The 65524-nt window shown below is 40.4% G+C and overlaps 1 protein-coding gene across 2 annotated transcripts; it reads left to right on the top strand.

Annotated features, from left to right (window-relative positions):
* Positions 1–5212: 5212 nt before the first annotated feature.
* Positions 5213–56067, top strand: SCIN (scinderin). 2 transcript variants are annotated; one of them, XM_056338158.1, is made up of 16 exons: positions 5213–5327; positions 10084–10238; positions 11672–11833; positions 24302–24451; positions 39933–40025; positions 42489–42621; positions 44311–44399; positions 44597–44812; positions 46004–46125; positions 46307–46397; positions 48844–49014; positions 49510–49687; positions 50166–50287; positions 51996–52073; positions 53380–53440; positions 54392–56067. In XM_056338158.1, the coding sequence occupies exons 2-16, from the start codon at positions 10137–10139 to the stop codon at positions 54523–54525; spliced, it is 1902 nt and encodes a 633-aa protein (XP_056194133.1). In that variant the 5' UTR covers positions 5213–5327; positions 10084–10136; the 3' UTR covers positions 54526–56067. The 2 variants fall into 2 exon arrangements, with proteins under 2 accessions (XP_056194133.1, XP_056194131.1); XM_056338156.1 differs by lacking the exon at positions 5213–5327 and adding an exon at positions 5555–5775.
* Positions 56068–65524: the final 9457 nt, after the last annotated feature.

Below are 65524 nucleotides of genomic sequence, written 5' to 3'. Positions count from 1 at the left end.
TTCCGTTTTTCTATTTCCAACCGAGACACACTGATTCATTGAAAACTTGAACTCTTTGCAAAGAGCTGGAGATTTTCCCCCTCAGACTTGAGACCACTATATCTAAATATAAGGAAGCAAACTTAAGGATCAGTAGGATGATTTTAGTGAAATTCACTGAGCCATGTATCTATAGAGAACAGCATGATTTATTTCTATAGTAGACCAAATAAGCAGGAAACATGGACAAGCTGATAAATCACTGATGTGAATAATGACAGTATTATTCTGTCTAGGTAGCCAAGGTGGGTAAAATGATGAGTCTGAGAATGTTTTTCTGAATCTTGTCTATTCCCATGACCATGCAATGAAATGCCATGTCATATAAACGTAAAGGAGACCATCTGTCTCTTGGAAGATAGGGCATTGCTGAAGGAGTGGTTCAGTTCCCTCTCTGTGACTCATTGAAGTACATGATCCATAGACCACAATACACTGTGGCTTCGGGTGAACATATAATCAGGTTTTCTTGATCAAACTTTCATAGTGCTCATTGAATGCTTCAGGGGAAGAACATAAGAAAAATGCAGGGAGCTATAACATACTTAATAATTAACACTTCAATTCTCACTAGCCCAGTGACAAAATGTTTTCCTAGATTCTTTGAAGCCAAAATTCAGATTGCTTCCTCTGCATGCCCTACTTAGGCAACACCATTGCTCAAGAATGAATTTGGAGAGTCAGAGTTTCTCAGCTGCAGGGCATGTGGTGTCTTTACTGCACAGCTGAGAGTGGTGGGTGCCACTGAAGAATCCCTCATTGCCTGTGCAGGGAACACAGACATTGCCATATTGAGTGAGAGAGTGCTCATGCAAGCAGAGCAGGGCGTAGGTAGGAGCCAGCTGTGGCGTATGAAGGCACGGACTCTGGTTGTGGTGCAACCAGAGACACTTTATTGTGCAGAGAAAGTCATATTTATATCTCTGAGCCCGGATACAAATTCCAGCTGCATGGACCACCAGGCTCAGGGCAGAAACCATTCATGCAGTTACATAGCTATGTATCATTACAAGCGTGCAAACACCTTTTGGCTAGATAACCATGTTTTTCTTTCTTTCTTTCCTTCATAATACCCAGTTGTTCTCTTATCTCCTGTCAGATCAGACATTCTCCATCCTCCTCTCATACATCTCTTTTCAGACATTCTCTGTCCTCCTCTCATACATCTCTCTTATCTCCCATCAATAATCATCAGACATTCTCCATCCTCCTCTCCCACACCAGCCAGTTGACAAGTGGAGCCGATAGTGTAGCACCTATGCCTTAGATACGTGCCTCAAAGCTACTCTATTTGCTCTGGACTTCGAGGATTAAAGCCAGCCTCCTCTCTTGAAGATAAAGGAGGACTTACTACTTTCATGTCAGGGGACTGGCTGAGATTCTGCATACCTCTCATTGGTAGCCTCGTGACTCAAAGGTTGCCAGTAAGGAGGAAAGCTAGGTTTCAGTATTTCTTCAGTGTGTTCTAGCTTTGCTAAAGCCTCTCCTGTTGAAGCTGGGCTACCAAGCAGAATGGCTTGAGGGATGATGAAAGAATGGAGAGCATCAGAAAGTGCTAACATAATTCTATAGCCTTGTTTTGATAACTTAGCATTTAAAGCTGTATGGTCTAATTCTCCTTCTACTCATACAGTGTCAGTGAGTTATTTTTTTAGAACTATATTGAAAACAAGAATTTAGCTTAGACCTGTGAACTGATTTACTGTATTTGGGGTAAATCTGAAATAATCATTGATTCCTAATTCAGCGACAGAACAAATGGAAGAGTGGCTGACTTCTGCAACTGTTTGGACAAGAGTGTGCTTTTGTCACACATACTCTGCAGAAAACTTTGTAGTGTGAAACTGGAGGAAAAAATATACATCTCTAATCCCACTGTTGAGGTAGGGTCATAGAGTTCAGGAGGGCATTTGGCATATGTGGTAAAGAAGAAATAAGCTCTGCAGAAGGAAACACTTGTGACATTTGAAAATATTCCCTCCTCATGTTCCCTTTTTTCTCCTATTTTTTAGGTTTCTCCTATTGTTAATTCCTGGAAGTGTATTTCAATGTTGGCCATTGTCCTTGTAGAAGGACTTAAACCTTAGACTTAAACAATCCATACTGAAAGTTACTCCTGCTGGGAAAGATGCTGGGGCTCAGCTTCCAGAAACCCTTTTGGGTTCCTTGGAACATGGAAACACTCCCTTGTTTTGTTGCAATCCTTATCCCTCCCTGGGACAAAAATCAGAACTCAGTACATTGCATTCTGTTTTTCATATGTCTATATACACCCACACTCTGCATATACACAGTATATGACAACAATACTTTAAGAGAAGACGACCCCTCAATCAATGTAACAAAAGACTTTGGAAGTAAACTAGCAAAATTAAATGGCGGTTTTTCATAAGTCAGAAAATTCTCTGAGTCATGCCAAAGCTTTAAATTCAATACATTTGAATCTCTGCTGGCTTAAGGACTAGATGAAGAGCAGAAACACCTTCTGACACTCCTGTGTGACCTATCAGGACTTGGGGAAAAAAAGTGTCCGTTTCAAGATGGCCATACCTCAAACAGTGCAGTCAAGCAAGTAGAAATCTACATCTTTACCCTGTGACTGTGTTCCTGGTCTGCAACAGCAGCTGATTGCTATATTCAGCTGCCCCCCTGAGGAAAGGGTGTGAGGCAAAATTATTTCCCTTTGTTAATCCAAAGTTAAACAGCACTAGACTTCTGCCATCCTTTCGAGAAAGCTGTAGTTTATCAGCAAAATATAATCTTTAGGAAATGAGAACAGAATTCTTTAAAATGTTAAGGTAGTCTGAAATTCCACTACACTGCAATTTCTAATGAGTGTAGTAATTACAATTTGACCGAGGACTTCTGAGTCACAAAACCAATTTTGTTTTGTAGTTCTCTCCAACTACTACATCAAACAACATGCAAAACCACATAAAAAGCAATTTTAAATATTCTTTCTGAATGTACAGATCCCAGGATATTTCTCACTTTTTTCTCCAAAATTTCACTTTTGAATAACTGCATATTAGAAAGCTTTTGATTATTAAAAATGTTATGAAACGTGTAATGTTAACATTGCCAGTCCTTAGTTTTGCTACCAAAAAATAGATGGAAATGGATCAAGACAAAAGACAGTACAACTTTCACAAGGAGTGTGATAGCAAAAGCAAGATTTGCAGACGAAAAATAATGTTGAAGAGTACAAACAAATATCCTGGCACTTACGATCCAAACTCCAACCCATGGTTTTTGTGCTGGCAGACAGTAAGTGATTACACAGTACCTAATCCTAGTAAAACAAACTTGGGCATGAGAAACCCCTGCCGTCAGTACTAACATCCTTTGTGTCTAAGTAGTGCCTCAGACTCCGAGACAAAACAATCAAGCTGTACTTGGGTCTTTAACCTTTGTCACTTGGTGTGTGATACTGGGCACGGTCAATGCTGAATAAATTACATTACTGTGCATCTCATGACAGCAAGGGGGATTAAAGCTGAGAGTAGTATTTTGTCTGTTGATTGAAAATAGAAAACTAGAATAAGGAGACATAAATTTGACCAACTGGCCTGTGCAATCTGTGCGCAAAAACTATCTTAGCTTGGCAAGACAGGCAGAACAGGTAGGAGGCATGAGACTGCATAACACCAGGCTGCTTTGAGCTCATGTATGGGCAAAACAGTGCAATTCCAGAGTGAGTGCAACTTGCCAGCTTCAGAAGAAACAGTAAATCCATACAATTATGAAGTATGTGGTAAGTTCTACCCTCACTGACTAAAGCTAACTAATGCACAAGACTGCAAAAAGGCATGCAATGAGAAAAAGAGAAACTACTTTGTGTATTTAAGTAAGTAAAAGTGAAAAGAAGAACTTGAATAGATGGGAGGGTAAATCTGGGAAACCACTTATAAATATTTCAAAACATCTGATACCATATTGAAACTGGAACTGCTGGAATTTTTTGGCTGCTCCTCCTGAAGTTGTTTTTTTTTTTTTCTCACATGGTGAACAGTCTGGAGAAAGATATTTAATTTGGCAGGTATAGTGCTTTATCAAGCAGGCTCAGCATCACCAGGTCCTCAACCCTGGCAGAATGGGGATAAAATGTTTGGCTGTTAACTGGTGAAGGTGAGCTGTAACATGTTCAGCTGGATCTTGGACAAAGCAGAGCACCTGTGGGTTCCTTTTTTACACTGTGGGGATAGAGCTTAGGGTGCCTGTATGTCTCTGTCTGGCAAGCTGATGAGAGGATGCTCACCGAAATGGGAGATTAGAGTAGGTGCACATTGTATAATGGCATCTTTTCCCTCAGTAGATAAAAAATACACCAGACGGTATAAAAAGAAGGCAGGGAAGATAGTTAAATAGATTTCTTAGATGTTGTGCGCTTTTTTTTAACTTTTTGCCACAGAAGATGCTCTCCAGCTGCTTTGTTGCACTGAGCAGTCCTTCCCTCTCTTATTGGAGTAGCCCTGATCTGCCCATGGGTGGATAACTACACTCTTCTTGCATGACCTTGACAAAAGAACCCAGTGAGGAAATCATCAACTTCAAAAGTCATCCAGGTGGGTAAGATGAACCTAAACCAAACCCTCTCTGAAACGTACCTTTTGATATACTAGCAGCTTGAGCTCTATCTACCTGTACCCTATGCAGATTAATCTACCTGCTATCAGTATCAGATGAAAACAGTGATTTGCTATAATTTTCATGTTGTAACGACCTGCCAGGATGATGCACCATTTATAAAGAGGACAGACAAGTAGAAAGTGCTAGAAGGTGGCTTTAAAACTTTTGGGTTGTTGTTGAGTGGTGCTGAAAAAACACTAGCACAACGCTTTCCATTTTCTGGGAAAGGGAAATTTATATAAAATCTGGGCTTCATCTGGAATCTTCAAAAGGATACAAGATTTTTTGCCCTATAAGGTTCCTGTCAATACTTGAAATTATTGGATGGAGAATGAGAGCTGTGCTCTGCCATTCGAATCTGGGGTAAAAAAAAAAAAAAAAAAAAAAAAAAAAAAGCCCAGCAGCAAGTGCAAGCTATAGAAACTCTTTGTATTCTGATATGGGCAGCTTACAAAACCGAGGCAGATGTGGTAATCTATATAAGCAAGCGGCGCGGCACAGCACCGTAACACCCACGGGCACTGCATTAAGCCAGTTCTGCTTTGCTTTCCTGACTTTTTCTTTTTTTCTCCTCATTTTAGAATAGAGAAAAATTATCCATTTGCAGCAAGGGAGGCTGTAACACCTCCTCAAAGGCTTTGGCGCGCAGAAAGAAAAGGGTGAGTTTTGCAAGCGTCTTAAAACTAATAAAGAAACAAAACCTCAGCCAACCTGCCCCGGGGCCACCGGCGGAGCCGGGGAGGGATGCGCACCCCGCAGCCCTGCGGGGACCGGCCGCCCCCTCCCCGGCTCCCCCCGTAGCGCCGCCGGGCGGGGCCGGTCCCGCTCCGCCCGGGGGCCGGGCCCGGCGCTATAAAGGCGGTGCGGGGGAGCCAGATGCGCGGTTTCTGCGCTCCCTGCTGCGCGCTATGGCTCCCGACCGCCCCCCGCCGGCCTTCGCCGAGGCCGGGCAGCAGAGCGGGCTGCAGGTGTGGCGCGTCGAGCGGCTGGAGCTGGTGCTGGTGCCCCCCAGCCTCCACGGCGACTTCTACGTGGGGGACGCCTACCTGGTGCTGCACACCGTCCGCCGCGGCGCCGCCGCCGCCTACCGCCTCCACTACTGGCTCGGTAGGCAGCGGGGCGGCGGGCAGCGCAGCTGCTAACAGCTGGGGGTCTGGCGCCTTCGCTGGGCTCCAGGGGGGCGGGAGCGGCCCATCTCAGAAGGGCTGCGGGTGGGAAGCTTCCGAGTTGAGGCACTTAATGCAGAAAGGAGGCTACAGCCTCTATCACCGCTTCTGGTGCTGCCGTGCTCGGGGGCTCCAGGGATGGGAAAGGGGGACGTGTCAGAAAGTGAACGTACACTCGCTTTGTGATGCTAGTTTGGAAAAGTGCTGAGGGGTTAAAGTCAGGTCTGGGCTGCATCCAGCTGAGATTCGTAGGTGAAATCCTGCTGTCGTTCGGGTGAAGAGTTTACTTGCCTTTTTTTCCAACAGGATCAAAATTTCATCTCGTCCATCTCCCTGTGGCACTGTTGCACTGCTTTGCTTCCCGATGTTGTCTTTGTCACCTAGAGTAACTTTGCTTTCTGATTATACGGTATTGGAGGCAAAGACACCAGGTTTTCTGTAAAACTTCTCTTTAATAGTAGTTTGATAGCCTAATAAAGCCCCTCCTGAAGCAACTGGAATTGGGCTGATGGCTTTTGCCTTCAGCCTTGACCTGCGTGGTGTTTACAGCAAAATAAGTCTGACATAAGGATTGTTTTAGGTGACTTCTTCATCTTGTAAAGGTCTGTTAAGACTTACCTATCTGATCACCAAGTCACCCAGCCACTACAGTTGCTGTGTAGTTGCCTGAAATCTATTACTTTTTTCTTCTTTCACAATCAAGTTTGTTTGTAGGCAATAATCTCGGTGAATCACATAAAGACAGGTTAGTGTATATTAATGTTAATGTGTTTGAGTTGCTGTGGTTCTCATTGTGCTTTTGAATGCATTGAAAAAGAATAGCAGATAAAGCTAGGATTATTTCTGCATAAATGTTTGAAGCTTGTTTAGTTTTGTATGTGTTGTGAGTTATCCAGCTGGCATGTGGGACAGTGTCTGTCTGACAAGAGCATAATCATAGATGGCAGTATAAATTAATTTCTGGCAGAAGTTCTTATGTCAGCAGTACTGCTAGTTAGTAGCAGGGTTTGGCTGTTTAGACCTTTGTTAATGAAGTTAGAACTAATTATGTAGTAGTAAGGTATACTAGACACTTCCCAGGGAAAGGTGCAAGGACCCATCACAACTGGAAGTGAAGTCAAAATAGTGGCTGACATTTACACTGATTAAAACCTCGTTGCTGTTGGCTGAAGAGCTGTAGTTGTACATGCTGATGCACATCTTGTGCCAATGTGATATTCGGGTATTGAAAATAGCTTCAGGTAAACTGGGCACACATTGTTCTTGTGCAGCTGGCAGGTTGGCGGCAGGGTGGCTAACTACTGGGAAATCCCTTTCTGCTTGCAAGAGACTCTAGTAGTGGGATGGAGATACTCAAAAACTGCAGCAAGCTTCATAGCAAGAAGAGATCAGAACTTCACACAAAGTGTACGGGGAAGTACAGTCACACTTAAGGCAAAGAGTTTGAATCATTTTGGCATTTTTGTTAAACTGATTCTCACAGCTGTCACTTACACCAAACTTTTCCCTCATGTGTTAAGTCTATATAAGCTGTGGGCCAGGGTTATATATATATATATATATATATATATGTGTGTATATATATATATATAAAACCTCAGCAGGGTCTTTCTGAAGACGTCCTATAAGCCATCTTTCAACAGCTACAGCAGTCATTCGCAGTCAGACTTTGGGATGTGAAGAACTCTCGTGAAATAGGTGGAAACCCTGCAGACTTTGGGCTTAGATACTTACAAGGGCCTTGTCACTTGGTGACACAGTCCTACTCCTGCCTGTCAGCTATGTGGCAGGTGTTACTGTGTGGGCCTCATGGTGGCTTTGGGTCTGAATGAATTCTGACCTCACCAAAAAAAGACCCCAAATCCAGAATAAAAGCAGAGCATTTAATTTTCCTTTTATATAGTGGCAAGCTTCCTCCTCATACCTTGCTTGGCTGTACCCAAGGGGTTAGAAGGAGGTTTAGATGATGAGAGAATGGTGTGTGACCTTGATGTCCTGACAGGCTTGTGCTGTGACTGGCATCCTAGGGTTAAAGTGACCAAACAGTTCTATCAGCCTGAAGCTTCCTACCAAATATCTCACATATGGTGAAGGCTGCCCAGGTCAGGTAATTTCTGAACAACCTAACTCAGGTGTTGCAATGATGTCAGCCATGGCCAAGCAATCAATGTGGATCTGTGTTGTGGCAGCTGTATCCATTTTTAACTTTACCCAGAGATCCTGGCATGGTTGCCTGCACTGGCACTTGAGGGATGTATTGAGAGCTGAACTACTAATCCTAAGGGAGCTGTTTTGTCTTGAAGCTATCACTAGTAGAAACAGCATGTACTAAGCCGGTATGAGGCTACTTGTGGGAGTAAGAATAGCTGTTACCCACTTAGTACCTTTACTAAAATCATGCGTGGTGTTTTTAACTATTTTTTAACCCTTGTCCGAGAAATTAAGTGATAAGACCTGTCCATGAGAACCAGGATCTGCGGCTTTTTTATAGCTGTTTGTGCCTCAGACTATAAAGTAAGTCTGGCTTTCATGAAAGCTTGAATAAGCTACACTTGGACTGATACTAATTTTTTTAAAACAGGATTTCACTGGGTATTTTACTGCATAGCAGCTGTGAGACTGCACCTGGTAGTGGTTCCTATCTCTAATACTGCTCCAGAACCACTTAACCCTGTTGCGTAATTGCAAGCAATGAATCTGAAGGATATAGTCCTTATAGATTTGAATAACCCTATTTAAAAAAAAAATCGACCCCCAAAACTTTACCACCAACATTAAGGTGGTACTCTGGTCTAAGAAAGCATATTGCCACCTAGCAAGATCTTCTGTCACTGAGTGATGGGGATTTTTTTCCAGAGGTTCTTGTGTTATGTCCTGCTTTTGCAATTTTTTTAAAACTTTTTTGGCCAGGCTTCATGCTTTTCCCTTCCCTATGCTTCCATTATTCTTGGTTTTCTTCCCTACTTTATCCTTGCTGCTTTCTGGAGGCTTCCATTGCACCTATGTCCCTACAAAAGCTGTGGTAGTGGCAGTGCTCCTGGGAGATGAACAGTTGGTGGGCAGTGAGGAGTTGTTGTCTGGCGTTTGCACTGCTGGGTCATGAACAGGGCACTCACTCTCCTCAGCAGAGGAGCTAGGTCAGTGATGCCTTTCAGCATCCCTCTCCCCCCTCTCCTGTGCTATATTTTTTCTTAGTATCCTACTGGCAGGCTTCCTGTGACAACAATGACTCAGTATACCATGAGACAACACCAGCACCTCACTACACACTTCCCTTTCTTCCACACCCTGTGAGAGGTGTCTATGTCCAGACTGCCTCAGGCTCTGTGCTATTTTTCCACTCGGTCACCTAGAAGCAAGGAAGTGGTTAATGTGAGTGAGAAGCGGCTCTTGAGAACTGTTGCTTGTATACCAGCTTCTTCCGATTATTTAGAAAGAAAAATAAAAACAAAATGGAAAACCTTGCTTTTCCTTACTCTTCAAAAGTTTGAGAAGCCCATTTTTGAGACTCGATCCTACTTGTATTCTTGAAACAATCAAAACCGCTGAAAATGTTCATCAAGAATGTATGGGCCCATGTTAAAAGTTTTGTTTTAACATACAGTCTGTGTTGCAGCAGGCCATCAACACACTAGGTAAGGAGGCTGTTTTGCCACAGCCTGGGGAAGAAGCTAATCTCTGAAAGGTACAAAGCAAAGAGTGACCTCATGAAGAAAATATCTGAGCCCCAAAGCTGCTTTTCTTTCTCCCAGCTGTACCAGGCAATCTAACAAAAAATACCTAAGCAGAATACCTTGCTTGCGTTACAGTGTCTAGAGGTCTGCTTTTGAATTATTTTGACTCAGTGGCTTGGTGAGTTGTTCTTAGCATAAATAACGGTTTACCATCTAATTGGTCCTTTGACATGACCTTCCTTTGTCTTTGCACTTCAATGCAAAGTCTAAAAATCATGTCTCTAGACACTTGCTGTATTAAACTAAATTAAAATATTCTCTTCTTAAAGCAGGCTGAGAGAAGACAAACTTTGCTATTTTTCACTTTTTTTTTTTTCTCTTATGAATGCAGCTCTACAAAATGTTGAGAAATGGGTCTGGATGGTCATGCTCTTGGTGGCAAACAAGGTTATGATGTAGTGCTTTGTTGCAACGCACACCTGCTGAAGGCATGGCCTTATTGTCACAGGAACAATTTATCCAACAGAATTTGAAGTTCTATTAGTGCTTTATAGACATATTTCATCTTATTTCAGGGAAGGAATGTACCCAGGATGAGAGCACAGCTGCAGCTATCTTTACTGTTCAAATGGATGACTATTTAGGAGGAAAGCCGGTGCAAAGTAGAGAAATTCAAGGACATGAGTCTACTGAGTTTGTGGGCTACTTCAAAGGAGGAATTAAATACAAGGTAAAAAGCCAGCTTTCAATATGTATTCTAAAAATATATGTAACACTGTCCCCAAGTAAAAGCAAGTATTTTGCTTTGTAAAAGGAAAGTTTAAGAATTGTTTCTTAATACTTAGTGTTTTAGATCTGAACTACCCATCTTAAACTATAGGAATCCCAGTACTTGTACAGAAAACAGCAGCTTGTTTACTAGGGCCTCTTCTGATACCTGAAAACCTTTCCCAATGATTTTTTTTTTCCCCAAAATCAAACTATCCTGACACTTCATACTTGCATGTCTAAGGGAGCTCACAGTAAGGACTCTCTGGGAGGTAGTAAATCTCACAGAAAGTCTTCCTGTCTTGTAGGCTGAATGATTTTGTTCAAATGCAGAAACTGATGTGCTAAAGTGGTTTTAAAAAATGAACACATTGGAAAAGACTAAAACATCACTGTAGTCTAAAAATGATGCTTTTGCAGTCCTACTGCAGGTGTTTTTTTTCTTTCAGGTAGTTAAAAAAATCACCCTAATACTTTTCATGAAAATTATAGATTTTAAAAAGCTGTAGTGTCAGCTTCCTTGTTGTGTGACTTCCAGAAGATGAATCTTTGGAAGGAAATTTTTTGTGGCATCTGTGAGTGTTTTTTTAAGAATGAAGCAATGTGTCTCCTGAGAATCTTGCCATAGTAGGAGCTCTGGGAGCAATCGCTCAGTCAGCGTTTTTTCCCATTATGTAGGTTTGTAGCATTTTTTTTGTCATTTCAAGAGTCTGTTTCTATTCTAATCCAAGGTCTGGGTCTCTGGAGTAGTGGCGAATACTGCCTCAGAGGCAGTCAAGTGAGTTTAAAGGGAAAATTTATGCTTAAACTTACACTTTATAACTTGTAAATCAACAGTTTGGTCTTCCCCTGTTTAGTACTGTTTGCTACAGTGCCTCCTAAGCTGTAAACATGCCTTTCAAAAAATGACAGAGCTGCTGTGGAATTACCCCTCCCTCTGCATGTGACCAGGCACCAGAACCACGCAGACATCTGTGATTTAAGGAAGTTGGGAAAGCTTATGCAGGAGCTGCATATTCCTCTGCTTGTCCTCAGTCCTTATTTGACAACCACTGGCTTTTGTCCTAACAGTGTGGTTCAGTATTTCCTCATCCTCAGGATGATGCTGGAGAGGGCTGTAAATCCTGTGCTTTCCCTTTCCCCGTTCATCTGAAAACCCTTTGAAGCAGGGTGATGTCCACTCCCTCAGACAAAGGTTCGTACCAGAATTCAGCAGCAGCAGTGTTTCCCATGTCTTTCTGGTCTGTGGTCAGCACTGTTAAACTGCGTATCATTTTGGCTCACCTCTCACTGCATAAACTCTTTTGCCCTGCTAGCTCCTCATCTGTAGCAAAAAGGTAAGTTTGCAGATACCAAGCTGAAATAAAGCTTGCTGCTTTGTTTTGTTTTATTCAGGCAGGTGGTGTTGCCTCTGGATTTAATCATGTTGTAACTAACGATTTGAGTGCACGGAGGCTTCTGCATATCAAAGGCCGGAGAGTTGTAAGAGCTACAGAAGTTCCCCTGGCTTGGACCAGCTTCAACAAAGGAGATTGTTTCATTATTGACCTCGGAACTGTAAGTTTCACACAAAAGTAGGAGATGCAGCTTCCCTAAGGTCTGAATTATCCTCTAAAATGCACAACTGATTCTGTCACTCACACAAACTGACAGAAAGAATCTGCTTTAGAAAATCAGTTTGTGTCACAGCACTTTGAAGGTTCAAAATGTCCCTAAGTGTTTTCTGAAATATGCACAGATTATCCTTCAGTAAACAGTTTTCTTTACCACTAGAATGCAGTGGGGTTTTTTTACTACTGATGTCTGAACCTTAAGCTGTTCACAGTAAGTCCTGTCTGACTTTGGCAGTATGTACCAGCTGAATGAGATTAATGCTAGGGTTCAGAGCAGGAGATTTGACCTTTATCTTAAGAGCATTTCTTTGTATTCATACAATTTTGATTGTGATGATTCACCTTAAATAGCTGCAAAAGCAGTTGTCATAATAAACTTGTCATATAATGTGTTAAAAAACTTCTTGAATATTTCAAGAGATCTCTTGAGAAGCAATCCCATGTGTCAAGGCTTTCTGCTGAAAGCAAGTAGAGACAGTACAGAAGCATACAGACAGATAACAGAAGATAATTTTGCCTGCTTCAGGTGGCTTAAAAGTATAATGCTATGCGCTCAAGAGTTCATGCTAAGACATTTTGATACTAGAAGTAGCAGCTGGCAGCTGGCATGTAGTCCACACTAGTTAGATGCTAGTTATCAATTTGCAATTATTCCTGTGACTGATACGCTGACACATATAAAACGAAGAGCATATGAAAGAAAATAGTTTATCTGCAAGGCAGCATCTGCAGCTGGTATTATCTGTAGTGTTTCACAAGAAAGTGGTCAGCTACTTCAGCACGAGAAGAGTTCCCTGACCTGCTGAAGAAGGAGCTCTTCTGAACTCATGTTATACATCTGGCTTTTTCCTCTGAAAAGCATCCTGTCTGACAATTGAGGATATTGGTGTCAAGTAGCTATATGGATTGTGTCTAATTTTTTTTTATTATTATGCATAGCAGCCTTCAGATGGAATACCAACCAGTGTTTTCTTAACATTATCCTGTTCCTTGTATGGCAGCGTGGTCTAACAGTCTGAAACAGTCAAGTGATCAGTATCCAAGTTATCTCAGTGTCACTTTGCACAGAAGACTCAGATCGCCTATTCCCTTTCAGAGTTAACCCATGAGAAATGGGAAAGTTGGAATTAAATATCAATCAAAAATGCTGCTTTTGCAGTCAGGCTGTCACAGGGCTTGAGTTTTCTGGAGTTAACATCACATAGACACCTTGTAGGACTGGGTGTAGTCCATAAATTCCACTTGTCCTGACCCTTACTGTGCTACACTTATCAGTTCACCTAAAGTAATTACTCTGGTCACACTGCAGACATGGCAATGACACTGGTAACACCACCACTATATATCCATAGTGCATATTATGTGTGTAGCTTGGGAATGCTTCATTTTGATGAGATTTGTTGAGAGAAGAGCACTGTCACTGAGCAATTTAAATGTAATATGGCTTTAGAGTCTTGGTTTCTAATACTGAACATACATTGAGTTTGGTTTTTTTTTAGTATAACATCACCGTGGTTTCTGATTCCCTGTTTGACAAGACAGAGGTCAAGCAGCAATACAGCCATGTGCCTTTGTAGTAGGAAGTTTGTAGGAAAAAAGATTAGGTGGGAACAGTATCTAGATCTCTTTTTAACTATGCTGTGGGAAATGTCAGTCAAATCACATGACTAACAACAATTCTTGTTCTTGCTGTGTCAGTTGTATGAGAGGCATGGGTGTTCTTGGGTGTATTAACAAGTTAAGGAAAATAGTGTTGCAGCATCCAGACATTCAAAGTAATTGTATCGTAAGTTTTTATATATAAACCAGAGCTTCCTTGTGGGAGATGTGTGACGTACAAACCTTCATCTTGAAGTAAGTCCAGTGGAGTACCTATAGGGAAATAGGTGGGGCAGAAAATACACTGTCACAGTGGAAATCTTGAGCAAGTTTTAGGAGAACTGTATTTCAAGCTGAAATAACTGTATTTCAGGTTGAAGTTTTCTGTGACGAGAGGCCCATTGTGAATGGGTGAGTCTTTACAGGAGCTCTTAATTGAATTTTAGAGTCCTCTAAAAAAAAAAAAAGGATTTTAGCTCAAGTAGATTCCTTTACTTAGTAATTGAAATTAAAAGAATCTTAAATAGTGCAACTCTTGAGTCTTGGGGTTTATTACAGGGCAGTGCTGAATCATTGCCTGAGAATAATGAGCAGTAATTGCATAAAATGAGTTTATGGTCAGTGCTTTTAATAACAAATTATTGTAGCATGTCAAATAAGATCAATTTCCAAGACTTACTTTCCCCAGTCTTTCAGCTAACCAGAAGGATGGTCTCCATGGCACTGCAAAACTGCTTGTGCAGTCCATTTCCTTTTACATTTTATCAAGCCACTTATATAATGAAAAATAACTTCAGTTTTCCCATTGAGCTCAATTAGTGCAGTGTTTTTAAACCTGTGGTTTGAACAGATAAGGGAAAATTAAGAAAGATAATAATGACCAGGAATAAAATAATTATTGGTTGTTAAGGTTTCCCTCCTGGTGATAATTTCTGAAGTAAAAAGCAAGTCTGCATTTCCAGTTAGGCTCACACATTTACAGTTCAGGTTCTGATGGTTACCTTGTACCTTGATATGTTACTAAACCACACTCACAGCCCTTCCAATATCCTGCCCAGGTCTTATCTTGCCTCCTTTGAACTCTGTAGGGTAGAACAGGAAAAAGCTGCAGAAAGCAGAGGAAACACTTATTTTTGATATAAAGGGAGTCATTAGCTGTGGGTAATGTGTAAAGACCTTTTACTCAGTCTTCTGTAAGATGTGAGTGCTGTGACCACCAGGCTGATGTTCCACTGCAGTGAGTGATCCTGTAGGGTGCCTGGCATGCCAGACCCTGAACTATGATTACTGTGTCTTTTTCCTACAAGGGATTTCCTTGACACCTCCTTGATGAACCTTAGAATCTCCCTGTAAGGGAGCCTTTGTGACAGGGCAGGCAAGTACAAGGCAGTTGCTGTGAAGGTATTGTACCGGCCTGTAGTGAAGCATACCTTACCTTGTCAGATGCTGCTTAGCATGTCCTGTCCTGGCACAGCTGTGCTTAAGTCCTCCCAGAAGCTGTTGTCTTCTGCCATACTTCTCATCCCATCCTTTTAGCTATGCTGAGCTGTTCCTGGTGTCACACCTGAGGGGCACCAGGATGAACTTGATGGTTCTTGGTGGCTGTAAACTGCCTGGCCTTGCTCTGTGCTGTCCCCTTCACCTCCAGATGCAGCTCTTCCTGCATCACCCCATCCTCCAGCCACCTCCCCTTAGCCATGTCCCTCTTTCTTCCTCCGTCACAAAGACAAATGCTCAAAACAGCAAGGAGCATGAGAGGGCATGGAAAATGACTGTGGAAGGGAAGGAAAAAGATTAATCATTGTGCCATTCAGTGAATAAACCCACTGTTTCCTAGGCTATTTTAGTATTATCCGGATGTATATGTTAATACAGCTTATATATGCATATTACTGATAAGATGTGCCAAATAATCTCTTGTCAATTTTCTTAGTGATTTGTTTAGAGTGGGAAGGAAATTTGTCACTATTGTGAAGTTCACTGCACATACATTAGTGCATAGTGGTGATGTACAAGATGTGAATGTTGAGACATGTTGATAATTTGGGTAGTTATCAAAAGATGGAGCAGGAGTAATGGGAGTAGCAGTACAATAAAATAACATGAAGTGACCTGATTTTACTGAAAGCTTCTTAACCCCTTTGGGAAGCTTGGTTGTATGAAGGCTGTCTGAAGTTGTATCCTGAGTGACCAGCAAAAAATTCTTTGTGCATTTGTTCAGATAGAGCTTTCTAAAATGTAAGACTTGATTGTCTCAGGCTGATTGCCCTCCTGATGGGAGGCAGCAGCAGTTCTATGAGCCAAGTGACTGCAGAGAGCAGGGAGAGGGTTGCATATCACTCAGCCTCTGGGAAGAAATACAGAGACAGTTGTGAGCAGGGAGAGGGCTGCATATCACTCGGCCTCCTGAAAGAAATAAGGAGACAGTTGTTAAAATAAGGGGGCAGGGGAGGGGACGGACACGGACAAGTGTGATAAGATCCAAGAAGTTCTGAGCTTGGGCCTGACTGAGGCTGGAAAGCTGTGTCAGTACAATCAAAGTTCTGCTAACGAAAGGTTACTCTTCTTCCCAAAGGAAGAATGCAGATGGTGAAGGGATAACTGTATTGCAAGTTAAATGAAGGCTAAAAGTAAACTGCACTGTTGTCCATTCTTCCCATTCCTATAGTGGTGTTTAGAAACTGATTTATAAACAGCCAAGAGGTTGCTGGTTTGAAATTTAAGAGCCTATGGTGTGCTTAAAAACTTGTGCTCTCCAGCAATCAATGTATTTACTTCTCAAGAGCTCCATGAATCACAAGTAAAAATTATGATGTTAGAACTTGAAAGTATGAGACTGAAAAAAGCTGTTGTGATCATGTATCTGTCAGTATGCTCCTGCTTGAACTCTTGACATAATAGGTATGTCAAAAGGAAAAAGATTTCTGTCTTGCACAAAGACAGTAGAAAAAATACATTAAGCAAATGGCTGGATTTTTTGACAGCTACTTTTCAGGAAAAAGTTAACTTGCTACAGATTATATTTACAAAAAGAAAATTAACTTCTGCTTTTTAACAGTAAAAGATTTAGAGGACAGATACTTGCTTTATGATTATGACTATGGGGTATGATTCAGCATCACATTGCAACCATAAGCACAGTTGTAGATTTACTTGCTTCTGTAATCTCCCTTCCTTCTTGCCTGCACTAGCTCTTCTAGGTGGCTTTGCTTCTCTTCCTTTAGAGAAACCAGATCACAATCAGCATATTGTTTTAATAAAGTCACTCTTCGGGTATAAGCAGGACTGGAAGAGTAGATTCTTGTATGTTGGAGTTTATCACTGTTAGTTTCTCTTTCTAGTTGCTTTCCCTGGCACTAACAACTGTGACCAGTCATGTTGTTTTCCCATGTTTTTCATTCACCTGTTTCTCCTACAACTAACCTCTTCCCCAGTTTTCCCCAGCTGAGAGCTAACTGTGCTTGTGTTATAGCAGGGAGCTGCCAAACAAGTAGCAGAGCTTGAACTAAACTGCTCTCGTTCTTTATTAACTTTATGGACTCAACAACTTACACTGTGCATAATAAATCCACATTTATCTTCATAAGCAAGCATCTCATTTTTCTGTGAATCTGTGAACCAGTTATTTTTACAGCTCCAGCAGTGTAACCTCTAGCAGCCTGGATTTTGTTAAAGTCATCAGATGGAGAAAAATAAATTTTAAGTCTTTTTCCCACTCCCCTTCTGTTAGTATTCAAGTTACGTCGTTTTCTGTCATACTTATAGACTGGAAGGCTTCCCCTCACCCCCACTTCTAAGCAGAAAAATGGTTGAAACAGACACTATCATTAAAGCTTCAGGGGGACAGGACATTTGTGCACAAAGATTTGGTTAGGGTGGTTTTCTTCCAGATGCTGTAGGAAATGCGTATGTCTTGCTGCTTGAGCTGCTGTTATTTGGAATGAGTATCCTGCTGGTACTCACTCGCCCTTCAATGCACTGTGGTATAGCAACAGCAAAACAGGTGTGAGAAGAAAAATTATTGTAGTAAATGTATGGCTGTTATACCTCCAACTTATTTTTATTCTCACAATTTATTCCAGTTGAATCAAATGGAAGACTCCAAGACTGGTTAAAAGACACTATTGTAATTGTATCAGTGCCAGGCTCATGGTGGCCTCAGCAGCATTCTGGCTGAATGAATTCAGAATATGTTTTGAACTATCAAAACTCTGTAACTTTCAATGGTTCACTGTATTACAGTTTCAGCAAATGTAAAAGTCAGATTTGATGAATACGTGAGATTATTTTATTTTTCCCCCACCTGTATCAAGAACTCAACAGTCAAGATGGGAGGGGAAAAAAACATTGACTAATTTAAGGAGAAAAATGTCTCCAGAAGCCTGTTCAATCCAAACATTCTTCTTAATATATATGTCACTTCCTTAAAAAAAAAAAAAAATAATTACAAATTATGTACTGACATTCAGTCACAAAAGTGACTGTATCCTAGTCACTTTTATTCAGTTTTACTGTTCATTTATTTTCCCTACCATCTGGAGTTTTTCTTGATTTAGCACACCTTTTTTTTTTTTTTTTAACTTAAAAAAAATCTCCACACTCTTGCTTTAGGGATGTCCCTTTTATTTCCAAAACTTTCTGTTTGAAGTGCAAACACCAAGGTAGTGTGCATTTGTTTTACAAACACCTTTACTGAGAACTGAAAGTATTGGAAGCACTTCTGTTGTTTGCAGTTCATATAAATACTTTTTTCCAAGTCTATTTGTACTGGCGTTTTCCCTTTAAACCTTAACTTTAAGCGACTAGACTTCAACAAAGAACATTTTCAGCTAAACTGAACTCTTGCCTTATAAGAACCAATGTTTATTAATGACCATGAAGAGAATGAATGGGGTCTCAGCTGAGTGCATGTCAATTAATTGATGGTACCATAAGATATGTATAAAAGCTTTGCCACTATTTGTGCATGTTCACTCTGCCTCTGGTTTTGCTAGGTGGTTTTCTGCTTCCCTCAAGAAGTGGTATCTTGGGTTTACTGACTTGCGAGCACTGGGAGCACAGGCTGCTTTGGGCACTCCTGCATCACAGCTCCTCTCCTCCTGAGCTGCCTTTCTTTACAGGCCGCATAAGCCTTTCTTCTACCTACCTACTACGAAACCACTACAGTGGCTTTCTGTGATGTGGTTATTTGCCCAGGTTTTTATGTCCTTCTGTCTAAAACAGAAGCAGCTAAGCCTAAGAGGAATGAAGGCAGCAATAGCTTTACAAACCTTTTCTTGTTTTTAGCCCTTTCGTATGAGTTGTGGGGGTAAAGAGAACGCATTATGGTGTTTCATATGAGTGAGCAGATTTAGCTGAAGGCCTTTCCCCACCTCCCCCCTGCCCCCTTGTGCTAAGCCCCTCTGCGTCATAGCTGTGCTTCTGTACCTAATGTTGTGGTTTAGAGGAACAAAAGACATACATTATAAGTCAGTGTAAGTTATGTAACATTGATGTGACAGGATTTGCACTATAGATTTAGCTGACTCTCAGCTAAGAGTAGTTGTGTTTTTTCAGTTGAGGTGCAATTACATTCTGGGAGCATGTTCAGGTGTAGATGCAGGCAAAGGTGGACAGGTTTAGGGTGCATCGGTGCCTGCCAGCAAAGAATGGAGGCACATCAGCTTGTGATACTTGGCTTAAAGTTTTTCCTTAATGAAAACCTAAACTTTTATTTCAAGATTAGTGAGGCTTAATCTCTTAAGCATTTCACTGTAATTTTCTACCAAAATTGAAGTTTTGCAACAAGTATGCTTCAAATTAGAGTTTTGAAACTTATTTAATTTGTTTAGCTTTTTAATATTTCTTCGTGTAATTGCTGATTTGCATTCCATTACAGTATGGGCTTGGAAATTACTAGCTATTTCAACAACGATGTTTAAAACCCTTGTATGTTCAGGACATGTTTTTAACTAGAACAGAACTATGAGTTCTTAGGATTTAAGCTTCTTGGCTTTTGCTTTCATTGTTCTGGGTAAGATTCACAGAAATGACACCAGGATGCAGAGTGTTTTCATTTGCCTCCAGACTGAGCAGGCTGCCAGTTTAATACAGAGGTGACTGTGTTAGAAGGGAAAATATGTGTCATTTCTGAAATAAGCGAGTTTTTTTGTTTTTCCTTCCCTTGCTCTGCATGCCATTTGGGGCTAGGGCAGGAGGTGTACTTTCACAATTCTCCATACATGGAAAAGTGCCAAGGTACTCTTAGTTACATGAGCCATGCATAATCATCCTGCAGTGCACTTCTATACAAAAGCTAAATGTTGGGTCATTTTTAATGTGCTATAGAAATCTCATGTGACTTGCCCAAACTCACTCTGCAGGCCAGAAGCTATCAGGAATAAAAGCAGTGAATCCTGCTACTCTATAACTAGAAGACCAAACTGTGTCCCTAAAACATGCAGATGAGGAGGGACCTTGCTATGACCACAGTGTGCAGGGCACAGACATGGTTTGCCTCCCTGACCTCCCTCAGGAGCTCTAGGGTGGTCATTGTGATTATTCAAAATAACATTTTCTCTCTCAGCTGCTGATTGTCCTGCTGTGACCTGACAAGTATATTAGCAACCATTAATTATCAGGCAGCAGAATAGCCGTCTTCCATAGCATTTCTCAAACTCTGTTAAAGAGACTTTTTTTTTTTAAGAAAAATGCTGCTAGTACAAACTTCTGAAAATAAACTGGGCTTGGCACAGGAATTACTGATGAATGAAGTTCCTGGTGGTTTTTTTTTGAGGGGAGTGAACACTTGAAGTCTTATTTTCATTTTAATGGAAACATTTTTTGTCAGCCCACCAATTTAAAATAAGGTTAGCAAAACAAGCCTAAAAATAGCGAAGCTGTAGTACAGCTAAGAAATTGTGAAAGCACTGAGTGAGCTAAAGCTAAATATCATCTTACAGCCCTAGCTGAGCACTATACATGTATATATATCTAAAAATAAATGCATGAATAATAAAATACAAGCGGAAAGCTCAGTGGTCTATTGGACATGGTTAGATAACTAACTGACTATTTCAGGTAAATCTGGACTAAATATTGGACTTGTCAAGAAGTGGCTTTAACTGTTAACAGTGTCTCTTTCTGGCTTTAAGTTGTTAAAAATCCAGTCTGCCTAGAGATTGAAATGGGTAAGTTATATCATGAAGACAAACTTGGAAATACCCAGCTGAACTTCTACCATGAGGCCTCAAAATTAGATACATTTAAAAAGATGATTGTACTTTGGAAGAGAAAATTAACTAAATCTACGCTGCTGAAAGCTTGTAGCACAGAATACTTATGATACTTCTTTGGTGCTCGTGGTAAATACAGTAAAATATTATATACTTTGGGACACTTTCATGACTTGCGGCTGCTCACTTCCTTCTATTAGATTATACAGTATGTGAAGTTTAGCTTTCAGTTTTACTAAAGAATACTAGTGCTGAAAAGGAGCAGAGTCTTGTTTCTCTAGTTTTAAAAGATTTTTATATATATATATTTTTAAATAACCAGGGAATATGTAGGTTATAGGAATGGTATGGCTTATCCATGTGAACTCTAGGTCAGGGATTTTTTCAGACTGCTTGTTGGTTCGAGTTTTTTTTATGTAGCAGGAGAAAACTTTACCACACAAGTATTCTCATGGTTGCAACTAATAAAATTTTGTGTTTAGTTTAGGACAAAAGTATTTAGGCCACATTATTTGTGGGAATGTTTCTGTAGCTTAGGAATATGGACACCATAAGGAAAATAATGAAATCTGCAAATCAAAATCTGAAATCCATTATTGTAGACTTTTTAAAGGTCTTTCTCCTTCCTTGGGCAGATTTGAAGCCTAGAGCCAGTGGACTGTAGTAGCGCTCAGTTTAGTCACTTCTTGACTGACAACAAACTGGGAGAATACACTTTGAGTGTAGGGTAGCTAGGGTGCACTGTGCAGTGGGACCTTCAGGAGATGCTAAGGAAAGAAATGTGAGTTGTTGTCTGAGAAGTAAAGGTCTTTGTAATCTGCAGTGACAATTTAAGCCTCACAATTTTCCTTTGTGGTTAGTACAGTAAATAGTATTCATTTTGTAGATGGGAGTACTTGTTTGAGGTTGCATGACTGGTTACCAAAAGACCAAGAGGAGGCTGACATGTACAACTGAAACTGAACTTTTGACCTTTCTGAACTAGTGATCTCCGTGAATGGTACCATACACACGGAGATAAGGCAATAGCTGCCTATCTTTGGTTAATTTTCTATATGCTTTCTTCCTTATTGCTTCTGCAGACTGTGGGAAGTAAAGAATTCCTATTTACTGCGGCTACATCTCTAGTGACTCCTGCTTTATTACATAATTTCAAATAAGCTCAATTAGCGGGAGGTAGGCCAAGGTGGGAATGAGTAAGTTTGCTAAAATTGTCAGAAGCTAAATGACTCTGTGTTTTGGGAAGTCTCTCAAAACTTGGGAAAAGATGGCTAAGGCAGTGCATGGCTATAATAACTATATTAAAAAATCTGCTCACATTGAAGCTTTTGACTTTCTACACACTCAAGACAGTCATTCATTAATCTTCAGAAAATTCTGTTTCCCTGAGTGTGCACAGATACTTTCTTTTCCAGTGGAAATGCCAAAAGGCAGATTTAGAGATAAGGTTCAGACCTGAACCCAAGTATGTCCCAAGCTTTTGAATACTTACTAAGCTGACAGTATTTAATCCAGAACTTGGAAACAGATTTTTTTTTTCCTTGTTTTAAGCCTACAGTGAAATTGGTAAAGTCAACTTGAACAGCTCACAGCTTTCATTGCATAACATCTGCAAGCTGAAAGGGATCCAGTTCTGGGAATCAGTGTAATGTTGACGTAAGCTTAAAACTTTGCCTTTGAGGGATGCTTCTGAAGGGAAGGGAATTTGGCTGTGAGATCACTGAGTTTGGGGGGCAGGTTTTGTGTCCAAGCTGGTAAAATGTAAATGTTAGAAGTTACTAGCCCTGTTTGGCATGCAGATGGCATCATTAGCTGTCTTCTAAAAGTTTGCATCTGCTGGTACTGAGAAGCTGTACTTCAGTTCTCACTTGTCTCATGCCACCATTTCAAGTAATATTAAATAAGGACAGTAGTCAGCAGAAATAGCTTAAAAAGCTTTTTTTGCATGAAGCAGGTTTTCATCTGAAACTTGCTTTATGTAGTTGTAAATAAATTGTAAAACCAAGACCCCAGTAATTTACTGGGGACTCTAAATCCTTGTTATTTGCATTGTAGATGAACACAAACCACTTCAACCTTATAATGTTGAAGATGACTGTGTACCTTTATTGTTGTATTGTTTGGGCTATTTGATAGAATCATGTGAAGAAGAATCAAATTACTTTATTCTAGAAGAAGGAAGGGGGGGGGGGGGGAGGGGGAGGAGCAACCAGTCAAAGCTGACTAATTTCCTTTGACTAGCTCCTTCCAGCTCGGCCTGTAGTGGCTCTGCAGCTTATGGCTCTGAAATGCTTTGCATGCAGGATGAATAATGGGACTTGCAAAAACTGGAGGTCCTTGGTCTGTGGTGTGACTGGATTAGGTGACCTGTCTTAGGCTCGTCCTGGTGGTGCTCCTTCCTGAGAGGTGCCTTGGGAACGTGCTCCATTCTGATTGAATTCTGCTTTCTGCATCATGTGCTGGGCATACCCATTCATTGCCTGTTCATCCAGATGAAAGGAAGGCCTTGAAGGCCCATGTAAGATGATACCTGGGACTGGGCTTCTTCCACCAGAGGACTGGGCTACTGCCACCAGAGTGCTCACTCATCAACCTGAAGAAGAGCCACTGCTGCAGTGTCCTTGGTTGCCACCTTTACAAGCAGCTACTATGATGGGATTGGATTGCCCCTGTGGCAGCAGTTCATTCCTAGCTCCTGCATTTTCTGAATTAAGGCATTTTTTTACATTGTCGTCAATGTTGTCAAAATTACTCTTCTCATTATTTTAGTCAGTTTCTGAGGCAGGAAGGGGGGCAAGGTATATATCCTGTCTTCTGCTGGGGAGAAACTTGGTGGTTTAACTGACCAGAAAAACTGCATATTCCTGATCTGTAAATCTATAGAAGTAATTTATAAAGATATTTGTGGTAACTACAGTTGAAAAGGCTTGCATTAATCTAGGGTTAATAAAATTTTATGAGCATTAGAGCAGCTGTACACTGAGGAAAAATCTTCTAGTGAGGAAGACTTCTTATTGAAAACACCCATGTCATCTGTTTGCACTTGAGCTGGTTTTGTGGTTTGTTGCAGCAGAGCAAATATCATTATACAGCAAAAAGTCACCAACGTAGAAACTGGATTAGAAGATCTAACTTTACCTTTGAGTAGCAGATACAGTCAGAGTATTCCCTGAGATTTTGAAATTACTTTGTTTCTTGCCACAGATGAGAACCAGCACTGCTGAAGTAGCATAGAAGAGGAACTGACAGATATAAAATAAAAACAATTTGCAGTACCAGATTTAGAAGTTTCAGGTTCTTTAGGTAGCTGAAGATGTATCTGTATTTGTGATAAAACTCAGTCAAACCAGATCTCTGACTATTCTGAGGTTGAACAATCTCTTAATATGTGAATGATAAATTATATTATATAAATATCTTGCATATTACAAATATTTAGGTGACTTAGCAGATCTTTTCTGGAAAATATTTCTGAACGGTGTAGCTTCACTGATGTTCTGGTTGTTTAGAGCCAGTAAAATAATTAAGAAAACATTAATTTCATAATTTTATTCAGTGTTGACTTTTATTGCTAATGTGTATGCTTTTAATTATTTTAGGAAATCTATCAGTGGTGTGGCTCATCATGCAATAAATATGAGCGGCTGAAGGCTACTCAGGTTGCCATTGGCATTCGGGACAATGAACGAAATGGAAGGTCTAAATTAATTACCGTGGAAGAAGGGAGTGAACCAAACCAGCTCATAAAGGTATTGTAATATGCATACAGTTACTGACATAGCTGTGAATAAAATGCACTTACGCCTCAAGAACTAAATAGGATTGGGTTCAAACTTTGTTCTTCAAGGACTCCAGGAACTCATATTTAGGTTATGATAGGCTAGTTTATACTTCTTTTCCTTCCTTATCCAAGCAGTGTTAAGTTTATTGGGAAGTAAAGTCAATCAGTCATCTGAGAATACTTTTTTTAAGAACTTTTTGAATTAGCTGTTGGATGACTGAATTAACAGAAGAGCTCATACCTGAACCACACTATCTGGTCCTCTGTTTGAGGAAAGAGCAGCATCAAGATGGGACAGCACCGAACAAGAAATCCATAGAATTACTATGTATGGGATGTACCAAATGTAGCATTGTGTGTGGAGATGTATGGGGCCAAGCACACTGCTTTGCATCACCACTTCTACTACAAATTCCTGTGCACCTAGCCTCTAGTAACCCTAGTGAGCCCCTTCCTCATATGTTTAGAAAGTTTAACTGTTTATTCAAAAATTCAGATTTCAAAACTGAGTTGATCAAATTAAGAGTGCAAAAATAAATTTTCCAATTAATGGGGTTTTCAGATCTTGAAAAAAAAACCCATTGAGCACTGAGTTCTTGGAGGCCACATACTAATAAAAGCATTGTCATTCGGTGTTTGCATGCTAAATTAAGCTTTTCCGGTCATTCTCTAAAAAGAAGAAAGAAGGAAGCAGGATAATAAAGCAGTGCTTCAATAAAACTGAAAATTACAATCAGAATATTAACTTGTACTTCAGATTAACTTCAGGAAGTAGTGCTAATGCTGAATGCAGGTATGCCACCATTTTTGATGGTGCTTACATTCAGTTTTGTCACGTGGAGTAAAACTATTTATTGACCAAGTAGCAAAACATACCAGGTGCTGAGCCACCAGCCCTTGGCCATGCTAGCTGTGGTGATGCCTTTAGATGGCCTGTCCATCTGTTTGTAAGGACTTTTTGCCTGTGGGTATGAGTACCGATGCAGCTGTGCTCAGAAGCTGGGGAAGTGACACCCAGTGCACTGGAGAATTTTGAAGAAAGAAAAAAACCAATCCTTCATCTGGCTTTTTACTTCCCTGTACAGACTTCTCACACCAGCTCTGACATGGTACCTATTTTATACCTGTAACTTTTATGAAAAGAGCACAGGTTAACAACTAGAACCCAGCCTCCTGCTGCTTATTTGAATCACAGTATTGGGTTGCAGCCTGCAGTGGGCCATTGCTGGGTGGCACTGTGGGAACCTGCTGGCACAGTCCCCTGGAAGCAGCCTCCTGCTGCCAAGCCCATCGTGGGGTTACTGCTTGAGGCTCTGCATGGCGTTTCTGTTAAGCTCGTGTGGGAGTTGGGAGCATTGATCAGAACAGCTGCACTTTGCACCTCTTACTCAACGAAGGCACAGATGCAGATGCAAGGTCGGACTTCTGTGCTGCTGCAGCAAGGATGTGGGCCTGCTGCAGGGATGGTCATCAGAAGGCCAGCTGCCTCCTCCCCCTGACAGGCTACGAGCAGCAGGGATATGCTGGCCTCGCCCCTATATCTGTTTGCCAGACTTTGTTCAGCTGCGTGCAACTTGTTTTGTAGCAATCTTGGCACATGATTAAGAGCAGGAAAAATGCCAAGGTTGTGTTTTGATCCTGTGGTGCTTTGTTATTGTATCAGGGAATAAATCTTTTCTTCACTTGCTCAGTAGTGTATGAAGAAGTTTCTGCTTTTCCTGTTAATTGTGAATATATAGAGGGAAGAAAAATGGGTAGTTCAATGCAAGTAGGTTCATGGCTTCCATTGCTGTCACTGTAGTAAGTCTGATTCAAGTGAGTTTGTCGACAGCCAGGGCTTACCTTCTAGCCTGCATTATGCTAGGTAGCCTTGCTTTGGGAAGTGCTGCTCACATAACAGGGTCTGCAGCACAGCTGGGGCTGTCCCAGTCCAAGCTCTGAAATGTGCTGCTATTAAGCCAGGAGGGTAGTTAACCTCACAAACATATAAAACTTATTAATCCCTATCTCTGCACAAATTATGTTTAGTTTCTGGTGCTCTTCATTTTGCTTTCTCCTTGCTCCTACAAAATTGTCTCTAACTTGCTGTGGCACTTGCCTGAGATGACTGCCCTGAAACTAGTATTTTGCTTGCTTCTTCCCTCTGCATCAGGAAGGATGGATTTTTGCCACCTCCAGCTTGCTTAGAAAAATGTTGACTTATTTTCTAAGCAAAAGAATTATGTACTTTAAATATTCATTTTGTCATCCAGAATGCCACTGAAATCAGAATGAGATTTCCTAAAAATTATCTCCTCTGATAAATGTCAGGAATGATTCCTCCTCCTTTCAGCTGGAAATCTTCCATTTCAGTGGCTACACATGCTCATGCAGTGCTGCTAGAACAGCATTCACTGGGCAGGGGCTGACACCCACTGCGAGTACCAACATAAAGAGCCTGTAGTGATCTTATCCCTACTCCTTAAGCATAGAGTCATGTCTCCCAGCCAGTAAAGCAAGGCTGCTGTGCCTATGGCCCCACCACGGAGGCAAGCCACAGGCTGATTCAACAAACCCTGGCAGACTTGTGTCCTGCTGTGGGATTAGCAGAGGCAGCAGTGGCTGTGCTGTGCTGGTGTTTCCTGGCCAGCCCACTTTCCCAGTGGGAGCTGGGGAGCTGCAGGTGAGGTGAACTGGTCTGAGAAGGGCAGCTGCCGTCTCCCAACTACCATTTTTATCAAGAACTGGGAACAGGCTGGCACTGCTTGAACAATTAGCCCATGGGAGACAGCTGTCTGGTGCATACTGTAGGGCTGGATGAACTGCTGTAGCAGGCCAGCAAGACACAGCTTGCCCACTGTGGGAAAGAGGATGAGCTAGAAGCTGGGTACGTTAGTAGTTTTGTCAGCAGCAAGCCCTTTTTTCATCTGCTGTAGTGACTAGGGACCACTTGGGAACAGTGACTGTCCTGTGCTCACACAGCATGTCTGGAAAGCTCAGACCTGCAGTAGGCACATGGGTCATCTCTTACACTGTAGGAATCACTACAACTCTTTGACTGTGAAGATGAGACAGAAGCTTTCTGTGCAAGTGCATCACAAGTATTTATCTACTTGGTTTCACCTCCATGTTCACGCTGAGGTGAGGTGTGGACTGGCAGGTTTAAACAAGCAGTACTGTATAGGGTTGCTGCCTTGGAAATTAAAAAAATAAACCAACCACCTTGGACAGATTGCTGCTCAGTAACTGTGACGGGTCTCCACAGTCACAGCTGCCCGTAGTAAAATTCACCAGATGCCAACTCTGCTCTGATTTTCACATGTAAACAGCTGAATAGAGTTACTCATTCTGCTGCACCTTAGGCCTGAATGTTCAAATTGTGTTACAGGAAATTTTTCACCTGCATGGGGCCAATCCAAAAATAGATCTTAGCAATGCTTGAGTTAGTTTGGTTGCTCTAGAGTGACCACATTAGGGTTAAAGCTAGCTACACTCTTTTTTTTTCTTTTTTTTTTTTTTCTCTTCTCCTTTAACCAAAAGGAAAGTTAAACATATGGTTTTAAAGCTAACCTAGGACCAAAATCCTCTAGGATCAGTTGCTAACCCTGTTGGAAACCCCCTTGGGCCCGCTGCACCAACACAGATGCGTGTCCTGACTGCTTGCAGTAGTAAGCAGAGATCTCACAGCACCGCATTTGGGTACCCAAGAGATGACTGAGATCACCAGGGTCTGAGAGAGCAGCCATAGTTATGAGGTAGCGATGCTCAGGATAGACAGTTTTCTAACTGTAGTTGGAATCTATACTCTGATTCCTGAAGACTGGACAAAACTGGGAAAGCTAAATTTTAAAACTAGTTTTTGATGATTTCATTATTTAGCATTATGGAAATGGTGGGTGAGATGAGTAAATGAAATACCCTGTTTCCTTTCTCCAGTGAAATTAATGTCCACTGTTTGGCAGTGACTGTGTAAGCTGTGCTTGATTTCGGAGTAATGGCAAATTGGAGAAACAAATTGGAAATATCTGTAATTGCAACGTTTTCTAGTTGGACAGCAAGGTGAAGCTGCTTGCAGTATTGCAGAGAACACAGAAATTCAGTTCTGAGTCACCCGAGGGAAAGATGCAAAGCACCCAATCCTCAACGCATAGCGCACAGACACCTTCAACTGGGATCACACCTCTAGAGATGAAGTAGGAGAGGAGGAGAAAGTCTTAAATGTATTTGTATAATTTGAAATATTGAACACCCAAACAGATTTTTAGATTGACTGTACTGTTATGACAACATAGACTCATCTCCTTGTGATATGTTTTAAGTGTCTCACGCAGCAGTAAGGGTTTGTCTGCAGGCCAATTAAAAAGTAGGATAGACTGAGTTTTAACTAAACAAAGTATCAAGCCTGGATCTGTCCTTTCTACTTAATTATGAGTGTTTAGCTAACACTTCTCAGGAATTGTGTTTTCTCTGCAGTCAAAACAGTATGATTCTTTGAACTGTTGTATTGTTCCCCTACAAATTATTCCCTTAAAACAGCAGTTCTTGGTAACATGTGGTTGCTACAGTTTTGACTGCTGAGGTCTAAAACCACAGGAAAATGAAGGTCATATTAGTATGCATCTTTGAAATTGCTCTTCTGCGTTTAAATAAAAAATGCCACATCTTCTGTTTACTGAACATTTGGAGTTGTCGTGTGCCTGGTTTTGTTAGGGTTCTAGTGGCCTTACAATAGATGAGTACAAACTCACTTCTAAAATACTTGTGTAAATATTCAACTAGTTTGAATATTGAGCAACAGAGGGAACCTCTTCCTCCTCTCTGATAATGCAGCCTTTCTCCTCCTCCCTTTTCCTTTTAAGTTCCTAAGTAATGCTTAGTCCTGAGAATTCCTGATTGCCATTGTGTTCAGTGATGGTTGATTTTGCCTATGGTGTGAATAAATACTACGCACGGAGGTATGGGAATGATTTGATCATATTACAGCCAATCATGCTTTTCTACCTCTGTAACTGGAAAGGGACTGTTAGCACCACACAGTGCTCAGGCAGTCATGCCTCAAGAGCACAGAAAATAAAAAGATCCTGCTGCAAATGCAAGTTACAGAGGCTACGTCTCCAGAGACCCGTATAATGCAAGCATCACCACAACGTCAAGCTCCAGTAAACCTTAAATTAGCTGGATGGATGTCCGTGCATATGGACAAAAGACCAGGACTGTCCCACTCCTCCTTAGTTAATATTTAAATTCAAATAGTTAATAGTTAAATTCAAGCCCCTAAAAATTATTTGCTACAAAACAAAGATAATTTCCAAGGGCAGCACAGAGCGCAGTGAGGTAGGTGTGAAAAACTAAGGCTTGCTGTGACTTGTAGCTAGGATAAATGGGTTTGACAGTGCCAAGGGCATGCTTCTCTGAAGGAGCTAGGCAGGTTCCTGCAGTGTCCAGTCCCATCACATGGATCATTCACAAGGCTTGAAAAGCAGCGCGAGCCCTGCTGGTTTGGTACCTGCTCCTTTCCCAGAGCCAGCAAGAATAGGATCTGACATCACAACTCTGGAAAAGCAAAAACTGCTATGGCTGCACTCATAACATTTGTGGTTTTTCTTGTTCCCTTGCTTTTGGTTATACATGAGGTCTAGTCATGCTAAGGAGAAGTTTGTTTTGTATACAGAGGAGTGGAGGAACAGTGAGAGTGAGGGTGATGCTGGAGGAAGGGTTATTTCTTTTGTGGAATACAAACTCCAGGTATTTGTTAGGGATTAAACAATTGTTTAATCATGTAGATTGTACACAGTTTTACTCAAATTCTGAGAGTTCATAATCTATGAATTGCATGTAACTGTTACAGTCCACTCTGACCTGTTCACTAGCAAGAAAAAGCACAATATGAATAATACTTTAATGAAGTCATATTAGGCCAAATTATCCATGGCTTTGGGAATATGTAAGCCAAAGTAATATCTTTTATTATCTAAATTGAGACAGTTAAAAAAACGGACAAGTTTCTAGGGTATTTTGTGAAATAAATACTTGAAATTAATTTCAGTCCCAGGGCAGAGTTATTGAACAGTCATGTACAAGGGAAAATGAATGCATTGAGAGGGGGTGAGGACAATGGAAATTGTACCAGTTCCCAGTGTAAAGACTCAGCTGTGCAGGCAGACACAGAGGACTTACATTTTCATGAGAATACAAAGACTTGAGAAAGCTAATGGGCAGAAAATAGCAGAACTACTAGCTGTAGTTACTGCCTGTAGTTGTATTGGCTACTCAAATGAACAGACAACTTTCTCGGACTGCTTTGAAACTATGGGTCAAATTTACCCCTCAGGAAGACAAATGCGCTTCTTCACTGGAATGGTTTTGGATATATGCAGGTGTCAGCAAGAATGCAGTTTGGGCCTTGCCATTTTGAACAGTGTGAGTTTACAGGATACGAACTCAAAAGATTCCAGGGCAAAAATACTATACAGCCTTGTGTGCCTTTCACAGCAATCTGAGGAGTGGCAGGTTATAAATCATCAAAGTGTTTAATTAAAATTTATGATGGGCTATGAATGTAGATACAAAGTACAAACCCCTTGCCCTGTAGGGAGCCAGTTTCAAGCTGTCCTGTTTTTCTAATTACAGAATGTGTCTCCTTCGTTGAGGACAGTCCTTTTACTTGAAGCAAATTTGCATTTAAAGGACTCAGTTATGCAACCTGTACTCAGTCAAAGCATGTGTGTCCTGGATTTCAGTACAGCTTAGCTGCTTTGCACCATCTGAGCATCTGACCCAGTGTTTTCCCCAGGTCTAGGTAGAAAATCAGCAGGGGTTTTGCCCAAGAACAGCCGAGGCTGGTAAGGACTCTTCAGCAGCATTGTGAGTTACCCATAACGTTCTCCAAACTGCAGTTTTCAATCTAGGCTACGTGAAGCCAGGTGCTTAAATTACAGGGAATTGAATAGGAGCTGCAGGTGGCACGTACATCTGGAAGTCAGGCTTTTAATTAATTCTCTAAATAGGAGAATGCATTAGAAATTTTACTTCAGAAAATGTTCAGGTGTATCATACTGCATGGCATGAACTAAATCGTTTATGAACGGCTCTAATAATAGGTGGTTGCAAACCTAATTTCTTATGCTAGCAAAGATGCTTCCATACTAGGTATTTTAGTGAATTTCTAAAATCATAGTCAATTTTTGGAAGTGCTTGCAATTAAATTATAACCTGTCTCATTTGCATTCTTATGGGTGAGAAAACCCCTTGTCTTTGTTGTTTTCTTCTTCAGCAGCTGTAACACTTTCAAGGTTACAGCGTTAGTCAGTTATAATGTTATAATTACATGTTAGAATATTAATGGCATTTGTAATGTCTTTTTTCTTTCTGTGCTAGACCAAGAAATCTATTGATGAAAAACCACTATAATTTTCAGTTATTAAATGAGCATAATTAAGAAGGTAAGGCCAAAGAAAGGAATTGTTAGCAGTTATCTTCACATGGAGTTGTTGGCAGTTATTGCCATGTACTTTCTAGCAACAGGGATATTTAATGGAGAAGAACTGAAAGGGCAGAGTTTCCTAGCTGTGTAAAAAGCTCAGAGAGATGCTTTTGCTGGAATCAAGCATCTCCCCAAGACAAATACACCTTGAAAGGAATTCATTTCCGTGCCCCCACTGCTAGGTCTGCCTCATCCCAACTCCTGTGCAGAGCAACTCCCAAGGGATCTCTGCTCAAGGTTGCCTTTGAATTTTCTTTAATGAAAGTTCTGCAGTGCGGGAAGGGCTCAGGGAGGAAACCTTTGTAGGTTTTTTGCAGAGAAATCTGCATATGCAGATTGCTGTTCCCTATCCAGGCTATATAACACTGGAGTAAAAGTCCTCTCACATCTTGGCAAGGGTGAAGAACAACTGTATAGAAGAAACTTCTCCACATGTTGTGGGATCAGTTCAGTATTTCCACCACCACCAAGTGTGTAACATTGAAGAAATATGTAAATATAATTATTGTATTTACTGCAAAGCAGGTTGTTAGGGCCAGGTCTTTTGCTTACGTAAGTGTCTGAGAGTTTGATGCTATCTGGCTTTACCTGTAAAAATAAGAGGTAGGTAAGTTAAGATGGATTTAAATACTGCAGTAATCAGTGCTGCAACTTCCAATTTTTTAGAGCTGTAAATCATAGCCCCTTTGTTGAACATTTTGGATCCTTTACACAAAATTTACATTAAAAAAAGCAGGAGGAAATTATTTTCAAAGAGCTAAGCAGGATATATCTCTTAGACAACCAGGTGAAAGAAACATTCAGACAGGATCCGCTGGCATACCTGATGTTGGGCTGTATTGGACTGGAAATGCTGAGCTTGTGAATACAGCCAGTGGTGCACTGGGGACATATGTCATGCCCTGAGTAGCTTTTTCCACCTTCCCTTTTCATGGACTGAGTGCTGAAACACCTTGTTGTGGCTCCCTCTGCTCACCCTGATGTTGGTATGTATCACAGCTGCCTGCTCCTCCTTCCAGCAGCTACGCATCCCCTGGGAACACTGTTTCTCTAGCAGGGTCGCTGGCTGCCAGTCACGTCCAGTTCAAGCTTCACAGAATATTTGCCATACTCCTCTTTATACTCCAATATTGATATGGTCCAGCCTGCCACAGCCTTGGGACCAGCCTGTGTGGTGGCACTGCAAATGCCCTGCTGCAAAGTGGAGGCACTTAAGGAATGAAAAGCTGGGAGTTTTGTGGATTTTAGCAGATAAATATTTTTTGTGTCTGAGGCTCCCTGTTGGCATTAGTTACTGATTTATTTCCGTTATTTTCCAACACTTAATGTGCTGTCATGCAGCACATAAGTTTTTTTTATCCACAAGGTTTTCAAAGAGATCTGCAAAGCTACAAAGACTTCAGTGTGTGCCTAACTTTATGTCCCAGTAAAGCAGAAAAAACAGGCATCTCAAGCACACGTTCAAGTCTGCAGGATTCGGGGCTCATTTTTAATACTTCTGCTGGTATCACAGGAGGATGTAACAAAGGAGTAAGATTCAGGTAGAAAGGATTAGCATAGATGCAAAAAAGATGTAGAGGTGATTACTTACTGCATTTTTAATTATGCTTCAGGTAAGCAGGTCACTGAACAGCTCAATTCTCAATGTTCAGCGGCATTAATGGTTACAAAAAGACTGCTTTTTGCATAGTTTCTGCCATTCACCCTCCCAGTTTCTTTAGTACGGGATCACTGATCATCTTGGAGGCATCCTAAATGCCAGACATTTGAAGATAATGTAGGCTGGGGGTTTCAACTCATTTCATGCACACCCAGCCTCAGTGTAAATAGCTAGCTTAGATACTGCCAGCTGTGCAGTCCCAGCAGGACAGAAGGTAGCTTGTTTTACCTTGGAGGCAAACTATGAAAAAACATTGAATTTGTACTCTCAAGACTGGTGTAGATTCTTTTTTTGTGAACATGTTATCCATGGCCTGTTTCACAGAGTGGAAAATTAATGTTAGAACTTTGTTATCATACCAGTAAAAGCTTTATATTCAGATTATCCCAGACAGATAAGCGAAGTTGCAAATACTGTATAAAAAGCTGCCAAAGACGAATGTCCTATTTTTAGGAAGTTAAGCATAGAGATATGAATAAAATTATGATTTTAATTTGAAATTCCTGAGACAACAGAAACTGGCTGAAATCTTAGGCCATAATTTATGCATAAAAAGTGCCATGAGCAACTGATGCCTTTTTATTTGATAGCAATCTGAATGCATACAGATCAGATTTAGACCTTAATACCCGAAAGTCCTTTTGATAAATGAAATACTAAACCCCCAAAAATTAACAGCGTGCCAGAACTATTTGTTATCATACAACAACCCTTTGTCTGCTTCTCAGTACATTATGGCTGTTTCCATCTTATTTTCAATCTCTGTTCAGGCAGGTGGGAGGTCTTCTGCTCAAGGCGAGTGTGTAATGGCATCTGTTGTTGCTCGAATTGCTAGTGAGAGGCAATTTCAGGCAGAAATCTTGCTGGCTACCTGGGAGCAGTTTAGTGACAAGATATGTTCATCCCCTCACCTCTCTGCTGGACTTTTTCCTTTTACTGGCTACTAGAGTAGATATTTGAGTCAATATTTATTTTAGAGAGAGAGTCCTTGTATTTTTCTGTGCTTTGAAGGTTAATAAAAATCTAAGCCTTTATCTATCAATGAGTTTGTGTGGTGAACATAGTTAAGACCTATTGTCTTGCATGGAGGGTTTATTCTCTGTCATAGCCTACACGTGTACTGGAGTTTATGGGAGCAGGATGTACTTGCTTGTGTTAGAGCATGCAAGAAAGTAAATTATAAGCTACTAATCTTGATTGTTTTCCAGAAGTATTAAGTAATAAAACGTCAGGCCCACAAGACAGCTTTAAGTTATGTAAGTGTCTTGCTTTTCTTTCTCTTGCTCTTAGCATATAAAGAGAGGAGTGTGAGTATTTTTGACATCAGATGCTTGGGATCAGGGCCACAACAAATAGTTCAGTTTCAGACTGAGGAACCTAACCCAAACTGTGTATAGTAAGACGAAACACAAACACAGTGCTAGTGTTAGTGTATACAAGTTAAGTGAAAAAACTGGTTTTCTCTCTTAATTAACCTTCACTTGACATGCTCTTCAAGTGGTGTTTTCCTAGTTGGATTTTCAGCCTCACTGAACTCTTTCAACTTCTTGCTCCCATTAAATCAATATCAACTATTCAGTGATGCAGAGCTGGCTTCTCCAGTTTTGAAGACAATGTTTGATACATTTCTTCTTCTGATGAGTTTATTTTAAATTATTTACCTTGTCACGTTCCTACAGATTTAGAAACCTTTTGTTTGTGATGTCTTTTATTCTTTTTTAAGGGAAATGGAGTAGAATTTCACTTGTCATTAAAAACTTTGGCTCTGTTTTCTGCAATTCTCTGAAGGGGTGTAGATATTTACAAAGAGCTTGTGCATGTAAGAATGTGAAAGAGGGTTATGGTTTTGCAGACAGGATGAGCTACATTGTGTTTACCACAAGAGTGAACTTGGACAGTTGTAGGGGAACTGATGTGCTTTTGGTTTCCACTATGATATTCTTGCACTAACCTATGAGTGTCAATGCAAAGGTTTAATACAACTTAAAAACCCAAACCTTTTTAAATTAATGCTAATCAACTTTGTTATACTTCCCATAGACAAGATCTAAAGGTATGGAGTTAATGAATAGTTTTTCTAAAGCAACACTAACTCAACAGTCTGATGCTGTCATTGAGAGGTAAACTGGCATTAGGCTATAGCCATGTGAAGCAAGGTAGGCTCTGCTGTAGCCTGCTGTGGGCATGTGTTATTCTGAAATAGCTGTGAAGCAGCTTGAAGCTGTGAAGTCTTGAGGCATTAAGCAGCCTCACATATATGGTAAGGTTAGGGTGTGCACACAAGAGGTCATTGCAGAATAGCATCACTACACCTGTGTGCACCTTCACTGAGGCCAGAGCTGCTTGTGCTTTTCTCCAGGACTCTGGTAAACCTGCATGCAGCAAGCAATGATGGGAGAGGATAAGCATCATTCTGTGGTGGAGCAACAGAGAGTGAGGGGTGGTTTGACACCGTAATCTGTCAGTGGCAGATAGGGTGAAGTGATACGACGAAGTCTCTGTGGTTTGGAAACCAGCAGCTGCAATGAAAGATGCTAAGCCCAAAAAATGAAGAAGCTGGGAAATGGGTGTGTTTTCAGGGCCCCTAATCATTCTTGAGATTATTTCTACTGCAGTAAAGAACAAAAATCGTAATAATGATTTTAAAAGTGGTTTCAAAACCTGCATGTACCTGTGTATGTATGAGAGGTGTGGTTTGAAGTTGCTAGTATGGTTGGACAGCTGGGGAAAAGTGTGGTGAGGCTGTTTTCCATTCCCAAGAGAGCACTGCTATTTTCAGGTGTGTAGGGTGGATTTGTGGGTCTGAATTCTTGGCAGATTTGTGAGTCAGGGTCTTGAACTTTAGAGCAGCCTGGGAGAGCCAGCCTAGGGCTGTCAGTACAGTGGGTCATAAGATGTAAAGACCCAGTGGAGCAGCCTGACTGTATAGGGAGAATTATATGAGCAAAGTCCTGTGTATATAGCTACCACAGGATTTGTGTGAAGCTAAGAGTATATGTAGGTAAGAATCACAAGACTCAATGTTCTTTAAACTATGTGTTGATTTAGTCATTTTATTGGGGAAATTTGCTGAAAAGCTTTGGGAACCTTTGACTATAGTCTCAGCTGGCATGATTTGCTTTCTTTTTGGTGCATCATGTCTGTATAAAGGTGAGGTGCCTTGAGAGCTGCAGCTCAGCCAGCCATATGCTTAGATAACAATATAACCTAATTCCAGCATAGCAGTTAGCTGTTGTTCAATACACACTTCATAATCTTATTGATAAAACTATCAGTTGTCATAACATCCAGGCATATGTGTGGCTGCATGTGGACTCAGCTGTGCCATGGGACTTTGCCTTAGAAGGAGGAAAGAGAACTTCTCTGGAAGGTGTTTCTCTGGGACAGAACTTAACAGTTTTTTCAGCATAAATTGCTTTCTGTTTAAGCACAGAATTTTTCCTTTGGTGATTTGTCTCATCCTCCAGTCTAGAAAATAAAATGGCTGAAATTAACGCATGTTGGGAATGACTTAAGTTGTTCTAGCAATACAGAAGTGTACTGGCTACATGTATTTCATATATTGAGTATATATAGTGCACACTGAATCTCTTCACAATTGGTGTCATTGCATGCCTTAGGTAATTTTAAACTTGTATCATCTTCTATTTTTGATACTAACATACACAGCTATACACACCCACTAGTGATTCAGCTCAAGGTTTATTCTAACAGCTGTGTTGGCTGCACAGCCCTCCTCACAAGTCCTGGGTTTTCTTACCTGGTGGGAGGAGAAGCACATCTTGTTCCTTCTTAACAAGGGTCAGCAAAATACCAGGATCTACAAGCAACTGTGACTTCAAATGCAGGAGAAGGAGGAACCCTCAGGACCCTTCTTTGTTTATTTTGGGGCTCATCTGAAAAACTGCAAAATAATTACAAAAATGAGTAATGTTCCTTTTCTGCTCGCCAGTGCTGAAGTACAGAGCTAGCTTTGGCCAGAGGAGCTACTGTGCAAGCTGCTGTTTAGAGAATTGTGAATGGATTTCCCCAGAATCACCAGAACGTCTCTGCCCTTTCCAGGGCTGTTCATCTCATACCTGTAACTGCATCTGCACAAGGGAGGTTTTGACCCCTGTCTCTGTGCCAGTACTGAAGAACTGAGATTTTCTAAGATAAGACTTAGGGACTGTGACAGTAATTCTCTGTCTAGTTCAGAAAAGCATTTCTACATGCAGTTTCAAGACACGAACGGGTCAGACCAGCAGTCTAAACTGTGCTGGGGCCAATTTTAAAGCCCAGTTTTTAAATTATAGAGGCTGCTTGGTTTAATTGCCACCGGAGAGGAGCGCTTAGACTGCTGTGATTAGAGGGGCTGCTTCTGTCAAGATGCATTTACAAACACCAACAGGTACTGCTTCGCTTTGTTTAAAAATATTTAGAGTAGCACTTTCATAGCTGTAAAAATTATATATATAATTTTAAGAGCAATTTATTTTATATCACTTTAAGCAACTTACAACAAAGCTGCAGAATAATTGTGGTGCCACAGGTATCCTATATGCATGGCAAGGGAAAACACTGACAATAACTGTATCAGGAATCACTGTGTATGTGTGTGTGGTGGTGGGGTTCGTGTATTTTTTTTCTGGAAATACCTAATTAGGCAGAGAACTAGTGAGTATGGACTTCTGGAAGTTTTATTAACAGGACTCTTTTACCCTCTTGTTACTGAAAGTCAAATGTAATAAAACCCTCAAAGCTATTCTACATCTGTTCAGGTAAAGAAGCGTGCCTGTTACTTGGCAGTTTTCTGACCCTTGCAAAGGCAACATTATTCTTGGTGTTCTATAGCTTGCGTGTAGGCTGCTGGTTAGCATGAAAACCTGGGAAGGGAAACATTTTCAGAAACCATGTGCTGATATGCCAAATATACCCACTGGTTTTAGCCATTCACCAGCACGGTGGAACTCTGCTATGAACATGTAGTCCTGCTTGTCCTATACATTGGTAAATCTGCAGCCATTGTGGCATAAATTCAGGAGATGCTGGGTGATAACTACTGAAGAGCTACGACTAACATCTTTCTTAAACACACAAGGTGTTACTTTTTTGTCTTCAGTGAGTACAAGTAAAATATTTTAGCATAAACTGTAACAATCACACTTAACAAGGCGTGCTTGTTTTTTTCCCCTTTTCTATTTTACTGGTTTTACCAGGTCAGGAAATTCCAGACAGCAGATTTATATTAAATATTTAGGCTGTATTTGTTTTCCAATTTCTTTCCAGCTGTATCCTTTGTTAGGCTTCCCTGTTTTCAAATATTTACAGTGTTTTTGCATGTGACTCCATGTTATATGCAAATGCACTGTGTCAATGGGAAGGCTGGCACTGCCCTTTGTGCTTGATATTAATATGTACTCAAATGCACTAATTACTACTACCTTCACTCTGGGACATAGTTACATAGAAATCCATAACATAATGGATGTAACTTTGGATTTAGTCATGTATGAATAATTAAGAAAAGGTCATTAAGAAAGGGTAACTAAGATCTAAAAATGACTATCTGACCATAACATACTCTTGATGAACCTCTGTAAATTTCTCATAGTGATAGTTGTTATGACTTTACCAATGGTGGAAAACTACTATGATGTAAAACAACTACAGCAGTAAAATTGATACTCCGGTGGTAGAGGAAGAAAATGTTTTTGTCACCCCATAATTTTTTTTAAGACCTTGGCTAATTTTTCCTCTTTAAAATGGGTTTAAGAATCTAATTGTTAAGATTTTTTAACTCATAATCCGGTATTTTATATTGCCAATTTAAATATTTTAAAAGATAATTTCAACTCATATATTTCACTTTGTCTGCTTTAATCTTAGTATTGTTTAACATTTTAAGAGTAGTGTTAATCCAAAAATTCTAAGATGTGCTTGCTGACAGTTTAGAAGTTACTAAAAAAAGGGAGGAAAAGGGGAAGACAGACATAAACACACACATAGAACAGGATTACATAAACTTTTCTGTTCTGTGTATTTGTGTGTCTGTGTGTCTTTTGAAGTTTTTCTGTATATATAATTTCCTATCCTAGTCTATAGATGACCAGCAAGTTGGCTTGCAGGAAAGACAGCACACAGATCTAAAGCTGCTGTGGATCTGACAGTTATTTAAAATTACCAATATGTTTGTGAACAAGTCAACCCATGAGTTTGGTTTTAGATTGGATTATATGCAAAGATGGTCCCAATCTGATTGATTACGGGGACAAAACACTTCAGTTTTAAGTATTTATACTGCAGAACCTACTCTCTCTGCATTGAATTTGTTATTCACTTGTACAGGTCTTAGGTAGCAAGCCAGCGCTTCCCGACAGTGATGATGGTGATGATGAGCTGGCTGATATTACAAACAGGAGAAGCGCTAAACTATATATGGTAAGTCGTTTATATTTTTTTTGGTTAGGTACACTCAACAGTATTCATACACGTAGTGCCCTCATATATGGAGTTCTGGCTTCAGTTACAGAACTGCAGTTGTGATAGTTGATTTGCAGCCTATGGACAAGTTTCTCAAAGGACATCAATCAAGACAGCCCAGGTAATTTGAGGAAAAAAAACCTGACTAGTTATATTTACTTAGGAAACAAGTTAAGCATGGCCTGTGAACACTCAGTGCAGGTCAAAGAATAATTGACTGGTCTTGCATTAAACTATTATTTCCTGTCTTCTTGATTTTAACAGTGAGAGTTTTAGTAGCCATATATGATTTAGTTATTCTTAGTAGAGTTTGAAAGAGGGATAGTGATGTTATATTTTATATATAAATCCAAAAAAAATTGAATGCAAAACTCCTTTCTTTTGCCCTTTTCCTCCTTCCTCACCTGCAATGGCTTAATGCTGACTAGGACAGCACGACTGCCAGAAAATTACCTATAAACAAACTGGATTAAATATTTACTCTATTTAAATCATTAGGAGTTTTATTATTCTATTCAGTGAAATTATGATTTTTCCTCATGTTGTACTAGGTACACTGCTCTTTCCTAGAAAAGGCATGGAATTTATTCTTCATATTCAACAATACAGTATCTTATCTATATACAAGGCTATACAACTATTTCTTTTTGTGAAATAAACCCCCAAACTTTTTCCAGGCCTGTATTTTCTCTCTTCAGTCCCCATCTTCTCCCCTTTCTTTCATATTCTCCCACTTGAGAAGAGAGTATTTGGAAAAGGGAGATATTTTAAATGAAATGTAGAAAAGACACTATCCTCCCCTCTCCCAACAAAAAAAGATTATTTTCCTCTGAAGACTGCAATAATACTTTTTGACAAGCTGTCATTAGCATTGAGATCTGGACCTTCCTCTTCAGCACTTTGCGCTCTGGCTCATGCAGTAAGATTGCCTTGTGTGACAGAAAAGAATCTTTCACTGGCATACCATGCACTGTCTTCCCTTCCCAATAGTCACTTAACAAGAAGGGTTTGGTCAACAAGCGGCAGCACTCTGACAGCACTAAGTGCTACTGGATTTCCATGTGTGTGACCTTTTAGGTGCCATTTAGAGTAGCTTCGAAGCTTCTGGGAAGTGTGAGAGAAGGTGAGTCACTCCCTCCATAGCTCCTGCATCCCACAGACCACAGCAGGATGGAACCACCTCTCTGCCTGTTTCGTGATCCTTCCCCTACCCATGTATGTTATTGGGGTTTACAAGAAGCCTGTGTGAGGTGATCGTTGTTGCAAGGCCATTTTTAGTCCTTGTCCATGTGCTGTGTTAAGGTGCCATTAATCATTCCATTTTGGCCAAAAAATCTGGCACATATTTATCTTTGTAGCAGGCTTTTGAAGGGAGGGGAGAAGAAAAAGAAAGCCTGCATGTATGATCAGGACTATTATAGTAAGACAGTACTAGAGAAAACAAAAGTGCTGGCAGTGAGTTTTGGAATCCTGAGAACTCTCAGAAAATTCTGTGGATATCTAATAAGTTCCTCTAAGTACACAGGTCCTGCTAACAATAGCCCTGTTAGCTAAATTTAAATGTGCTACAATATAACTGTGAGTGTCAAAAGTCAAGAGCCGGGTCTACGGTGAGCCCTCACAGTAGGTATAACAGTTGATTTTTATTTGTATGTGCAGTGGTAACTTTCCTCTTGTGTTTCCATAATATGCAAAACAAGATACAGATACAATGATGTATTTAAAATTAATATTTAATTCTGAAAGGAAAGAAAGACTGCTAGAGAAGTTTTTGCAATAGTAATAATTTATTTTCAGTAGTATTAACTGGTCTTTTCAGTCACGCAGGAGTGAATTTTAAAAGGTTTTAAAGGTCTATATGATCTGACAGTGGTGCTAGAGGTTACAAAGCAGATTGTGCAACAGATCTTATATTACAGTTTCCAACTAAAGAACTGTAGGTATTTCACTTGTTAATATCAGTGTAGTACTATTCTATTATAATTACAAATCCTCATGTTCAGCATGTGTATGTACCTTTGGCTTCCGTGAGGGTTGCTTGGTAGCAGAAGATGTCACCTAGGGACTCCACTAGTTCAGCTGAGCATACAGGAGGGGCTGAAAAAAATATGGATTTTTAACTCTGAGGTGTTCACTGAATGAGCAATCGAATTGAAAGTGGAAGAGAAACTCATATATTTTAAGAAGTTGTGATACAGGGATCCAGCACACTCTCTAAAATTAACACTACATCTCCCTCTGTTGGATGTGAAATGAAATGAAACAAAAACATCAGCCTACCTTACTTTCCAGCAGCATACAAATTTCATATAGTCATTTATATAGAAATGGGCGCTGATTTTTGTAGTAATTTTTGGAGCAGAAATTAATTTTGTTACAAAAGCCAGAGCTGATCTAAATTTGAAATGATACCTTTCTTAGGTGTCAGATGCAAGTGGATCCATGAAAGTGTCTGTGGTAGCAGAGGAAAACCCCTTCTCCATGGCTATGCTTTCGTCTGAGGAGTGCTTCATTTTGGACAACGGTGCTGCAAGGAAGATCTTTGTGTGGAAAGGTAAGAGATCATTTCTGTTGCAAATGCAGAAGCTATGCAGACATATCTAAGGAGTTGACACAACCACCTCAGTTCACTAGCAAGAATTTAATACTGGCTGGACGCAGTACCCTGCACACAGTTCTTCCGTGGTGTGGTCAGTGGACAAGGATTGCTCACTTGGTTCTGGCGATTTTTAAGGTATCTGTAAGTCCGAGTGCTTAAATGCTTATCTAAATGGCAATTACAAAACAAACATGAAGAATTCTACAAGTTCTGTATATTGTCATCAAATCCATATCTTCTGCGACAGAATCTAGACGCTGAAGGTTTGATAATGGGTAGATATTATATTTCCATACATTGCTCCACAGAGGTGTGAAACTGAAAGGTGTATCTCCCACATATTAACTAAAAGCATAACCTTGCAAATACTTTGATCCTTCTTTTTTCCTTATGAATATTTCTCTGTGGTATCACCAGTGCTTGTAGGAGTGTCTGCAATTGCTTTGACTGAATATTTCCCAGGAAAAGACTACTACTGGGGAATTATGCCTGGACACCTTATAGCTGTTGTGGTGCTGCCATTGCATCCAATGCTAAATATCCTCCCGTTTTTGTCTGAGGCAGTGTATTAATTATTCTGTGGCATTTGCAATACTTTTCACCATGTGCAATAGCAAATAATTAATCTATGCAGCTGTCAAACTGCTGAACTCAGTCCAGGAAGCACTGTAAGCATTTTGCTTGAAACTTCATTTTCAGTTAGGGAAACATTTTGGGAGCTTTGTGCTCAGATGGCCTAAGGTCTGCCTGACCCCCTGATTCCTGGTTTTCACTCTCTACCTGACAGCTCCTGGAAGAAGCAAGCCAATAGGATCTGGCATAAAATACATAAAATACAATTTAGGCTCTTTGAATGTGGCCCTATCATTGTTCCTTCTAGATCCTCACTTTGCTACTGCTGGTAACAATAATGTGTTGAAAAACCCCATTAGACTGTGATTGTCACCCTTGCACTGGGAGGCTGCAGTTATTGTCTCTGCTGGAAATCCTTAGACCACTAAGCTGAGGAGTGTGAATTACTTTGCTAATAGTCTCATTCGAAATGGAATACAATGAATAGCTTATCAGCACATCTTATTAGACTAAGAGGTCTTTGGAGTGTAGTCATTGACAGCCAGCTGGGACACAAACCTGATACAGTGTCACCCCACAGAGACTTTCAGAGATGTCTAACACTGAGCAAGACTGAACAAGGAGCGATAGGTGGGGAAGAGTGGTGGTAAATTGCACAGCCTAGCCAGATGAAATGGGAGTTTCTTTTACTAGGACTGTGATGCTCCCTGAAGAAGTGAAGGCAGTTCTGGAGAGCAGCTTTATTCACCACGTTGCAGCCCAGCAAAGGAAGTTCAGAGAAAAGAGCCAGGGTGTTCTTGTACCTCGAACCAAAGTAGATATTAAGAATGGCATACACAAAGCAAAAAACAGTGCTCCCTTTTCAATTACTTTAACTGTTTTCAGAGCCACTGAGGTACTGTTTTGGCCGTTCAGCTTTGTGTGGATCTTGTTCATGCTATGTCCAGCATTTGTGGTTGTTCAAGACTAAGAAAATATTGAAGAGAACCTAGCTCAAGGACATCTGTGTTTTGCAGGATCTGTGAGCTCATTGCCCTTTCGCATGTATTGTTATCCTTCTGTTTTAACCAGGCAAAGATGCTAACCCACAAGAGAGAAAGGCTGCCATGAAGAATGCTGAACAATTCATACAGCAGATGAATTATCCTGCCAACACACAGGTGTGATCTGTTTATGAGGTGATACTAGACGAGCGTGAGCTCTGTTAAAGACTTTGCTCTTAAATCAGCAAAAAAATATTTTTAAGGGCTTACAAGACAAAAGGGCAATATTTGACTAATATATAATTCAGAAAAGTTTCTGTTCGAGTAACTGTCAGTTTTGTTTTCCTACATTTCATGTGTCTTCTTCATTTTAGATTCAAGTCCTTCCTGAAGGAGGTGAAACGCCAATTTTTAAACAGTTTTTCAAAGACTGGAAGGATAAAGATCAAAGTGATGGCTTTGGCAAAGTGTATGTCACAGAGACAGTGGCTAAAATTGAGCAGATTGAATTTGATGCTACCAGGTTACATGAGTCTCCACAAATGGCTGCCCAGCATAACATGGTAGATGATGGTTCAGGAAAAGTAGAGGTAATTTTTGTGTTGTTTTAAATTGTATTCCACCTACCTAATGTATTCTGTTATTTGTAAGGGGATAAGCTGCTACTCTATGTTTTGCCATTTACACTGTTGTGCAGAGTAACACCACGTTAGTGGCAGTGTTACTTCTACCACCAGAAAAGGTACTTCAAAGCAGAAAGTGAATCTCTTTGTCAGCTATATGCTGGGTCATGTTTTTTTGGTGCTTATGAAAGATGTTGTACCAGTCTTCAACAGAAATCAAACAGCAGAAGTATTTCCCCTTCTGCTCAATACCTTTTAAAGATAGAGTTTAAATGTGATTCTTAGGGAACACAACTTTTAGCTTGTACCAGCTTGAAATCTGGAATGGGAGGGCATGCTCTTGGAGTGAGAAATTCATTCTGTGTCTTTATCTATGCATCCAGTCTGCTTTCTAGAGGATGTCCCTAGTGTGTGTCTCGGGTAGTCTTGGTAGGTTTTACAGAGAAAAAGATGACTGTACAGCCTTTCTAGATCTGTCCATAACCTACTGCAGGAATATCTTTGGACTACACAGGACTGGTTTGGCATTGTACCAACACAGCCTGTTGAATACAGGTCTGCATGTCGAGATTCTGGAAGAAAAAGAAGGGATAAATACCTGTGGTCTCATTGGTATATTTTCTAGGTTTCGAATCTCATACTTGGGCTGGTCTGTAGTCTTGAGCCAAAGCAACTTAGATCTGAAGCATTTTTTGCTGTACATTTTAGTATATTTTTGGAGAGCAGTTGTTAACTGAACTGAGCTGTAGTGAATCAAGTAGGAAGAAATTTGCATGACTCTGTTATTTGACTGCAGTGTGCCTCTCCCAAATTATATGATAGTTCTACGATGAATCATGATGTTGTGCCGTTCATGTCATATTGTCATCTTAAAATGTTAAGAAATTAAGTTCAACATAGCATTATGAGGTGATCACATGGCATTAAAGTACCAAGACCAAAAAAAATGTACTGCAGTGGCTTGTTGATGGTCATTATTCAGTCATTCAGTGGGTGCAGGGTGTATCTATCTGCTTCATGAAGAATCCTTCCTGGTCTTATTCCATAACACCCGGGAACAAAAACAAAGGTCACTCAAGGGATGACACAGTAAAAACTCTCCTTGAAGAGTTGTAGGATGAAGTTCAGCATTCTCCAGTGATTTCTCTGTTTCCCCAGATCTGGCGTGTGGAAAGCAGTGGCAGAGTTCCTGTGGAACCTGAGACATACGGACAGTTCTATGGTGGTGACTGCTACATTATCCTCTACACTTACCCAAAAGGGAAGATCATCTACACATGGTATGTTTGGTCGGCTTTGCACAGACCTCCAGCTGTGGATATTATTTTATGCTGACTTTATGGCCTTTTGAGCAGAACTACATGTAAATGCAAGATTGTTTACTGTGTTTGTCATGCAGTATATGCTGTAGATCATTTTCAAACTGTACTTAACCATTGTATTTCTCCTTGTCTTCCTCAGGCAAGGAGCCAGTGCTACAAAAGATGAATTGACAGCATCTGCATTTCTGACTGTTAAGCTGGATGATTCACTGAACGGTCAGGCCGTGCAGGTTAGTGTCTTTTGGATAAAATTCCACAGAGCATCAATATATGCAAATTTCAATGAGAGCTGAAAGGAAGGAGGAGGTAGTCTTTGAAGACTGGGAGTATCGACTGCTCGTGGTCTGTATCGAGCCAAGCACCAATGGGCTCCTTTTAAAGCCACCAGAGATTTCCCATTTGAATCCTCCTTTCTGAATGTAGGTGTCCAAAAGAACACAGATATGATGGAACCTGAAACTGCCTTTTATTTCCTTTGAATTTCACTGTCTAAAAATCAGGTTTTAGTCCTGCCTAGCCTTACAGACACTCCGTACATGGTCAGTGGAGACTGATCATCCCAGGGCAACTTGCTCTGAAGCAGGTGTCTGACAGAGCCATAGCCCTGTGGGAGCTCTCCTGTCTCCTTTTGATTATGGAAGAAGCTGTGATGTTTAGCCCAGACAAGACACCTGACTTTTAGACGTCCAAAACTGGGAGACAGGAAAGCCACATGACAGCCAGAAGGGGAGAGCCTGCTGGAACCGTGCAACAAGGTCTGGCTTGTCCCTGCCTTAGTGAGGAATGTAACTTGCGTTTTCCCATCCTGTGGTGCTTGCAGCTCCATGAAAGCAGGAGATACATCCTCACTTGCAAAAATGGGGTGTGCAAGGGCAAGGTGCAGGACATTGGCAACTAAAAGGTATGAGGAGATAAATTAGTTTTAGTATGACTCGCGTGTGAGTTCTCATCACTAGTGAGGAGTGCTGGGTAGGTAGAGAGGTGAGAGGTCTCTTTTCACAGAATAGCTAGAGCTGTAAGATGACAAGAGACAGGCAGAGATTTTCTAAGCAGTAGGAGATAATTCTGTGATTCTCATTTCTTAATTACCAAAGTAAAGGACTTCCCCCACCCACCAAGGTACGGTTAATTTAGATGGCAGACCATACTTTTAGCCATTAATCAGTTATGATTTATGATTGAAATTATATTAAGGAAGGATTAGAATGCTTCTAGGTAATTACTGCCTGAAATATTCCTAATACGTGTTCTGCATTTGGACAAAGTCCAGCACAATATGGTCCCGCCTCACATCCAAGGCCGGTACTAATACTACAGTAATAATAATATTACTAACAACTGCAATAGTACGTGCCTAAAAAGTCTTTTTATGAAAACTGAAGGAGATCCATCTCACTGCAGTGGACATGATACAAGTACTTTTAGCCTGCAGTGAGTTTAGGAATATATATATATGTGTGTATATATATGTATCTATACATATATACGTGCGTATATATGCATGTAGGCATTTGTATGCGTGTACGTGGCTACCTGGAATACATGGTATGTGCCGAACGTCTGTATCGCCGTTGTTGGCAAGGTTTAAACGTACTAATTTTTGTCACTAGATGGCACTACAGTACAAATAACTACTGAGAAGCCGGTCCCCTATTTGTTTTGCAGGAATTTGTTTCCCTCAGCAGGGTGTTTGTTCGATTTGTTGTATTTTTACTGGGTGATTTGTGATTTTTTTTATTATTATTATTATTATTGGTTTTATTTTTGGCATTTGTAAAATCCTGCCGCAGTTTGGCACCTACAAGTACACGCGTCCTAGGGCATCCTTTTCAGGCAACTGTACCAGTTTATCCAGTGGTGAGATAAGCAAAAGCACCTGCTCCTGCTACCCAGTGCTGCCCCGGCCCTGCAGCCCGGCTGCCTCCGCCCCGGCTCCCAGCAGCCCCAGGTCTCGTCGGGCAGGGCTAAAGTATGTCGCATTCCCTATTTTTCCTTTTCTTTCTGGGACCAAAAGGCGGGGAGCCACAGCCCTGCACCTTGGCAGGTGGTACTGTTATAAAGAATAAATGGTTGTATACAAGTAAATTGTATCATACGTTAACCTAAAAGTAGTCGTTCTTCATAGCTCAGTGGTTTTGGAGGGATTGGAGTAAGATCTTTTGCATCTGTAATGGAAGTTCATTTCTGTCATCCATATTATCCTCTGCAAGATAGATTTGTGCTCATTTTTTTCATCCTTCTGCAGATAAAATATACATAGAAATAACAAACAGGGTAAACAACCATTCTCTTCTGCTTAAATACAGGGCACTTAAAATTACGAAGGTGTTTTTTCAGGGGAATTAAGTCATTCTATAAAACTCTGTGAAATGACAGTTCTTTTGAAAAAGCAATTACCTTATTACAGTAGATAGCAGCCATTTTAATCAGCTAAACATTATGTTAGAAGTTTGGATCTTGCCTTTGTATTGGCATGATTGACAAAAAAATCTCACAAATGCTCTAACTTTAATGTGTCTGGAACTGTATTTTTAGATCTTCTCAGCTTGTGACTTCTCATTCATGCTAACATACTTAACATTATTGGCTAACATCCCCTATGCTACTCAACAATGGCCAAAAATAACTACCTGTGTCCTTTTGTTTCTTTTATTGCATTTCTATATGTATATACAGATCCGAGTCAGCCAAGGCAAAGAGCCCGCACATTTACTGAGCCTGTTCAAAAACAAACCACTTATTGTCTACAAGGATGGGACATCCAAAAAGGAAGGTCAGAAACCTCCTCCGCTCACACGACTCTTCCAAATCCGCAGGAACTTGGCAGCCACTACAAGGATTGCGGAGGTAAGGTCACCTCCTAAGTAAACCAACTTTTCCCCATGGGAAATGGTATAGCTGCCACAAGCCTCTCCGACTAATCTTGTTGGGTAGTCACATCGGGTGGGAATTCAGAACTCCAAATCAAATCTGCTTTTTGTGACCAACCCATCTCATAAATCAAAGAGAATATGCTGTAACTATGTGCAACCAATCTACATTTTTCAGAGGCAACTGTATGAAAACACGTAGCCAATAGTCACCTGACAAAGAATTGACAAGGAATCAGCAACCCTTATGAGATAGTCTTTCCTACTGCCAAACAGTCCCAAGTTTTGCCCCTCAAGTCAGTTTGCTGTCTCAGGTTGAGTTCTTTAAATTATATCAGTATAAATCTAGGAGAAAAAAAATGAAGAAAAAAGCATAGCTGATTAACATCTATCTACATATTTTATATAAACATGGAAAATAGTAATCACATTATTTGAAAATATAAATAAAACAATTTCTTTTTTGATCTAGGTTGATGTTGATGCCATGTCACTAAACTCTAATGATGTCTTTGTTCTGAAACTGCCAAACAACTCTGGCTACACCTGGATAGGAAAAGGAGCAAACAAAGAAGAGGAACGAGGAGCTCAGTACATTGCCAGCATTCTTAAATGCCAGACTGCTAAGATTAATGAAGGCCAGGAACCTGGTTAGTATGAGGCCAGGTGGTTGCTAATAGGCAGCTGAGAATATACAGCACTGCATGGAAATACAGCCTAAATGGTTTTTGTGATCATACAGATTTTGTAGACAGAAGCATATGTTCACTCTCCCTTTGAAAATCCAACCTGGCATTTACTATGGAGATCCGTGCAGAACTGGCTGATACACAAGCAGTGCAATGCCCTGAAAGTCTGTAGGACAGTAGCAGGAGCTGCAGAGGAGTGTGGTCCTTTCTTTACTCTGAGTGCATAGGAGGGGAGGGAAACATAAAGCATTGCTCTTTCTAGGTCTGCAAGTTACATTTTTATTTTTATTTTGACAAACTGCAGGAAGAACTGTAAGAAAATGCACTGATCTATGAGAAAGCAAAGATACTATTTAGGGATTCTTGAAACAGTATCTAACAAGCTAAAACATCAAATGTTAAATCCACTGCTGAATAAATTATATATTTTATATTTCAGAGGAATTCTGGAAAACACTTGGAGGTAAAAAAAAATATCAGACTTCATCACAACTCTTGACAAAGGCTGAAGATCATCCGCCTCGCCTGTATGGTTGTTCTAATAAGACTGGCAGATTTATTGTGAGTATGTGAGGGATACTTTTGTCTGTTTACTTATATAGTTTCTGGTATATTTAGCCTTGGGAATCAACAGACATTAAATTAATTTGGAGATCTGGCTTAGTTAGCCATGCTTGGCAAGAGCTAGAGAGTTGACTTTTGGTGCTTTAAATCAATCCAAATGCAAAGGACAGACAGAAGAATTAATACTGCAGAAGTTTGAATGCAAAGCCTGCTCCAGCCCGGGACTAGAAGTCTGGAAATGCAAAAAGATAAGACATTTTCTCAGTCAAAAGCAATTGTGTTCTTGCAGAGCATTGCCAGATTGCTCTCATTTTGCTGAGAAAGTGCAGGTCAGTGCCTTGCCCCTTACATGTTTGATAGTGGTGGTGTGGAAAAGAAATGTCATTTGCCAAAAATCCCTGGCAGTCTGAAATTTTCCATAGAGATTTAAGACATGTAATTATGCCTCTAAGGTATTGGCCTGTGCTCAAGGAGGTAGGAAGACCTATTTCCTTAGCAGAAATACCTAGAGCTGTGCACTGGGTATTAAGCCTGTGATTCAGGCTTAATTACTTACCGTATTCTGGGAGGGCAACACTGTGTCACTTTGGCAAGGATGTACTAATTTTTACGTAGGGGACATAGTTGGCTAGCATCTCCGCAGTCTTCTTAAGGCACAGCCTATTCATTTGGAGAAGGATAAAACAAATAGGATCCTTTAATAAGGACTTTAAAATCTTATGAGAGCAGTAAAATGTATTCTTCTAACAAGCTTCTAAAACACTCCTGTGAAATACAGTAATAGGAACCAACTTCTCTATAACAGTCTGCTGGGAGCTATGGACTTTGGATTTTGTTTTCCATTCTCTCCAAATTCTGTGAAATCCCCTCTTTCCTGTAGCATTTCTCTAGTAACAGAATGTCCACCATTAGAGCTTACCAGAAGAGGTAGGTCAGATCACTGACTTTCTGGCCAGCCTAACACAGGGTGGGGAAAAGGAATTTCTTTTAAACAATCCACTTACTGTCCCTTTAGCACTCCTGCACGACCAAGCACAGCAAAACCCTTGACAGTCCTTTAAAAGTTGAGGGCTGACCACTAGCTACATTATTCTCTCTCCTTCTCATTCAGAGTGAGATTAAATTGCTTTCCTATCTGCACATGTGTGGAAGAAGCAAGCAGTCTGCTTTTCCTTCAGGGACCAATCCTTGGTGGCTTAGTCAAGTGTAATGTCCCATTGTCAAGTGACTGGAAGTCTTGCTTGGGTGTGTATTTCGTCATTGAGCTCACCCGCTGCAAACCAAAGCAGTTTCTTTTCCTTATTAATGAACATAAGCTGCACAAATGTATCAGCTGATATCAGCTGATTGATTTAGTTTGGTTGGTACAAGGTGCTCTATGGAGATTTCTCTGTCCGCTTCTGGCAGACCTCAGACCCAGCTTTACAACAGTCATAATTACAGTGTAAACCTCTGCCTCTCCTGAGGGTAGCCTATGGGCTGTGACAGACTGAAAGCCAACTTTCTAGGACATGCAATTCTGTGATTTGTTTCCTTACAGTGAAACACCCTTGACAGTTCAGGGTTTGACCTTTTAGGAGCAAAAAGAATTGCACACCAGCTTCTGCACTTAATATTTTAAAAATACCTTGGGCCTGTGAAAAATCAGATGTCTTGATAAATCATTAAAAACCAAAAAAACCCCAAACCATAATATGCTTTTTAGATTGAGGAGGTCCCAGGAGAATTCACTCAGGATGATTTGGCCGAAGATGATGTCATGTTGCTGGATGCTTGGGAGCAGGTAAGCTGTGTACTTGACCACTGCTTTCTGTAGTAACAAGGACAATTTGTTCTTAACCACTTAGATCATAAGATAGGAGGAAAAATCATCTTCATGAGAGTGGAAGAAGTTTTGTTTTCTTTAAATTATACCAGAGGGAGCTATATTTTTTGAGCTATAGGATGTGCTAGTGTGAACATATATGACTGAATTTCCAAGCATGGTGTGAGACCACAGCAGGCACTTTCCATTGAAATCAATGGAGGCTGCAAGGGTATAAGCCCTGGCAGTGTTATGAAAAGCTCTCAGTAACAGTCTTGACTATATCACTAAAATTTATTAATTTTAAAAAAGGAAGTTATTGTGTAAAAGATACTCAGAATCAACAAAATCTATGTAGCAGCAGCAGCTGTAAAAAGTCTTACTAGAGAAAGGGACAAACACTGGACCCGTACACAGATTTCTTCAGAAGAACTGGGTGGAGGGTGACAGAAACAATCTCAGTGGTTTTCCTAGGTTCACCTAAAAATGAAAACATTGAGAGCTTTTTGGATGACAGGCAAACTTACTGTGGGTGCGGAGGGCACATCCGTTTCTCACAGTATATTCTCTCTACCCTTCCTCTCCCCTTGGAGAGAAAGTGGGAGGAGGCCACAGATCCCACGCTTTATTCATCTTCTTCAGCCTAACCCTTAGGGCAAAAATGGCTGAGGTTTTTGGAAATGAGAAGGAACATCCAAGGTCCACGTGGGAAGTAGTGATGGGGGAAGGTGGGTGGAAAAGCTGGATTAGTTTGGATATACTGACTCAGGTAAGAAGGAAAGAAGTCCAGGACATGTAGCTGGTTTCCAAAAGGATCCCTGACAGGAAAACAAACAAAACGTGGGGACTGCAGATCAGGGCTCTGGTTGTTGGGTTATTGAGTGGGGTATTTATCTAGCAGTTACCCTGGGTAGCCCTGATCACAGGGCACAAGCGTTGATGTGCACATGGAGCTCAAAACAGAGATAGCTCTTGTTCAGTATTTCTACATGCACTTAAAGAGCAATTTCCTTGTAAATTGTAAAAGATATCCGTGGGAAAGGTAATTAAGAGTTCCTTTCATCAGAGTGCATAAAGGCCTGGCCTTCCAGTGTTAAGACAGCAGTGAGATTTCAGTTTCTTGCAAGGGGGAAAAAACCCCACAGTTGTGGTTTGTGAGAGCTGTGTATCTCTGCAGTCTTTCATAGTGTGTATTTTTTCTCCTAGTGGAATCAGCTATTTTGTGTTTTACCTGCTGTATACAATATCCTTATAACAACATGGGAGCTGTGTCTTTCCTCTGCAGGTTTTTGTTTGGATTGGGAAGGATGCTAATGAAACTGAACGACAGGAATCCATTAAATCTGGTAAATCAAATCAATATGGCAGAATTCTGAGTGAAGCAGCATCAATATTACTTAAATTAAAAATATCTTGTAGGGGAAAAATCTAGTTATGTTTACAGTGTTTGAAAGGGTTACTTGAGCTTATTAGGATTTAGTCCTGGAGAAGATTATTTGCTCCTTTAAATGTGCTTTTAAATTCATTGTATCTTCCTTATTTGTAAGTTTATGAATAGTAACATTTATCAAGATAGCATTACTAGGCTGCAGGGCTTTTTAAAGAATATATAGGAGAGCTCTATGAAAAGAAACTGCACTGAAAGGATAAGGAATTTAAAAGGAGATACTTGCTGAGCTGCACCCTACACTAATGTATACAGTCAAAGGAAAGCCAACAAATCCTCAAGTCCTTACACTGTCACCCTTTGCCAAGTTAAATTTGGAGGAGGAAATTCCAGTGGTAGAACAAATCAAGATAACTCCCATGGAGCGCACCTCCTTGAAAAATCACGTCATCTTTGGTGTGGTTTCACATAGCTGAGCTGTTCTGACAAAGTTTGTGCTAAAACTGGTTGCAGATATTTCCCCGGAGCAGCTAGGGTTACCTAGCTGTGTTTCCAACATGTACTGAACGTCATGTTGCGATGTCAAGGGAACCTATACTGCAAACAGAAATGAAGCTTGTGCATCTGCGCAGCACCAGCAAATTCTTTTTTGTGTTCAAGAGCCAAAACCCCCTTGTATGGCAGCAAACTGATCAGAGCACAGTCCCTCCGTTTTAACTTCCTGGAAAACTCCTTCACTGGCAGCTGGGAGAAATCAGCAATTACCTGATCATTTCATTGCCTTTGAAATATTTTAATTGAATACTATATTATAGTAGCCCTGGGTTCTTTCGCTAGGGCTTTTAATGCATTTTTTATGCCAAAGGAATGAACTAATATATTACATGTTTTATTTCCTCTCTGGTTTTAGCCAAATGCTATATTGAAACAGATCCTTCTGGCAGGGATAAAGGGACCCCCATTGTAATCGTGAAGCAGGGTCACGAACCCCCAACATTCACAGGCTGGTTCCTGGCTTGGGACTCCAACAGATGGAAGAACTGATCTATCCAAGGAAGCTCCAGCTTCAAGCCAAAGAATGATCAGAGCCCAGCTACTTTCTAGTATTTTTAAGCATAAGCTTATGCAACAATACGATGCATCTGTCATTACACTTTTCCCAGCTTTGATATACTTCTGTGAATAATGCAGAAAATTCTTAGTTCTGGAAGGGATAAATGGTAACTGTAAACTGGTCAAACGAGGTAAGTGGGGCTTTTCTTCTAGTAAATATGGGAAGTGCTACCAACACTTGGTTTAATCCATTGATTCTTCAAACAGAAGCTGTGGATCAGTTTATTTTAAAGTGCTAAAATGAGCCAAATTGTGCCTTCACTTAAAAATTGAAACTAATGCCACAGAAATTCCTTTAGATTAAGGTCAGTATAGTATTGTGCAGAGTTTGGCCTGACAAAGAACTCATTCTACATCTTTTGCAAGGGTAGAACTGGACCTGATTTACTTACTAGGCTGAAATACTGCCGTGCTCATGTAAAACTTCAGATGATGCCTGATCCAGAGTGGGAGCTGTGTCTTGCAGGTGGCAAATAAGGGATGGGTATTTGAAAAAGCGGTGCTTAGCGTGTGTGTTTGTCTTGTTAGTATACACGTTTGGAGCTTTGGACTAAGTGGCTATAAGAATATGAAGTTGACAAAGGTTTTTTTAAGGGACTGTCTAGCTCATTGTAATGAATTTCTTAAGCTTTATCTCTGTGAACCACCTCCAGCTCCACCAGGTCTTTTTAACCAAAGCTCTTAAACTCATTCCAGTTTACTACTGCTTTTAAGTGGAAGCAGAAGAAGTAACAGCTTCAAAAATACGTACTCTGCCTTAACCAGATTGCACTTAAGCCGTACGTTGTCTCAGATGCCTTACTCAGCAGTACTGCTTGCCTTGTCAGGTGCAGGATGTTTCTCTACTCATTTTTTATGGAGATCTTAGTTAAATATCAAGTATATCAAGTGCAGGGAAACCCTAGCATTCCACATCCTGGGAATTTGGAGTGTGAGTATGCACAATAGAATATGGCCTCTTCTCTCTCAGGCACATTTATTTGGGTTTTGGTTTTTATTCTGGTGAATTTAAGAGTACATTTTCAAAGTTTTTTATTTGCAATTTAGCCAGAAAAGTCTATGGAAGGGCAGCGGGAAAAATGCTGCTTCAAATCTTTAACACTGCTTTGATCACTTATCCTATAATGCTTTAATGCTTGTTCTAAACAATTTGTGTAGCTGTAAATCATGTCAATGTGGCTTTTTAATGAAGGCATTTCAACAGTTTTATTATTCTTATAAGTCAGGTTGGAAAGTGAAATTTTAGTCATTTTTATATTTTTTTTAACATTATGATTTTGAATCTGGGTAATGCAAAAGAGTAAATTTAGTCGGAGCTCATAATCAATATCAGTGACAAAAGAATTGTGAAGTTAAGAGGTTAATTATAGGAATTTGTTAGCTTTAAACGTTTGTTTAGATCTCTGCTAATACAACTGGGCTGTACCTGAATGTAATTTCACTTACAATAAAATTACAAAACCCAGTATTTTATATGCTGAGCTGATCTTCCTTTCTCTGATATTGTTGCTTTGTGCTTCCACTGATGTCTAGCAAAACTTCCTAAAAACACCAGTAGTTACTTTTCTTTTTAGATGGACAATGCAATGAGAAGTTATTTGTTTTTACTTCGGTGCCATTTTACCCAACAGAGGGTTAACTTTTCCGAGAACTTCAAAGTTACAAACCTGAGTGAAAATCAAAGAACTGGGTGCTTACAAGCTTGTGATTTCATCTTTAAGAAAAGCTACCATTGCTGTTATCAAACTCTTGGCTTTGTAACTTTCTGCTTGCAAAAATTATTGACTATAGAAATTACTATTTTATAAAATAGGAGAAAACAGGTGTATGTTTCTTTTGAAAGGATAGGTCTTGCTTTTTATTTGTGAGTGTAGATAAGGAGATGTTCTTCTCCTGCTGGAAGGAGGACAAAGACCTTTTCAGTTCCTCAGATACTGCACTTCACACAGCCACTGAGCAGTCTGTAATTATCTAATGATTGTGTTTGACACATACATACGTTTCTTCTCATTTTTTAAAAATAACAGTTATAGTAGCTTCTTAACCAAGGATTAGACAAGATTTGCCCTCCTTGTACGTAAACATCTTCGGGAACACTGAGGGCTGTGAACTGGCGTAGTCTGCCAGCATATTCTGCAGCACTGTGAAAGCCTCTTTTCAGTTCCCTTGCACGAGACAGAGGAGCTTTTGTGGTCTCCTGGCTGGGCATTTGGGTTTACAATACATTGTCTTGGCACACTGATTACTGATGTTGAGAAGAGCACTGAGAGCTCATAACGGAACAGTGTTCCCAACGGGGCTTTAAGCACAACAGCTGCTAGCAACATTGCTCTTGGGTTTACTTGCTAGTGAGGAAGTTTATCTTTCATACATATATGTGCAGTACACACAAAGATGTATTTCTTTCTGTGAAGAAGCAGAGGGAGGGAGCACAGGCAGGATGGACTATGAGCGCTTGGAAATATTGAAGATTAAGCTGTTTTCAAGAAAATATTTAAGCACATAACTTTATGAATACACGCAGCAAACAAAAAAAAAGACATAGCATCTGCCTTGTTTTCAGAATAAACAGGAAAAGCTGTGCAGATTTATACTGTACAGTCAAGAATAAGCTGTATCGTGCATTGTTATCACACAGTGATAGTATGTTCATGCTATTTGTAATGCCAAAAGTAGAGCTGAGTTAGCAGTTTCATTACGCTACCAAGCAGCAAGCATTCCTATGTTCTATTGGTTGTAAATACAGCATCATTTTTCATCTTTGTTATATAGAATTTCATTGCAGAAGAAAAATGTTAAGAACCCTTAGAGCCAACAGGACATCATGATACTATATAATACTGGTAATTTACATAAAATAGCATACTCTTAGAATATAAGTGGAGATTGTACACAGGAGAGGAGCCAGCCTCTGGAATCACTGCTCTAAAAATCAATTTTGACCACAGCCCGTAGTGCTATATAGCATCAGATCTGCTGTAAATGATTGTGTTACATGTAGCTCAATTCAATTGAACAGTTTGATCTCTTCCCAGTTCAGACTCACAAGGGCTTCACCTGCAAAAAGAAGAAAATGATGAAGATGGTGGGATTGTGGTATTATCCCTCCCAGGAGAACTAAGGAATCATACAGAAAATATTTTTCTCACTGGGCTATGGCAGGAGGTGCTGTCAGACATCTCTATAGGCTACAGGAACACTTCTTGTCATGAACTTTGTGATCTTCTTGTAGTTTTGATTTTTATTGGATAAAAAAAGGCTAAAAAAAAAAAAAAGCCAAAACAAGCCTCTTATTTTCCATGGACTGAAGCTGCTCTTCAGAGTCCATTTCTCTATAGGAAAGCTTGGAAAAAACCTTCAAACTTTGTTTTAAATGTGACTGCTTCCTCAGCATCCCACTGAAGTGCCTTTATGGCTTAAATGAGCCAAATGTAAGTATATAAGACAAAAAAGTACTATCTCATAAAATCAAAAACAGAGTTAGCTAATACTTTAATTTCCTGACTCCCCAAATCCTTGGGGTTTTGGGTTTTTTTAAGACAATACTTTTGTCTTTAGATAAATACATAGTACATTTTCCCCTTCTTATGGCTAGGACTTCTGGTGCTAAAATCAAAGGAACTTCTGATTTAACTGAAAACACAAACAGATCCTTAATCCATTACATGTCCTTAATGTCTCATTACATCCTCTCTAGAGTGGCCTAAAATTATTTGACATCCTCTTTATTGACATCCTCTAATATTAACACATTACCTTCTGCTAAAAATCTATAAACTACACTCACTTCAGTTAAAGCTTCCAAGGTGCAAGAGGGAGAAGGGCAGACCAGTAGGAACTGGGAGGCCCATCATGCCATAAAATTAGCCCATGAGTGTTCTGGCCCTTCTCCTCCGGCATGTCATTCTCCTCTTGACATTAAAGCATATTTGCATTACAGGAAAAAAAAATAATATCTGTCCCTACAGAACAGAACACGTAAGCTGATTTTTTTTATTTTTCTTCTAAATAACAGCCATCCAAGTTATTCCACGGGAGCAGATAGAAAGGGAATCAGCCTGTGCCAAGCTTCTTACTAAATGCATCCACACTTCCACCTTGTAAGTGCTCTCTCCTCAAAAGGATGCTATCAGTGGACTGAGATCCACAAGATGGTACCTTTTATCAATCAGCAGTGAAATGTGGGCCTCTGCACACATTAAATGAAAGCATCAAGTGAAAACATTGATTTTTATTGTTCTGTAGATTACAGATCATTTGCTCAGAAAATTACCTGGGTCAAGTAGGGCCAATGAAGGTACATGCAATGTTACTTCAGGAATGTACCAGGAAACCAAGCAGTGAGGCTGGGACAATCTGGCCAGTGTCCCACCGCAGGGCCCAGAGACAGGCACGTTTGCTTTAGCAGCAATAATGCTTTTATTATTCTAACAAAGCCTCTTGACCAGAAGTTCTGGAAGGGCACAGCTCTCCCTGCTGCCCTTTAACAGATTTCACAGAGGTGATGAGCAGTTTCACAGCAATGGCAATATTAACATCAAGGCTGAATGTAGTCAGGTGATTTTAACATCATCTACCTCACAATTCACTGTGCTTTGTGTTGTCTGATGCCCTTCCTACAGAAGAACCAGCTACAGCAACAATCCTAATGAAAAGAGACCATTGCTAGGAGGAACCAAAGACAAATCAGACGTTTACAGAGGTCTCAGAAAGGTCACAGGTTTCCTGTAATAGGCATGGTAGCACAGCTGACTCCCCATTTAACCAGCTGAGTGGGGCTGTAGGTGTCTTTGTTGGTGCCAAAGATTGGTGTCCTTCCCACCGCTACCCAGCTGCTCTCCTCCTGTACTTAGCCAAGAAGTTAGTTGTAGCAGGAGGAAGAGACTGGAGTGGCAGTAAATGTCTTACCAGCAAGGACAACAGGCAAGTAGCCCACTAACAATTCCCTACTTTCTTGCTAGATAGTCCCAGTCAACAGTAGATATCTCACACACCTCCTGCCGGACTCTGACCCATCCTGGCATTTGCAGATGCACTCCAGCATCCACTAACTAAATATTCTGTGTGTGAATTCCCAAAGCTCAAAGTGATCTTTTTTAAGATGGCGTGAGGAAAGGTGATGGAAGTTTGTCCTGTATTTAAAGCAGCAAACAAGGATCCTGGTAACCTGCATTCCCTGTGGTCTGTGCATCCTTGCATAACCTGAAGTAAATCGCTGAATTTTGGTGCTTCTATTCCCCACCTATTAAATGAGGATTTCTTTCATCCTTTCCCTGTTTATTTAAGCTGCGCTGTCTTTTACTGTGTGTTTGTACAGTGCTTGACCTAGTGAAGTCACTTCTCAACACTGTCATCTTGCAGGTACTGCTCATAATCCAGGCAGCTGCCAGGGTTGTTCGTGCCAAGCTGCACAGACTTGCTCAGAGCAAGATTAGACAATGAGACAAGTGCGATGCCTTGGAGACTTGCAGAAACATGGGTGCAGCTCCACCAGCGGTGGCACTGGGGCAGCAGAGGAAGGGCAGGAGCCAGCTCAGCTGTGAAGTAAAGCTTTTATGATATAACACAGTATGAGCAATAATAGCACCCCTGCAGCAGTACAGTTCAGGGTGGCTTTGTCAGAGCACTCTGTAAGTGGTAACTGTAGGTGCCTCTGCATCAGGTCCGTACGAATTCCTCTCCAGATGAGGGGCAGCTGCTCTGAGTATTATTAAGTGTGAGAGGAAGACAAGGCTCTGCTGTGTTTAAGAAGGAATAGCAAAATCCTCAGGTGCCTCTTTAGGTTGACCTGGAGAGTGAGAACATTTGCTTTTAAAAGGTATGTCAATTTGTCTGATCTCCCATGTCCTTATTTTTTTCTGCTGCTGTTAACGACACAACACCTCTCCACAGTCCAGCTCATTTTGTTTCTGACAAGTGGTATTTTCTGGGTGACTCAAGGATTGTGGCTGTTGATAATTTATTGGATCTTTCTTCTTTCATTACTGAGTTACGCTGGGTAGCAGACATCCACTGATGTGGCTTTAATCCAGAGGCTAAGTGTGAGGGATCCTGTCCACGGCAAAGTATACGAACTGAGAGGACCAAAAAGTGCCTGCTGGCTACAGACGGAAGGATGAAGAAAACTGCCAAATATCTTGTACATTTTGAGGCTTTGGTTTTGCACATCAATCGTACTTCCCCTCTTGAAATGTCTGCTGGCTGCTGCTATTGGTTTCACATAAAAGGAAGAATTTCATAGTTCTGTAACAGTGAAAGCTTGGGGTTAGGGACTCCATGGTGACTGCTAATAGCTATCGTTTTACCTCAACTCTGAATTATCACAGGTCTGAAAAACACTGAAAGATGTATATGCTTTATGTGCTAGACTGCTGGGCCTTCAATCAATCCTCAGCAAGAACTCAAAGATCAGTGATTTGAAGGGAGTGCAGTGGTGCTTACCTGAAAAAACCTCTGTCTGGAGTTGTGCTGAAGATGAAGGACCATGCAGATGTCGGTGTCCCTAAACAATTGGGCTGGGCCCTAAAGTCAGACTCAGCAGGTAGGATCTCTAAGGCTTAGTAACAGGCTTTTGCAGAATGACCTATAGTTTCAGAGGCCTTCCATCACTAAAATAGGAGGAAGGATGCAACCATTTGCCCTTCTTAAAGCTTTCTGATGCTTCCTTTGATGATTCAAATTGAGGTTGCATGTACTCACGAGCTGCAGGCATTATACATCTATCATACCACTCACCACTGAAAATCCAAAGACTTGAAAGCATGAAGAACTCCCTAAATAGTCCCTTTCTGCTTACAGTATGTCCATGCTTATTTTTTCCTTACATGGAGAGGTATTATCTGGTTTATTTTGCTTTTATGTCCCAGCAGTAGAAAGGCCTTGAATGAAATAAGTAAATTGGAAAAAAATAAGATTATGTTTATAGTATTGCACTGCTGCTTCTGCTTCCTAAGAGTCCTGCTTGGACTCTTCCTTAATCTGTGTCCGGTCCCAGCAGAGGTGTAGAGGAAGGCCTTCACAGATGAGATGAAAACTGCAGAGCTAACCCTTGCTGAACTTGGAACTACGGGCTCTGGCAGTATTGTCTCCATTCACTGGAGTGAAGTGATGTAATTAAAACCTCAGCTGAACAATCTGTTCCTCCCTAAGTTTATTTATGTGCCTTCCCTACTTTGTTTAAAGCCTGCTAAGTAGTACGGTGTGGCCATTAGAGCCAGAACAGGGGAAACCTAGACTCTTACAAGAAGCTGTGATGTCAACATAAGGCTTAAAAATCTATGTATTTGAAAATTAATATTTTGGCATGTTTTTACATAAGCAGAGTTTACAACTCTAGTGGCAACAGCTGTTAGGTGCCATATTCTCTGAAAGACTTCTACTCTTTTTCAATACGATGAAACTGGAATGTATAATGTGGTTTGTTTAAATCATGTTTTCTGTGAGATGAAAGTAAAAATGATTTTGCAGAGACAGCTTTTATAAGGTCTTCAAAGTGAGTTTACTGTTGTTTCCATCCAAGAACTGAAACCTGGGAGTGTGAAAGAAAGCTTTCTGCCTAACACACTCGTGATCACCTTTCAAATCAATTTTCAATTGACTTAGCTTTTAAACTTTAGGAAACAGTAGGCCCAGTCTTGCATCCATTGAAGTATTTTGAAGTATATTGGGATTTACTGTTAACTTAAAAAGAGGACATGGTGAGCTGGTAAGACTTAAAAATTCTAGACTATAGCTAAGCAATGAGTTGAAATTACTGCTCCCTACCCACACAATGTTTGTCTTCCCTGAAACCTTGTTCTTTCATCCTCCTCTTTTCTTTGGTTTGTTTCTCGCTCCTTTTTTCACAGAACCATAATACAAGCTTGTTGAGCTCCCTAGGATAAGGGTCAGTTTTCCTTTGGCTGTGTTTGTATAGAACACAATAATAAAGGCACCGATTTCTCACTGAAACTCTGAAGTATTGTGACTGAGAATAATTATCTCTTCTTCGGGTTTTTTTTTTTTGGTTTTTTTTTTTTTTTTTATGAAGCTTTAGAAACGCAATAAATACCCAATACTTAACAAGTACCAGATGCTCATGGTGTGCCCATGAGACTGAAGCTTTCAGGCAGCAGTTGAGGCTAGCTGGTGGAACCCCAGAGGAGAGAACTCCTTTGGCTGCACTGAAACTTTGTAGCTCTTAGTCACAGTCTGTCCTTCTTTGCCAGCAATGGATTGGGTAGCGCAAATCTAGGTTTTATTTTGCTGGGCCAGATAAGCATTTTCCCCTGCACACTTCGGATGCCTCTTGACTAAAGGGCAGACTAGAAGATCTATCTAGTGACACAGGTTTTGAAAACCCCTCACAAATGCGTCACAACTGCAGTCTGCAACGATGTGCCTGGGAATGACTTCTGGTAGGAAGTGAAGCAAGCACTACGGAGCATGAGGCCAGCGGATGCACAGATGCTCAGTGGACTTTCTAGGTTTTCTGTGGTTTACAAAACATGAAATCAATTTCTCTGTTAAAGAATATATTGTGTTGTTTATCCCCAGGAACACTGTTAATCTATTAACTACCTCATTAAGGAAATTACAACTACATTAGAGCTCAGTTATCTGACTAAAATTCATAATACATTTTTGCTTTCTTTAAAAAAATACAAATAAACCCTCCCCCTGTATCTAGGGAGCCAGCCTTTCTTTTTACTCATCTAAGAAAGAGATGCTTTCAGAAAGCCAGAGAGTAGCTATAATCCGTACGTATTTGTTCTGTAGGTGACCAGGAGTTATAAGGAGCACTCACAAGCCTGAATTATTAGGAGCACGGATAAATCACAAAACAGTGGTTGGAGAACATCAAACAAATTGTGCTCTATTTCATTGTCTCCGCAGGGATTTACATTAGCTGTTGCCTCTGAACACCAGGCTCAAGGAGCTGTGACACTATCGCTGTACTACCTACAACATCATACACTGAAGCAGAGACCTTAGATTTTGCACAGCCCTCCTGGGAGTTCAGGCCTATCTCCCATAAAATTTTATTTCCATACACTGTAATCTCTGTGAAATCTTTTTCTATTGCTGCTATGCCTTTTTTAGGAGAGATGAGCAACTGAATTTCATCTTCAAGGTGTGCACTTAACTTGATTGACACAAAGCTATTGCAGATCCACAGCCTGCTCATTTTTACAGTGGACCCTGCGTATCGGGTGGTCATCTCCACTCAGCTGTTGCCAAAAGGGTCAGGACACATCCAAGAGCTGTGTGCACAGCGTACAGGCGTGTGCTCACGGCTCCTGCCAGCCACAGGGACAGGCTGGTCCCTGCAAATTAGTAGTGCTTCAGCGCTCTGTCTTTGAAATCGTGACTGTCTTTGAAATTCTCTCAGAGCAGGTTTCAGTGCACTGTACTTGTCATTTAAGCATTTAATTAACTGTATGCTAAGTCCTACTCTGTGACCTAAATGCCATACGCCTCTTGTCCTTGCACTTCCTTTTGGATATATGCGGGGCCTGAAGAACAAAGCATAGCTTTTAAATAAGTAACTGTTGCAAGTGGACAGCTGATTATGAAATAACTGGCTTAAATGAAAGTTTCATCCCACAAACCTTAGTCAGAAGTCCCAGTCAGAACTTGCATTTTTCCACTAGTCAACCAAGATACAAACTCATCCAAAAAATAAGCTTCCTTAGTTCTGTTGTTCACGGTCTGTTTGTTTATCTGATCTTTTATAATTACAGCAAATCTCAGCGCGCTTACAGATGTTAAATACTTATACGGTATTTAGAAGGTTCTTTAGAAAAGCAAAATTTTAATTTTATTATACCTTAATCATTACGTTGTGCTAGCAATATTGCAAGGCAAACAGCAGTATCTGATGTACTACTAGTATTTCCGTTATTATTCTGGACTGGGGAAAATACTTCCACATATTAAATCTAGCAATGCAGGGACAAAATAAAACAAGTGCTGCTCCTGTATTTGAAATTGTAGTACTTTTAATCTGCTTGCAAACTGCTTCCATTGTATTAAAGAAAAGTGATATATTTAAAAATTCTGCAACCCTCTTCGAAGGAAGCGTTGTGAGGAGATGGTAGCTGATACTGAAATCTCAGCTTGACAGAATTTTAAACTATTTGGAATAACTGTGGCATATAAAGAAGCTCTGAAGTGCCCATGGCTTTTCTGGGGGAAAAAATACTGGGGGGAAAAATAAAGCTCTTGGAATCAGTGCTGTAACTGGCTGTAACTGACAAGATTTTTGAACAGTAGCGTTGATTAGTCCAGCACTCTCAGCAAAAAAGCATGTTTGACTCAAGTCAGTAGTTCTAGAAAAAAAAAAAAATGGTATTGCAAAGTCAGGGTGGAGGCCTGAGGACCAAGTTGCCGTGAATATCAGTACAGATGTCTTTGATCAGTATAAAAACATTGAAGAAAATACTCAAGCCAAGGCTGTAAAGCTCATACATAGCATCACACATTGAACACTTGAATTTCTCATGGTGCAGAAGTCTTAACTCACATACTGAAGGATTATTCACATACTGAAGTATTTTCTCCATTTATTAAAGAAACATCTTTGCTTGGGGTTTTTTTTTTGGGGGGGTTGTGTTGTGGTTTTTTTTTTTGTAGCAACAGCTGCTTAGTGAAGTAGGGGTAAGGAGACTGGAAACTAGGGGTACCCGCAACATTGATGCTTTTTTCTACTCTTTAAAATTGCCCCATAACTAGTTGTATGTCTCAGTTTGGATTTTGTGACTATAAACTTTGTATCCTATGAAGACGGGATTTATGCTTAACCTTTATTAATTACATGCTGCTATTAAATGAACAATCAGTATGGTAGAGAGTTTTACGATACCAGTCCTTAATACCTAGATGCTGTTGTGGACAGCTGTTCTGCTGTTCCGCCCTGTCGCAGAAAGAAGGTGTGCTACTCGAACAACCA

Source organism: Falco biarmicus, chromosome 4 (genome assembly GCF_023638135.1).
Source record: "Falco biarmicus isolate bFalBia1 chromosome 4, bFalBia1.pri, whole genome shotgun sequence".
NCBI lineage: Eukaryota > Metazoa > Chordata > Aves > Falconiformes > Falconidae > Falco > Falco biarmicus.
This window is presented reverse-complemented; position numbering and strand designations above follow the sequence as displayed.

Bases quoted from the DNA above. Each gene is read 5' to 3' on its own strand.
- SCIN (XM_056338156.1), top strand. From the start codon at position 5,577: ATGGCTCCCGACCGCCCCCCGCCGGCCTTCGCCGAGGCCGGGCAGCAG. The intron at 11,834-24,301 runs GTAAGTTTCACA...TAATTATTTTAG, and splicing joins TCATTATTGACCTCGGAACT to GAAATCTATCAGTGGTGTGG. The intron at 42,622-44,310 runs GTAAGAGATCAT...TGTTTTAACCAG, and splicing joins GAAGATCTTTGTGTGGAAAG to GCAAAGATGCTAACCCACAA.